Here is a 72089-nt window from a genome sequence, read left to right on the forward strand (position 1 = left end):
ATCCATTAATGTGTATAGTTGACGAAAAAAAAAAAAAAATTAGCAACAAAACGGAATCGTGTTTGCAAATGCATCAGAAGCGTTGCCCCTTTTTTTTTTTCATCAATATTCCGTATAGTAACGAATTTATTGGAGCGAGAGAATTTCCCTGAATCCCATCTGGCAGAAAAATAAATAATGCATAAGGGTCGTTGAAATTTTCGGTTTCGCGGATTGGAAATTCGACTGGATGGATTCTTTTTTTTTTTTTCCTTCCTTCTTTTTTTCACGGTTTGACGATAACGAATAGAAAGCGACGAATATTGCCACGTAACTCGAGCAAATGCGTTACTTAACACTTTTCTAATGAGAGTCAATGAATGAAATTAACGCGTGAAAAAATTAACACATCAGTTTTTTCTTTTTTATTAAAAAAAGTTTTAATAATTCTATCTATTCTCTTATTCCAAATCACAAACACTAGATAGAAGGAACATGAAGAAACAAGTCGTTGATTTAATTGTAAAAGACTATGTTGCATTTGCTGCTTTTACTTTGTATACAAATGCAATTACATTCTTTAAAGTTTTCATATCTACACAAATACACTGCGATTTCAAATGATGGCAAAGGGATGATTGCGAATTCAATCTTTTTTTTTTTTTCTTCTTTTATATCAAATACAATTATACAATCTTTTGAAGCGTGATCAAACGCCTCTTACACATTTACACAATAATAATTATATATATATATATACAACAACAATTTTTCAATTCAGCCTGATCGAAAGTATTGATTTAATGACGCATGAAAATAAAAATTATCATGGGATCTTTAATCCTTTGTAGGTTTAATCATTAGTTGCCTTCGCGATTTGAAAATTGATATCAAGCTGAATTAGGAAATAAAATCACGATCATGTGAACGACTTAATTGTTAATAATATGTACAATATTTATTTCTCCCTTTTCTCATGTTATAATATTTTTGCAAGAACGTTTGAGAAACTTTCACCAGAAATATAAATTATATTCATAAAATTAATGTTACGTATAAGTTATATCTTTTTTGATAAATTTTATTATATTAAACAACAATGGAATTTCTATCTAAAAAATTATATGAAATTATGCCGATTCATTTTCTTTAAATATATTATGCACTTTCGTTATTATGTTATAATTGTACATTTTTTTTACAAAAATCGGAAATTACAATAATAATGCGAATGATAAATTTTGATTTTCATGTTTTCAACTATTCGTGGAAATTTAAAATCATATTAAATTAATTCACACTAATAAACACAATTTATTCCTACTCTCTACGGCAAGAGATATTAAAATAATTTGAAATTCGAATCGAAACTTACATCTGCTTTGTACACAATTCTGTTATCTAGTTTCTTCCTTTTTTTTTTTTTTTTTTTTTTTACCAAAAATGTAACTATTTTACAACGAATTACAAGACAATGGTATTTGGCCATGTTTCGATATAGTAATACATTCAACTTCTACATTCAATAAAGTTTCTCTCGATACTTCTTTCGATTTAAATCTGAAGGAAGCGTTTCCTAAACCACCTTGACTCACAAATTAATCACTTTGTAAAATCGCAATTTCAATTATATTCTGAAGATCTGCCAAATTAAAACGCGATTGTTTCCCGTGAAAAATTTATCTACGATGAATCGATATGAATTTGAATTTATATAAGAAACGTGAACAAACACACAAATAATTTATCAATGTTTTTTGAATCGATGGGAATGGAAATCTTTAAATATCTTGACGTGAAAAAAAAATAAACTAACATCACTTTTATAATTCAATTTTAATCAAAATATGGTTTGGAAAACGCTGATGTAACGTTGGCACTTAACACGTTTAAGGAATTCGCCAGAGAACATCTTGTAAAATATGTCTGGTTGAATCTCTTTGATATCAATGGCGAATGAGAAGTGTCATCATTAAATTTCAACGTTAATGATGAAACTATGCGTAGGCCTTTGACGTACATATTTTATTCTCAACTTAATTAATCAGATATGAACACGAGGATATCGAAATTTCAGGCAGCATAGATCAATTCACATTGCAACACGTGGTAGTTTTTCGTCGAATCGTTAAGCTTTGACTTCTCGATTCAAGCGATTGCTCAACGATTCGATATAGACGATTCGATTTATTCTTTTGTAATTTACGATATTTCATCAAAAGTATTTCGTTTGTGCGTGCAATGTTAAATTAAATAAACTAGAAATGTGATCATCGCAAAAAGAACGAACTCGAGACATAACTGTACAACGTGTGTCTCATCTGAAACAAGCCACAGATGCCCTGTTTCAAATGATCTGTATAACATTCGATAAAAAATATGTTCGATGATGAAGACGTTCATGAGGATACATTAATGGAACGTTCGTTGCTTTCGTTCCTTTTTCGACAATGATTGATTCGCTCGTGTTGGATTCGCAAATGTTTATACGCAAATTTTTTTCGTCGGCGAACAAGAGGTGCACCTTTGTTTAATCAAGCTAACATTACACCCATTATTTTCTCTCTATTATTTTTTTCGAGGTAGCGATAAAAAATTTACAATCTTTGTATAATGATTTCCACTTTCGTATAAAGTTTAAAGTTTTTGTAATCACCTCGTTTCTTTTTTATATACGATGAACATTCGAAATCTTAAAAGCCATCGAAATTGAAAAAAGAATTTCCAAGTTTCGAAATCTCGCGAAATTTCAGATTCGAATTTTTAAAATGTAAGGATTAAATTTTCGACTTCGTAATTCGACATCGTAAACGAATGTAAAAATCTTACGTTATTAGAGAATTTCTTATATCGATATTTTCCGATGCTTAAACGATTAAAAATAGGATTAAAGTTGTTCAAAAAAAGTATATATATATATATAAAAAAAGTACTTTCAAGTTTTGATTATCGATCAAAGATAAATAGTATACGATTCTTAGGTTCTAAAAATTTTTACAAGTGATTATTATTCTCTATTACTTTAGGCAGCAAATGTTGCTCAACTTCGATCAATCGAACAAAATGCACTCTTGTCTCATAAACGTGCACAATGAAACGAATTTCAGAGACGATTCAGCCTCGAATTGGTTAACAGTTTTATTCAAAAGTCAACACTAAATCGTCCCCTTCTAATCTCATTCTCTGAGTGACGTCCAGCGTCTTGATCTTTCCAGCCTTCGGCGCCTGGACCACCATTTCCATTTTCATGGCGGACAACACGACCAACGGCGCCCCTTTCTCGACAGTGTCCCCTACTTTTACCCTGATGTCGATCACGGTACCAGGCATCGGTGCTCCGACCTGGTTTTTGTCTCCTTTGGCAGCTTTCGGGTGTACGTGAAGCTCCTGAAGTTAAAGATTAAATTTGTTTGTTCCTCGAGTTTACAGTTTCAAACAGTATTAAAAGTAATTAAACGTAAGAACAAACAATCTGGGTATACCTTGACAGCTTCTTTGTCCTTAATGAACACGGATCTGAGTTGGCCGTTCATCTCGAAGAATACCTCGCGTTCTCCGTTCTTTGTGAGATCTTCGGCAACGGCTAGAGTCTTGATGGCCAACGTTTTACCTTTTTCGATCGTCACATCGAACTCCTCGCCAACTTTCGGTCCCGTCAAGAAGATCCTCGTTTCCAATTTGTCCACCGGCCCATACTGTTCCCGGAAGTTTAAGTAATCGTTGGTAACTTCGGGGTAGAGGGCGGCCGACATGATATCCTTGTTCGTGAGATGAGGATGAGATTCTCGTAGCTGGCTTTTCAACGCGTCGAAGTCCAACGGTGATAGAGTCTCGCCAGGCCTTCCTTTTACGCGTGGCATATCTTTCAATACTTTTGATCTGTAAAGTAAACATACATTTACAGGAGAAAACGGGGCCAAAAATTTAACTTTTTGAGTTTTAAAACTTTTCCTCGTAAAATTAATCGGATAACACTTCGAAGATAAGTTTGCAACGTACCTAAGAGGCTCGGGGAATCCTCCGTGAGGTTCGCCAATAGCACCTTGTAGGAATTCCACGACCGATTTAGGGAAGGACAATTCCTCTGCCTTGTTCACCACATCGTCGGAAGAAAGTTTATTTTGAACCATAAACTGCGCCAAATCACCAACCACCTTCGAACTTGGAGTGACTTTGATGATATCGCCGAGCAATAAATTAGCTTCTCTGTAAGCTTTCTTCACGTCCTCGAAGAACGCTCCCAAACCAAGAGAATAGGCTTGGAATTGCAAGTTTGTGTATTGACCTCCGGGGATTTCGTTCAGGTAAACGTCCGCGTTTCCGGATTTCATGGTCGTTGTGCATTCGAAGGGAGCGTACAGGGTTCTGGTCTGCTCCCAATACGCAGAATATTCCGAAATGTCGCTCAGATTAATCTTGGTGTCCTTCGCCGTCCCTGTATTATTTTTTAGAACGTGCTGATTATTGTTATTTACCTCGAATCGTCTCGTTCGTTGTATTTTCCGTGAATTTTGAACTCGATCTTTAAAACAACCCTTTTTTTTTTTTTCTATCATATTACCAATTTTGTTTTTATCACCGACTCGATAAATCAATTGCATAACAAAAGAAAAAACAGCTTACCGATAAGAGAGGCGACCACGGCACCCATGGAAGGTTGGCTAGTCATTCCAGACATGCTATCGACGGCAACGTCAACGACATCTGCCCCGCTTTCCGCGCAAGACAACATGGACGCCACTCCAGCCCCCGCGGTGTCATGCGTGTGCACGTGGATCGGAATATCGGGATGCTTCTGCCTGATCGCATCGATCAACATGCTGGCGGCTTTCGGTTTCAGAAGACCCGCCATGTCCTTGATCGATAACACGTGAGTGCCAGCTTTCACCAATTCGTCCGCCAGGTCCGTGTAATACTTCAAATTGTACTTCTTTTTGTTTGGATCGCTCACGTCACCCGTATACGAAATCGCGGCCTCGACGATGCCTCCGGCTTTGCCAGCCGCGTTCATACCTGTTCAAAAAATAATTTCAACATCGATCGATATTTAATTTTCTTCCTCCTTATTATCTAGCTCAAACCCGTTCCTAAAGCTATGGCATGAAATTAATTTATTGCAAAGTTTTATTCTAAACCGATCAAAGAGCAAAGTTCATACGCTAGTGAAGCTTTCAAAAGTTCTGAAGTTGAAAGAGTTCTAAGTCCATCCGTGGACCAGCCTCCTGATCGAGCCACATCCCTAATCTAAGAAAAATTTTTAGAATGATGAGGCTATGCCACCCACGGAGTCCACTGTTCTCAAGAAACTGAAGAGTGTTTGCAATAATTCTTCTCAAGGATGATGCTGATTGCCGTTGAGACTGGAAAATGTCGTCCCAAGACGACGTTGACCACTTTAGTCACGCTGAATCGTTTCTAACAAATGTACAAAGCGAAGCATCCTCAAAATTCTTCTCTCAAAAACGGCACTGTCCTCGCAGCATCATCCTGGATCTACATCTTGTTCAATGTCTGAACAATAAATAGACTTCTTCTCGAGATTCTTACCGAGAATTAAATTGGGCAAATAATTCAACGAATCGAACACTCTGAAGACATCCATCCCAGTCTGTACAGCCAGCTCGCAGAATTTATAAACGACATTGTCCGGATAGTTGGTGTAACCGACAGCGTTGGCGCCTCTCAGAAGCATCTGGAAGGGAATGTTGGGTATCGCCTTCCTCATGTCCTCCAACCTTTCCCAAGGACACTCGTGAAGGAATCTGAGGGCAACGTCGAACGTGGCGCCACCCCAATTCTCCAGGGAATAAAGGTTGCTGAACTTATGGGCGACGAATGGCGCGATCATCAAGAGATCATGCGACCTCACGCGAGTCGCTAGAAGAGATTGATGAGCATCACGGAACGTGGTGTCCATCAGAAGTAATCCTTTGTGCTGCCTTACAGCTTTGGCGAAAGCTTCCGGACCTTGCTTCTTGTAAATGTCGCGGAAGCCTTTTGGTGGTTCCATTATATCTGAAAAAATTTGGAAAAACTTTTTCAAATAAATTGGGAGGAAATTGGGAAAAATTTTGAGAAGCTTTTACGTGCAGGGGTTAGTATAGCTTACGTGTGCAGTGTCGAAAAGGAGCGTTAAACAATTAAAATGGAAAATGTCTCTTGATGAGATTGGAAAAATTTTTTGTGTTTTTTTTTTTATACATTGCTTTGGCTTTAATCGTTAATATTATATCATTGTTATCAGAAACTTACAATTTGAGATATTCTATACCACCACTATTTTGAAAGTTTTATTATGATATAATAATATAATAATAATATGAAATCATGTGTTAATTAGATACTTTATTTTCACAAATATTAATTTGAAGTAGATTTAATTGTTTAAATATTATAACGACATTTTCCATTCTTTGTTTCTTTTGCACTACCCTTTTTTTTTGAACTACTTTCCCTTTCTAAAAATTTAAACATTATGAAACAACTTTTCGTTAATATCGTAATATTAAATGCAATAATATTGAAATGTTTAATTATCCCCTTTGTACAATTGTAATATTTATATAGTGATTACTTAATTGATATAATTTAAAATGTAACATTAATTTGGATTTTTTTCAAAAAATTTTTTTAAATATAAATTTTTCCAATATAATATAAAATTCCATTACTATTTGTCATATTTAAATCACATTAATTGCCAATTAATAATATCTTTAAATAAATTATTACATACATATTAAATGAATAATAAGTGAAAAATATATGTAATATTTTATTTCAATTTTTATGTGTAAAAATATAATGTATAATGAATTTTACTATAAGAGAAATTTTTTTTCATTGCACAAATTCCAATTACAATTACACATATTTACAATGAAATGAAATGAAAATAAAAACTAATAAAAATTTGTTTTCTTTTTTTGGACAAATAATCTTACCATTTTCTAATTCTATTTCTATATAGTCAATCTTACCCAATTAACTTAAAAAGACAGAAATAAAAAGATGAACACATATTAAAGCATACCTGTTGCATCTGGATCATTGTTCTCTTCTGCAGCTGCAAGCTTAGCAAAGTCTAAAAAAAATGGCCAAACGAAAAGGTAAAAGCATGCGATAAATAATTCGGTGTAATGTACGAGGGATTATTAATAAAAATCTAAAATATAAAAAAAAATTATTGAATGATGGAAAAAGAGAAAAATAGCGATGAAAATTTAAATAAATAACATTTTATCAAGGATAACTACACTTTCAGTTATGTAATTGTTGTTAATTAATAAACACAGATAAAAGAAGTTTTATATCACAAATATTTATGTTATTTTCGTTTATCGAAAGAAAAATTTAAAGTTACGTACAAATGAAAACACCATACATATGAAAATAAAAAAAAAAATTTCTTGTGTCTGTGTCTATGTGTATATTATATGTGTATGTATATAGTGTGCATTAAAGAAATGGATAATGCGCAACATAAAATATTTATTAGAATGGATCCCTTGCAAATATGTTTTTAACAGAGCAGAAAGCTTAGTGTTTTATTGGACAAATATAAGTGTCTATTAAAATAATGAAATAAAATAAATTATAATAAATTATAAATTTACTAACTCTGCAATTTTTCATTTTATATCCTATAAATCTACGTATATATAGAACAAAATAGATTTTGGTGTAAAAAATTAAAAATAATACTATGACAAATTAATTATTAACTATATTAAGTGAAATAATGTCAATAAAAATGAAAAAAATATTTTAAAAAATTATAAAAATACCTATTTGATTTACATATAATAAAAATAATATATTATAATTGGATTTATGCCTTGTTTAAATTTGTTATTATCTTCTTTTAAATATATAATTATACATAAATTATGTACACATTTAGAATTCTTTAATTGCTAAAATTTTAAATTGAAAAATCCTGCAATTTGACAATTTTTCCCAAAACAGGAAAATTAAATTTCGAGTACCAATTACATATACTATATTTTCAAATAGTATTTGGATTCAACAACTCTTTACTATTGAAATCTTCAACATTGAAATAAATTTTAACCTTTTGAAGTCTTAATGTAACTTCTTCTATATCTTTGTTTCATAATGAATTTTTTATTATTGAAATCACTAATAAAAAAAATACAAAATACAAAAAATAAAAAAATTAAAGAATATTTTGATATACTTGAAATAACTTAAAAATATACGTGAAATAATTTATAAATAGTAAATATCAAAACAATAAGCTGTCTCTTAAGTATAATATCTAATAAAAAATAAAATTTTAAATTATTATAATGAAAAAGGGAAATAATATATTCTGGACAACAAAAGGTTAATTTTGAAACCACATTTTTCCATGGAACACTGACTATTATTTAAGTAATCATATATAGTCCTTTATCAAAGAAATAATATAAAGATTATACAAGTTGTTAATATATTCTAGAATTCAAAACAAACATAAAAGTCAAAATACAAAAGTTAAAGTTTATTTATTAAGTTATAAGCCAGTTTAAGTTTACATTAAATGAAACGAGAGAGGAGACAGAATGAGACAACACAATTGTGCGACGAAGATAGATTTGTTTCGCAGTTTCGCCGCAGCGCGGCGCAATGTGACGTTGTCTCGTTTCATCTATGCAAATTAAATCGCTTGTAATTTAATAAATAATCATTCAATATTTTTATACCAAAATTTTATTTTTGTACTTCTTTTAGCCATTAAAATTAAGATTGTCTGACGAATATATTAACATTCTATATATAATTTTTCGATAAATGTCTTTTACATTACCATATACGATGTTTGAAGTGCAGTTTTTTTCATGTGCTACTTACGTCACACGAACTTTTTATCCTATCTTTATCTATAATAAACACATACTAATACAAAACCATAATCTATATATACATAGAGAGAGAGAGAGACCGATACACGTGAAAAAATTGTTGTGCATGCCATATGGAATTCGTATTTAGGACAATTTTGAAGAAGAAGAAGAATTATATAAAAAATCTTAAGTTAATACTTGAAAATTATCTTTCATTAATAATAAATTAAATTGTATAAAAAAAGTAATAATCGAATTCTTCGTGTTTGAGAAGTTAAAGAAAAAACGTTCTTTATTTCTAATAATTTTAATTTATCAATTAATAAAAGTCTAAGATTTAAAGAAAAAAATTTACTTTAATTTTATAATTAGAAATATCTAGAAATGAGAATAACACATTTTAACTACTTTATTATAAATATTCAGTGTTCCACAGTGATGAAAAATCAAAGAAACAAACCGCTATGCAGCCACCAATAATTACCCTCTATGAACAGTGAAGAAAATAAGAAAATTTGATACGTTGTCCCACATATTGAAAGCAATTCTTCTCGTGTAATTCCAATATCTCAACCCAAAATATAACTCCAACATATCTTTTCCATGCCCAATCACTTTCATCACGAAATCACAGTGAGAAGTGACTCGATCGATATAATATTTGAAGAATACACTTGACTTAAGTTTACTTATTCCCCTGTATAAAGGATACTATACCTAAAGCGACTTGAGGAATGTGAGGTTTTATCTCCGCTGGTTTTAACGGTGTAGCCAATGGAGTGCTTGGTCCATTTACCAAGACCGAGCCAAGATAGTTGAGCAACTTCTGAGCACGGTTCTGACTCGGTTGGAACTGAAACAACTGTGGATTCTCATCAATGAAGTAAGTGTCCACCTTCCCGTTCAGGAATTTCTGATTCTCCAACACGTTCAGAAGAAACGGTATGTTCGTTTTCACTCCACGAACACGGAACTCGCGGAGGGCGCGATTCATTTTGGCGCAAGATGACTGTAAATCACCCGCGTGAGCTATAACCTGACAACAGAATAGAAGAGATATTACTCGAAATTATTATTATTATCGAATTAAAAATCATATACCGTTGAAATGGTCGAACAATTTTCTTTAGATTTTTTTACCTTGACGAGAAGCGAGTCGTAGTAAGGCGAGATAATCGCACCAGCGAATGCAGAGGCGCCATCCAGTCGAATACCCATACCTTCTCCAGAACGGAACACCTCGATTCTTCCGGTATCCGGCTGGAAGTTTTTCGCAGGATCCTCTGTTGTAACGCGGCATTGTATCGCGAAACCTTGAGGAATAATTTTTTCTTGCGTCATACCCAGCTCAGGTAACGTGATACCCTCGGCAATACGGATTTGAGATTGCACCAGGTCGATTCTGAAAGAAAGATTAATCTTGATTGGTTTTTAACGCACCTCTGATTGCGATATCATAATCTTTATAATGCAAATAAGTTTCTTTGGAACAATATAATAATCGATATCGCAATATAAATTTATTACGTTGTACTTTAATTTTATTTATCGATTAAATTTTTTTAATTTAATTGAATATTGGATATTGTTTGATGCACTGATATCTTTGATATCTGATACAAGTTTCATACAAAAATCTTTCATAATATATAATTCATCGTATACAATACACCATGTAGTATCTATAAGAGAAATTCGTGCAACAATATCTTTTATACAAATACACGTACCCAGTGATCTCCTCCGTGACAGTATGTTCGACTTGCAATCTAGCATTGACCTCAATGAAGTAGAAATTTCCGGACTCGTCGGCCAAAAATTCGACGGTACCAGCGTTCGAATATCCAACATGTTTTGCCAACCTTACAGCGTGCTCCGTCATTTTATTTCTAACTTTGGGATCTAATCGTGGCGCGGGAGCGATTTCAACGACCTGAAATTTCCATCTTTAGTTGAGCAAACACATTCGACGAAATAAATTTTATTAATAAATTAATTTACTTCGCGGTATTCTATTCAATGTTTTCAATGTCTCTCGACGAATGCGTTGATCTAAAAGTTTTTAATTACTGCCATATTCTTCTGTCTTTTATTTTTTTTTTTTTTTCTTCTTTTTTTTTTTTGCATATTTGTTCCGCACTTTTGCAACGTCGCCCTCGTTTTCTCCACGGTATATGGAAGCAGTCGAACACGTAAACGTATTTAAATTCCTATTCGAATTCTTGAGAAACGAGAGAGTGAAATTTAATTATTTATCGTGAAAAATAAAATTTTTATATTTCTTTTTTATAGAATTTTGCTGTATTAATTTTAACCGTTTAATTTTAGAATGTTTATGCTAATCATTAGATACAATTATATACAATATTTATTTTAAAATAAAAGATCTAATAGGGGAATATTATTAAATGAATAAAATTCAATTATGCCAATGTTATTTTTATCAAGGAATATTTACTTTTAAAATTATCATTATCGTAAATTCACATTTTACATTTTATAATTTGTAATAACAATTTGTAATGATATCTTGCAAAAATTTGAAAAAAATAAATAATTCATAATATCTTATCAATAATTTGAGTTATATCGTTTAAGTCAAACCATATAATCATACTTTACATAATATACTTCCACCAATAAATTGCGTTCGAACAAAACTTTTAATCTCAACGTTTATTTTCGTTCTCGATATAAAAATTTAATCAATATTTATTATACAAGAAATATTAAAAAAAAAAAGACATCGAATAATTCTGTTGTAATTTTTGCTTCAAATATATCCAATCGTCCATAATTGTGTTATTTCTATGAATAACGTGTATGCAAATATACGCGTTTAAAAATAGATTAGAAGCGATCAAAGAGAAGAATTAAAAAGAATAATTTTACAAATAATTACCGTCTACGATTATTTATGTTAATTTTCCAATCGTTTACCAACCTTCTGATGACGACGTTGCACGGAACAATCGCGTTCCCAAAGATGAACAACATTGCCAGCTTGGTCTCCCAATAATTGAACCTCGATGTGCCTTGGCCTCTCGATGAATTTTTCAATGAACATCGCCCCGTTCCCAAAAGCTGCCTTAGCTTCGGAAGATGCCCGATCGAACATCTCTCGGACCTCCTCCATGTGCCTTACGACTCTCATTCCTGTAAAAAACGTCTTCCTTTTAGAATCGTTTAAGTAAGATCAATCGATGGATCGATTAATAAATTTAGAAGAAAAAATGAAGAGTCATTCCTGTAAAAAACGCCTTCCTTTTAGAATCGCTGAAGTAAGATCAATCGATGGATCGATTAATAAATTTAGAAGAAAAAATGAAGAATCATGATACAGCGTTATTTCGAAGCAATTATTTTTATATTATGCAAGTGCTTATGGCAATATTTGCACGTAAGATTCTACGCCTCGATGTCTGATCCATTTCGTATTCTTTTCGTGTTACTATTCGCACAAGATGACTCAATACTCGTATTACAAACATATATACAATATATATATAATTTTTTCTTAGAATACATTTATTGAACGTCTATTATGAACCACTATGTTACTCGTTTTGAACTTTTGCCAAGAAAATAGAATATGTAAATATTATATATATATATGTTGTATTTCTTTTATATATTATTTTATGCTATTATTTATAATACATTCAAGCAGATCGAATTATATTTTTATTTTGAAAATAAAATTTCTAGAAATGAATGAAATTTAAAAATTATAATTTTTGCAAAATTAAATATTTAATTCAAACGATATTCAAATGATTTGATGGTAATGGCGAATAACAAAAAAGACGATAATCTTGTTTAAAGTGGATCTTGTTTAAAGTAGATTCTGTTGTTTAAAGTGGATTCTACAGATTTCGAAAAATAGTTCTCACGAAAATGAATGGATGTTTATGCCGAAGAAAATGAGCGACAAAAAGTACTAGAAATACTAGAAGTGAACGCATTGTACATTTATCAGCCTACTTTGCTGAGACCTAGATCTCGTTGTAAGGCAGGAAACAATTATAAAACATACATATTATATACTTATATACAATATTTTCTTACGATATAACACTTTTTTTACGATTATTCCTTTAGAATCTTCTAAAGGTATTTCATTTAAAAATTAAAAAAAAAATATATTTTTAAAAACGCGTAAAAGATAAATTAACGAATGATATTCGAAGAAAAACAATTTATAAGAAAAGCGAACGACTCGAAAGAATAAAAGAAAGAATAAAAAAAATGCAAAAAAAAAAAACACTTTAAAAATATAACAAATTTTAAAAAAATAAGAAATGATCGATAGAAAATTTAAAGTTGAATTGAACGAGATGAGTGAAATTCTACCTCTTCCACCTCCTCCATAAGCGGCTTTGAAAATAACCGGAAGTCCGTGTTTCATGCAAAATTCCATCGCCTCGTCGGACGTGGTTACCGGTCCATCTGTCCCCGGAACAATCGGCACACCAGCATCTATCGCAGCTTGTCTCGCGGCTACCTAATAATATATATATATATATATATTTTTTTTTCTCATTTTTATCAATAAACGTATTTATTTAAAAATCAATCTTCTACACCGATACATCTTCAAACGACAAACTTTTGTAAGAATACTTTTTCTCCTTAACCCTTTAACTGCGGATGTGGTTTATAAACCACATACTAAAATTATAACCAGAGGCGGGTGTGGTATATAAACAACATGTTAATTTTTGCTAATATCGAATAGCGGCTGTGGCTTATATAAGATAAAAATAAAATGAATACGATAAAAAAAATCTTTTTAAAAGAGAATATCAGTGATATAATTTAAAATTAGAATGTATATACTTGTTTTCATTTTTCTTATCGTTGATTAAAAAATGCATACTTTGCCGGTCGGCATGCTTTTATTCTATTTTTGTTCAAATACGAGATAAAAGTTTCAGTTTCATTCTGCTATTCGAGTCTCTTTCGAAGTATACTTATGTGAACTTTCCCTAATGGATAAGTTTTCCACTTCTTCCAGTTCCTGAAGAAAAAGGTAATGACGAAGTTTTTAGTATAAATTTTGAGATTTTAGGTTTCTGTAATAACAACTTGTGCGTTTATTATATGACACTTTCTTACTTTGTATACTTTTTGTAATTTATATATAGAATAATTAGAATTATATCTATCATTATATTGTGATTTGATTTAAGCGAAATATTTTCTTTTGCTGTGCTAAAAGTAGCCGCAGTTAAGAGATATTTCTTCGATTTCTTGGACATCTTATCGAAAAATAATATACCTTGTCACCCATTTGTTGAACCACTTTGGGGCTAGGGCCGATGAATCTTATCCCAGCATTGATCACCGCCTCCGCGAAATCCGATCGCTCAGACAGGAAGCCGTAACCGGGGTGAATAGCGTCCACGTTATTCTCTTTCGCGACTTTGATGATTTCCGGGATATTCAAGTAAGCCTGGACAGGTGGCAGCCCTCTGCCAACCACGTAACCCTCGTCGGCTTTCTGTCTGTGCATTTGCATCTTGTCTTGTTCCGAATAGATGGCCACCGACCGGATTCCCAGTTCCGTGCATGCTCGAAACACACGGATCGCGATTTCTCCTGTGAAAATAATAATAAATCTTTTATCTCGTACATGGATTATTAAAATAAATGTCGACGATAGAAGATTGAACGAGATATTCTTTTTAAATACATTTCTATTTTTTCAATGCTATATTTTGTTACTTTTATTTGTTTATTTCATTTTATTTTTATCTCGAGATCTTCCACGACGAGATCTCGAGATAAAATTTAATAATTTTAGAAGAATTAAAAATCATTCCGGATAAGTTAAGTAAGTTGGAAATTGAATGGAATTTGATCCTTGGATAGAAAAGTACGTAACGTATGTACGTTCTGACGTATGTTCTGACGTTGTAATAAATTACAAAGACGGATGATTGGTGTTAAAGAAGCTAGTAGCATAATTAAGTAGAACGCCATAGAGATAGATGTACATCGTCGGTTCATTATCGAATGTTCAATAAAGTTTAAATGTACGCCAAGTTGTTCGTATTTATAGTGTTTTATATAAATGACAATAATGAAAGAAGGCCGATCAATATCGCAATAAAAATATACGATTTCACAGTTTATTCTATGCAATAAACAATCTAAGATCTGTACAAATAAAACTATAAAAATATTTCTGAAAATATTCAATATTTTTTGCATCACAGTACGTTATCTCATTGTCCGAATATAAATAAGCATCATTATCGAACGCAGACGTAATAATATGCATTGCATTCATTTTGCGTGTTATCATTCAACTCGGTTCGTCGTCTCCCCATCATTACTTTCAATCGCGTGATTTACGCCTTTTGAATATTTCTATTATTAAAGATTTTCAACTGAATGGATATAATTTACATTCGAATGAAGCTCGCGTAGCGAGGTCAATGTTGCTTTTGTAAAAATCATAGAAATTGAACGAAATCAAAATATGAATCAAAATATACAGATATACATTCAATACATGTATATGAAAAATTTTATTATATCGAAAATAATCTTTGCCAGAGAAACGATATATTATCTTCAATATTCATTCAATAGATTCAAATTGGACGATGTTCGATAAATTGGTTTATCAAATTGCATGATCGAAATAAATATTATGAATGAACATATGCGCTGGTGAATGTTAATTTACCAAATTTCGTAATCTAATTTCAAACCGCCGAGATAAATCTACGATTTGATAATCGTTATCGCGGGTAAGAGATAAAATTATTGACACATAAATAAAAATCACTTATCAAGACAGATCAAAAGAATTTTACGATCCTTTCGTATTTGATTATTTAATTGCAAACTGTTCCATTATTAGTGGGCCAGTTACGACTCGGACTAAAGATAGATACGCGAATGATTTAAATTCGAACTAACAAGAAGTAAATTAAGAAGTAGATGAATAAATTAAACCGATATCGTAATGGAAATTGAAACTAATAGATGTACCGTTGTTTTCCATTATCGTATCGATTCATTAAAGATTAATTTTTTAAATCGTTCACCCATCGCTTTCCCTCAACTTCGATTTTGCTCGTAACTTAATTTTGTTTACTTTGATTGAAATTTGAAACATTAATGGAGCAAAATCAAAGGATTAAACGAAAAAACGAGACTCACCTCGATTGGCCACAAGGACGCTCCTGATCGGTCTGTATTCAACATCGGTGCCGAAACATCTTTTTGCAACTTTGTACACTTGCAACACGTTTCTATGTTTGACCAATGCATATCTAGCACGCGAGGAATGCATCTTTATCACCACACTTTCACCAACAATATCGATTACACCGTTCGTAAATTTTCGAATTGACAGCTTGCAACTCGTTTCAAAAATTATATATTTATATTATGTCTCCCGTTATATTTCAAACATCGAGCAAACTTCAAAGTTACGCGATTTAAATATCTGTTTTAGAAGTTGCCTCGATATTTTTCCAATTTTTATGACAACTATACTTATAGCTTTTCTCTATTCGCAAATAATAAAGAAAATATCTCTCTTTATTTATTTTTTCCGCTCGATACTTAATAATATTTATCGCTTCTATCGTATCCCTTAATCGAACAATACTGTTTAATTTGCACGAATTTCGTCGATGTGTCGCGAAATTTTAACCGAATGTATGAAGCTGCGAATGGATGGATCAACCTCCTTATCGAGAGCCCGGCGTGGAGTGATTGCCAAGGTTCCTGGAACAGCACATTTTATAATTAATTTGTGATTAAACAAATCCTTATTATTTTCCAATGGAAGAATTTGAAACAATGATATCATTAGGAGAGATAATAGATTGTATCGATTAAATATTTTGTATTTATTGGATATGTTGGCGTGATATCTGAACGATGTTTAGTTCAAACGTGAAAAATATCACAATTAATCAAGATTTCCAATCTGTGAAACTTTTAACAAAATTATTTTTATTTCCTGTATAATTGTTTATATAGAAGATTTTGCAATATAAATTTTCAGATCGTATTCGTATTTCAATTTAAGGATAAAAATAACATTTTTTAATATTTAAATTAATTTCCAGTGTTTTTAATTTGCTTCTGAATGACTTTTAATATTATCATAAATAATTGATTTATCAATAGAAGATTGATTATATTGAATATCTTTACACTAGTTTGAATACAAAAGATTCTATTGTATTTCTGTTATTATATCACGAACAGTATAACTGTATTATTATCATTCTCATTTTCGAGATGTTTGAACTTTGAAAAAAAGTATAACGAGTTCAATAATTTTAAAGCGTAAGAATCTTATCGAAATTCAATTATCACGTTAATACCAATTGTGAATCTATGAAAAGAGAATTTCAAGATAATATTTGAATATCGATAAGCGAAAAATGTAATACATATTTTCGAAAGATAATTTGTAATTTGTATTTGAAACAAAAGTTGAACAAATAGAAAATAAAAATGAAATTAACACAGATTTACGTCAATAGAATGTGAAATTGCATTTTTTCCCCCTCTCTCCTCATATTTATAATTGTGCTTGTAGAAATGTCACAGTAACTGCACGAAAAAAAAAAAATGAATAATAATAAATGATAAATTTATAAATCTATAATTAACCATATAAGATGAGAACAAAAAAAGTTCTTCGCGAAAATGTTTAATACAAAATTTCATAGAAAAATAGGTTAAATGAATTATTTAATAAACTAACAATTAGCAAAATAAGAGAGAAAACATAATAAGAAAATAGATGATTCGATTTTATATAAAAATCTTTTAAATATGTGCAAACGAATTTATTACTCAACATAATAATAATAATAATTAATAAACGGTATTATTTAAACAAATTAATAATCATAATTAATAAGATATTATATACGAACATTAATCTTCAGATAACAATCGTTTTCTGAAAATGAGCTCACGTCTATCTTGATATTTCTACCATGTTAACTCGAATATCTACTAAATGTTAATGTACTTCATTTCTAACTCTCTCTGTCTGTTACATAAAAGCCTTCTCTACACAAATAATTTACTAACCGATAATATGTTTACAAATGGCAAATATGAGTCATAAAGTTCCGTTTTACGAGCAATTTTCAAAATTTTATAATTTGACGTTGCATAGAATAATCGGTTAATTTGCGATTTATAAAATCTTTCGCGCAATTTTACTTTATTATCGAATCATTCAATTTAAAGGAAGATTATTTATAAACGAACTTTCTGATTCATTATAAACGATGATATGAATCATACGATTTCTTAGATCGTTGATCTTATATTTATCAAAGCTAATACCATGGAAAATATTTTGGAAACGATCATCGATTTGCAAATTAAATGAAACCTAATGAATTAATTGTTTAGTGAAATATTCTATCGTTCGCGATAATATATATTGAAATTGTTAGAAATAAAATGTCGAGTAGTCAAACTTCTAAATTCTGAAAGTATTATTGTAACAAAAAAATTTATCGTAACGCACGATTTTAAATATCAAACGACATTTTCGAATATGAACTTTCGTATTTGTTTTGATCTCCATCGATCAATCCAATATTATATATTAACATTTAATGCTCTATCATCCCGTTGTAGAAAATATTTCCAAACGAAATTCGAAATACGAAAGAAGAAATTTTGAGAGTGGATTTCATCCGTTCGAAGATATTTTTCATGGGGAGGGAAAAAAAAAGAAGATACATGAAATAAAGACGTAAATTTTTAACAAATTTTCTGATTAATTTTTCTATTATAGAATTAATAAAATTACGTTTTAATATTTTTCCGAATTAATATACATTTAAATACGAATCGGTTCAATTAATCGACCTTCGACACCGTACTTTGAATCAACAGTGGCTCTCACAATCAGTGTTCAGACCGTTATTCCTTTATGATACGCGCTTCTTGTAAATAAATAAAGGCCGGATAAAATCTCCTCTGAATATATTATCTCAGTTACCTAAGAGACAACGTAACAGCGTTCATTGAATAAATTAAAACGTGGAATTCATTGCAATCATTGAAACGATCAGGCAAATGGAATAAGATGTTTCAAACAAAATGAGTTCGTTTATTTCAAACAAGTTCTGCTTCTGTTTCTATCCAAATTTAAATAATTATAATGATTTTTAATATCTTTTAAATACAATTATTCACAAAAGTGTGCGTGTGTGTGTGTGTGAATATATATTTATATATTGGTAATTTTGAAAGATTAAATAAAAGTAAAAATATTTTTGTTTGTGGTTTTATTAGTTTTTAATTCATCTTATATTCTTTGTTTTTAATCGATTAAAAAATATACTTACATTTTGTTCTAATAACACTTGCAAATTGTGTAATCCATTATGCAACTCTCCTTGGTAACCTTGCTCAATTTCCTCAAATGACAAGTAATCTCAGACTTCAAAGTCGGAAATCATTGATCGATGCCGTTTAAATTTTTCAATACCTTGACATTGCAAATGTTCTATTTATGCTATTGTAAGTACTTTAACTACCTTGTCTTTGTCAAACAAAGACTTAATGTGTCATATTAGAAAAGACTATAAATTTGTTCAACATAAGATAATTATCGAATATATAAGATAATTATATATCTCTTATAAATAAAACTTATTAATGTTACAATTAATTTATATACGAAGAAAATAAGTAATTACATTTTGTTCAAATAAAGATTAATATTAATTTTACTAAAAGCAATTGTAATTTCAACTTTAAATTAATTTTTTTTAGAAATTCTTTCATCTAAAGCGACAAAAAAACAAGGAAAAAGAAAATATAGGGGAAATACACTAGATTAGTAATAAAATTTCGATCAAGAAAAATTAAAAAATAGTTTCTTTTTAACTTCGTAATCCGACTTTAAAAAAAAAAAGGAATCGAGTTTGCTTTATTTAATAAATTTCTTCATAAAATGTAAGTTTTCTTCCAGACTCGAGATAATCTCTCTTTCGAAGCTCTCAAACATTATAGAATATACAATTTGTTTTTAAAATAAGTAACATAAAAAATTACAACGTTGATTTACAAATTGCAAAACGAACCGTATACTATAATAATAACTTGTTGTAATCTCCCCTATCAATTTTCTTTATTATCAAATGACCCATAATGAGTTGATAAAAACTCAATGAGAAGAATAGAAGAAAAAAAAATGAATCGCGTTTTATGGTCCATTGAGATCGATGCCAGTTAATTATGATAACGGCTCTTATCGTTCCTTGACATCGTATGTTTTCCATAATGTTTTTCTTACGTAACGTTTAGACTATGAACCTCACACAAGATAGTAATTTGCAAACTCTGTTTAAATGCATTGCTATTAAAAACTAGATTTTACTAGATAATTCGTAAATTTAATACGCAGAATATCGATGAAACATTTCTTTCGGTGACTTTGTCAAAAGATCGAAACTTTTATTATTGTTGGAATTAATGGAAATTCAAATACTCGAGAATTGAATATTCGAGTAGAGCGTTTCATTCGTTATAAACTTACAATTTTTTAACCTAACCAAGAATGGCGGTTAGATGAAATTTATTTGAAAGAATTTAAAAAGATTTATGTTGCATAAAAGATGTATGTTTGCATGATATCCATGTGAATTTGAAGGCAATCAGGCGCCTGCTCTCATAATTTTTTTAATCTTTGAAAGATCATTGATTTGATCGATCTTTCGAGGATGAAAAAAAAAATCATCTGCAATGTAAATTATTTATATTCTTGCTGGTAAACACATATATTAAAATTCTTTTCGATTGCTTTCTTTTATTGGTTCAATGATAGATTCTAAATTGGTATAATTATAGAGAGAGAGAGAGAGAGAAAAAATTTATATTTATTCAATATGAAAAGAAAATAATAAGAATATATTATGTTTATTAGTTATATAAAAACTTTATCGATGAAAACAAAAATAAAATATGAAATTTTAGATAATTTCAAGAATAATTTATTCGACGTAAAAAAAAAAAAAAAAAAAAAAAGAAAAGAAAACAAAAACGTAAATACGAAACTTTATTTTAAAAATATATTTTTTTGATATAATCTCAGTTAAAGTTTTGTCATTCTATGATCATTATATAATCTTATAAGGAAACTAGAAAAATAATTGAGGAAACTAGAATTTCATAAGAATAATACTTGATTAAAATTTAAAAAAAAAATAATTCTTTTTTTTTACAGCACAAATATATGAGAATATAAAAGTTTAAATATTGAAACTAAATATTTAAGTTTGTCATATTTCAATAAAATAAATAAAAATTACTTACATTTATATAATACTATTTTCATTTGAAAAGATAACTACTAGTTATTTTAAATATTTCAATCATTACGAAGGAATCAATATCAAAATAAGATATTAACAAATAAATTTAACAGCATTCAAAAAAGTAACCATACGATTTTCATCATTTTTCACCATTTGATACTAAACTCATTGCATAAGCTATTATATTTACAAACTTAATGTTACGAAGTTGTAAGCAAACTGGCTTGAAAAAGACTTTGCGATGGAAAAAATGCTTCACCGATGAATATAATATTTTAACTCAGGTAAAAAGATTCAATTCTCGAAAGGATCATTTCTTATTTGTGTTTTTGTATATGTTAAAAAAACCTTTTATATATCGTTCACTTCTTTTAGGCAAAAGGAAAGCTATTGAATTTGTCTCTTATACGTGATACGTGAAAAAATTGCATCAAAGAAAAGATAAAAGATAATAAAATAATAATGGTAATCACGTTTGCTTCATACCTTACTTGTAAAATTATGTACGTATTGTATTTATAATTCTGCATATCATTGATTGATTCTTAGGAATGGAATTTTGCATCACTTGTTACGTAAGTTAAACGTAATATAATCTGTTTATTTAATTTTAACCAAATTTGATAATAATTTTGTTATAACATTTATTGTAATTTTACTATCCTCTTTTTTATATTCATACGTATAAAATATACGATATAAAAGCGTATCTCTGCTTCACGGTCATCGTTAATATACGTGATCGTTAATTATTAATTATGCATATTATAATTTTTCTAAATGCCATTGTATATTATGAATTATTTATATAAATGAATAATTGAATAACATGTACAAGCATAAAAATATGTAAAATATGTACGGAAAATATATAATGTAAAAATTGATATATCATAATTCCTACACTACTACGAATTGCACATGGCAAGATGAGAAGAAGAGCCTCGAACTTCTGCCAGAATTTAATAGAGTTAAAAATAGAATAGCCTTATAGCATTGATCTATCTAGTTTGCCAAGAAAACTACAAAATAGTGATTCGTGTCATTGACACGAATGAAAATACTATTGTTCAATCAGATAAATGTTATATGATACATATGCATTTTCATAATCGATCAAAGAATAAATAAATTGTTCTCGAATTATTTAAAATTAAGTGCATAAAAAAAATATATTTTTATGATTTAAATGCGAATATAAATTTTTTTTTATTATTTTCAATTGAAAAAAATCTTCTCTATCATTAGAGATTCTTTTAAAGTTACAATTTTATAAATATTTATAAAAATACACGATATGATCATCTTTCTTGATCAAATATGAAAGATAATCGAATTAATTATATTAGAAATAAAAAACAACAAGAAATTTGATAATTTTATTTCATCCTTTACCTCCGTCTTAATTTGATGACCATAATAATATAGTATATAAATATACATTACCTTTATACGTAAACACAGGAACAAGACATCCTGAGAATCCATATTTCATGTTCAACCATGTGAAACACATGATGATATATCATATTGGAAAATCTCTTACGATCATAATATTTTGTATAAATAATGCAATTTTACGATTCATTTATGTTGATATTTCAATTTATCATGTTTAGAAAAATCATTGTCACGTATTGAATTGTTATACGCGTTTTAAACTTTAGGAATTAATATCGTAATTAAATTTAAGCAAATTTGATTGCAAATGTGTGTTATTATATCATTGCCCATAATTCGAACAAATTCAACGTGCAATTTGCATAGAGACATTTGATAATTTTATCATTTCACAGTGAACGAAAAGGAAACTGTACTATTGTACAAAGCGAAATGGTCGGCCTTGAACGTAATACTGTGCCGGACACATTAAATTAATACGTGTCATAGAACCGATTCAATAACCCTTACATCGTCTACATCGACTTCTTTCTCCTTCTAGATTAGCCTTTTCGAATTTTCTAACATTTTTTTTTATCTAATATGTAATATGATAATTTTCATTCTGATTATCTTTTTTTTTTTTACAATAATTGAAGCAATATATTGTCGCTTGTTTTTTATTTATTTATTTTTTCTTTCCTGACAAATTTAAAAGAAAAATTGAACGAGAAGGAAAATTCATTCGAAATATAAATTTAATTTTATAAATATAAATTATTCTTGGCGTGCATTTATTGTTGCAATGACTGTACACAATGTATTTATTGGTCAATGACCATTCAATAAGTCGTCAATTTAATGTTCATTGATAATGAAATTCAAGTGGTGTTTTTAGCTTTACCTTTATCATCTATCACAATAAATTTTCATATGTTAAAAACAGTAGATAAAGTCGTTTCTTAAAATAGTCTCAAAATTAGAATTTCATACATGACTTAGCAAAAGATATACAAAATAGTTCCAATACATTTATTATATACATGATTTTTACAAAAATTCGTATGCATTTGCATCTCAGCATGATCACAATGAGAATGTTTTTCGCAGTACAATGTACATTTTAGAGGTATAAGGTAAATTACAATAAATTATACATAAATCATTATTTTAGCTTTACGTTTATTTTTAATATAAAATTTTAATGTCTTGATCTGCTCTTATGCCAACAGAATTACGAAACTTAAGGATAAGGAAAATATTTATGATGCAAAAATTATAAGTAATTTAATGTATAAAAATTCAAATGATCGATTAATTATGATTTTTATTATGGGTCGTATTTCAAATAAATGACAGCACAATTCAACTTCCTTAATATCGTACAATTTTTCTTTAAGAATTTTTTCGTGTTAGAATTAAAATGATATACTTTGTTTCGAATATTTTCAATAAAATCACTATTTATCCGACTTATTGTGAAAAATTACTCTTCTAATCTAGAGAAAACATCGAAAGCTCTGGATTTTCTGCGTTACAAATACTGATAAACGATAGTTATCAATGTCAATGGAAACTGAATTACACAAATAAAGTATATCGTTATCAAAATATATAGTAATTGAAAATAAATATTTTTTAAACGATTTCAATTATTAAGTAACTTGTTAACTTATTATTAAATTTAATGGAAAAATTAGAAATTCCATATAATTTGTCGCTATTTTGTCATATATTCGTATATTCGTATAAGAAAAAATTAGTTTCAAATAACTCAACTTGTATTGTTACACGATATATCAATACAATTCAAAACAAAAAATTATGCGGCAAAGAGATCAATAGTTCGGATGATAATCCGACGTTTTACAATTAATCTTATAAGCTAAAACATACATTGTACTGCAAAATAATCTTCTCGTGGAGATTTAAACCGTTTCAAATAAAAATATAGAATTCAATTATATATTGATAAAACTATCAATTAATAATTATCTATCATGTTTTATTAAACTTCACACACAATTCAAAGAATAATGATAAAGTTTTACGTTTCACAATAACGAAAACGCGCGTTTTCCATAAAGTTGTGAAAATAAGTTTGATCTTTTATACGAAGGAAAAAAAATGAGAAACAGAGAATAATCTGTAACTCGAAAAAGCTATGTTATAACAGAATAATATAATAATAATTGCATATCGTTATAATATCGTATTGATATTTAATCGATAGACGTATGTGTAATATATGTCATTTATATCAGTTGTATTGCAATAACAACATAAACAATTATAAAAATAAACGCGTCAAAAATTTCATAATTTTCTCTTATCCAGTATCAATCATTTGTTAATGTAATGAAAATGGTATATTTTATGCGTTACACGCGCAATTTAATTCTCTCTGCGTCAAGAGTTCTACTTCCATTAATTTGACTTTTTAATTACTCTATCTTTATTTTCCGTATTATAGGTCTTCATCAAATTAAACTCGTTAAACATTACCACCGCCAAGATTAAATTACAACCAAACCACTTGAGATATGTCATTGAGTTACGTTGTAAATTTACTGGTGCAAACTGCGAAACAATTACAGCTATCGATCCAGCAACAGCGCAGCACACAGTCGGGAACACAGTTGATCCGGAAATCGCGTACAATCTTAATTCCTGTTTCGCAACTCTTCTATCTCGGGAACATTTTGTTTACCATTTTCTTTCCTGCGCCATTTCATTCGTCACATCAACTTTTCTCTAATGCGTCTCGATCAGAGAGGTTTTGCCTTTTAACATTATCTCATTTTCGATCGTACTACATATACACGCAATCTTGAAACGCAATACCGTTTATCGTTCTTACCATTTTGTAATCGTGTCTGTCACTCCATTAAGTGCGATTTGATATGCTGGAAAAGTGGTATCGATTTTTAGAAACTGAAAGCATCGTCGAGATAAAAAAAAAAAAAAAAATACAGCTGACTCGTCGGTTTCATGAGTGGCCAGACGAAAACTGAGCCAACTGAAAGATGCTGCAGCTTCTTACTCCTACGATTTCGACGTTAACCCCGAAAAAAGGGGCGTTAGCTGAATCGATATTACTCGCAGGGATGTGGAAGCACTAACCAATTCTTCTGAAGAGTCATGATCATCCTTTCTCAAAGACTTTTCGTTTTTCTTTTCTTTCTTACTCTAGTTTTTTTTTTCTCTCTTAAATACAGTTTGACCATTGTTTCAATTCAATAATGATATTTTTCAATGGAGAAAGAAATTGCGAAGAGCGAATTTAATCCTTGAAACGCGAATTCGTCTCTTTGGACATTGCTACGTAATTTTTGTATGTGTGTGCACGTGATTTATAATTCGCATTATATTTGAAAAACGACGTGTCTCTTTGATTAGCGCATGTATGTATAATGTATACTATATTATACGCAAACGACTGATGCACGTGTTCTCGACGCCGCATTGATACCTCACTTAATGTGTTTGTGCGTATTTATCGTACAATTGTATCATATATAACATGTATCGTTGTCTATTTAACGACATTTAGTAATTAAACATTCATGAAATGAATAAAATATCCATACATGTTATTTTTATGTTAATTTTAATTTTGATATGATATTATTTAATCGAAATAATTGTTTAAACATTTGATTTGAAAACATTTTAATCCATAAAAAAGGAAATATAAAATATAATATTAATAGAATTCGAATGATAATACGATCAATGTGTAATTATGACTCATCAATCGATATTTGTTATTTGTTTCATTAAGAAATCGTTTATCCATTGATTATTTAATTGCACGTATATACACAAAATGATTCTTTTTTATGTTTTGAAACAGAAATATTGCTGCAACGAAAAATCGAAACAGATCTTGGTAAAATTAAATCGCATCGCTGAACGAGTTATGCAAATAATACGTTTTATTTGCATACAATAAATAGTAATAGATCACGTGGTAAAAAATAATTTTAAGAAAAAAATCTTATGTGCTCGTTGACCTATGAATTTTTCCGATTACTTAACTTCGATAATTTAGCAGAAATATTATTCATAAACTTCGATGTTTCATAACGAATATAATTTTTTCAATCGAAAACAATTCCCAAATTTTAAATCAAAGTAGAAAAAACTTTGTTTCTTATTGGCATAAAAATTTTAGATATAAAGATTAGTTAAAGTTATCTGAAATCATTTACAAATATATGCGTAATCAAAGTGTAGAGCGTGAAGACTGCAAAAAAAATTGATTTTTAAATCGTGAAAAATCACAATAACGTTCGAATAATCAATACGAAAGATCACGATCTTCGACCCTGCAGTCGAGATCGTGATCTTTCGTATTGATTACTCGTCGATCGATTGTAGTGATTTTACCCGATTATTATATAAACGTCCTAAACGTCATTCGGGGTAGATCGTATGCCCCGAAGAACGTTTATAAACGTTGATTACATCGACCGTTCGATTTAATGAATTCAATTCTTTGTCACCGAGCAAAAGTTAATTACACGCGCATAAAAATTTGCGTGTATAAAAAGGAGAAAAAGAAGAAGAAGAGAGAAGAAAAACACGCACACAACATGCAAAACAATTGTTCGAAACGCACGTTTGAATCGAATCGATTTCAAGTCACAGGACCAACAATTTACATTTGCACGAAGCCACGATCGCGTATTGCGCCAGTTCGAATTCGGTGGAGAAGTTGAAGCGTGTGTCGGTAACAATGCCGAAAAATTCGGTACACGCGCGATCAATCAACGCGCCGTGACCCTCGGGCATCGAATCGAGAGTAGCCGAACCGAGGCACGATAACTCGTGGCTGAATTTCGTGCGTATCGTGAGAAAACCAAGCCTTGTCGTTTGAATTCAACTTGTCACGATGGTCAACGAGTAACGATTTCAGGTTTCTAGGACAATTTCCACCAGGCACGATGCGTGGCGTGAATTGTCAATAATAGATATTGCCGCGTGTGGAAAATCGCGCGGAAAAAACGTTAGACCGCTGCGATTGAACGCAATGATTAACCGGTCGCGTGACGCAATGCAGGCGAAATCACGCGAAAATACAAAGAATTTCGGTGTACTTACGGGTGTCGTTACGCCGGGGACAAGGCAGGCCAGACCCCGTCCGGCTAAAGTCTAAGCCGCAGTGAAATCTTGGAACACGTCGGACTGATCTCGCTGGCACACGCGTTCGACCTCTACGGAAATAGAGACAGGCGCGATTGGTGTGTCAACTTGCGCCTGCTCGTACTTACAGTGATGCGCGTTTCGTCGGACGATCGACATTATCGCCATCTGGTGGCCACGCGTATAAAGGAACGTTATCGGAAGTTGGACAATAGTGGCGCGAGAGAGAATATTTTCCGATAGTGTATCGTGCGAGTTTGCACCGCTTACAGAATTTATTCGATGCAGTCAAGGTGCTTCAAGGATTATATATTGTTCGATGTTTGATTTGAGAGGAAAGTAAAAGTGTGTCAGATAAGATAGATAGAAATGACAAAGAGTTATGGAACATGAAGTTTTGTTTCAACGAGATGGAATAACATAGGAGAAATTACCTTATGGAGAAATTTTTATTGATATTGGCCTATTCATAAGAATAGTCTCAACAGGTGTATTAAACAGGTGTTTTATATTATTATTAATAATATTATTGTTATTTTGTACTAAATGAGTGTTTTGTTTGTCAAAGGCAAGTTGTAAATTTTAATATAAGTATGAAAAAAGTACGTAGAGTAATCGGAATATTTCGGTGTATTCATAAATCAAAGATTAAATGTTATATATAATATAATTAAAATTTTAATCACATAAAGATCATTATTGATTATCACGTAAAAGTCATTGCATCATTATAATTTATTGTGAGAGAAAAATTATATTTTATATGTTTACTTTGATAATCGTTTCCCAAATACGTAATAAGTTTCTTTAGACGATCGCATAATAGTGCCACCTATCGGACATTCAATGCCATAGAAATTTTATCATAGACTTAATTATTCTTAATAATAGTGTATCGTATGAGTTTAATTCAATCATAGTTCGTTTGTCTGTGGTTCAATATCTGGCCTGACGATCACGCCACTTCTGATAAAATGTCTAAGTACAGTTTTCGACTTTTTCTACGTTATTCTCCATTAAAATAAATTATATTTTTTTATCTATATCTTTAATTTATGATATTTTCTGGTAAAGTACAATAAGTATTTTGAAGAAGAAAACATTTTTAAATCAATTTTGATATTAATTATATAATTAATTATATAATATTTTTAATCAATACTTTATAAAATAAAGTATAATTATTAGTAATTATAAATAATTATAAATAATTATATTTATTACAATTTAATAATAATTTTAATTTTATGATTTTATTTTATTTATTAAAATATATTATGCACTTTTTAAATATTTTTATATATATATATATAATTTTTAAATATCATTGTAGCATTTGATATTGCTATAAAAATTTATCACAAATATGTTGAAATAACATGACTGAAAAACATATTTATTAGTGAATGTATAGTGAGTGTAATCGAAGGAATATTACCGAATATATATTTATTTACATCTAAAAATTGTTCTTTCATTCTTTGAACGATAAAATTCTATTTACATATGTCAAGAGAATCACGGGAATATGATTGATAATAGCAAACGATGCTAGAAACATCGAAAAAGTTATCAATAAATAACCTCTTGAAAAATTTCTTATATATATATAATATATTTCATATATATATTTAATAGAAAAACTGTAAAAAGATGGTTTATCTTAGATCTTTAATGCATAATTTTAATATTTATTATATATATCTGAAGATGAATATAAATTATTATGAAAATTAATATCATGATAGAGAAGTATCACAAATAAATATTCATGTATCGTATAATAATAAAGAAAAAGATACATAGTTGTTTAGATAGTAAAATCAGTAGAATAAGACACGGTAGTATGTATATATGCGTAAGTAAATGTCCGATGATCGAGTATGAGCGTTTGTCATGGCATGTCTGTTTCTCCTTGCTATATTCTATTGCCATCAATGCCATCTTGCGTTACTACTGTGTAACATACAAATCATGCTACTATCGTATCTATGATTTGACACGTTATAAACTTAAAATTTTTATAAAAATTAGATCAATGTAATAAATTTCAATTTTTTTCAATATCACATTAAAAGATTTTAAGTTAATATTATTATTGAAGAAAAAAGAAATATAGTTACAAAATATGAAATAAAGATACGAATCATTGAACTTTCTATAATCAAATATATTTGAATTATAAATGATTGGTAGAATATTAGTAGTATTAAGATAATTAAAATAATTTAAGATATACAAAATAAGAAGCAAACAAAGAGAAAACCATATAAGAAAAAGACATGTTATGCAATTGATTTCAATTTACTTTGAATCATGTCAGATATTTTTTGCTTTTTTCTTTTTATACCATAAAAAATAAGATATCTTTTTCTAAAATAGAAAAAATAGTGCAAAAAAATTGATAACAGATTTGCTTCATTTATTTTTGCCTCTTATTTCAACATAGTTTATCTTCTTTGTATTTTCACTTACTTCATGGTTTTTGTTATATATCCATAGAATTTAAAATAAGGTATAATTTTTAAAATATTTGAAAAAAGTATTTACAAATGTCTATAAAATAAATGAATCTTTTAACAATTCGTATATTTTATATTCGTATATAATATTTTAAAACTAGTTATGTTTTCACACATAATAATTTTTAGATTCCATTAAATGTAAAAAATGTTAACAAAAAATCAACATCTTGATCTATCTAATATTGAGATAATAATATATAGAGATAATAAATAATCTGCAATTAATAATTACATTTGGATTGATTTAATAAAATCTTTTGACACATCAAAAAAAAAAAAAAAAAAGGAGAATGAAAAACCAAATTTTATTCTCAACGTTTTATTCATTTTGTATACACTTATAGGCCCTAATTAGGCATGAGCTATTCCAATTTTAACTCGAATTAACATATCAATTCTCAATAGTAAACGCACCAACGATCAATGATCCATGCCATGATTCTCGAGACATACATTACAATGTTTAATAATATATGTACACAGAATTATTTCGCCTACCTAAGCTAGCTAATGCGATAAGCCGTGTAACGGTAATCAATTGTGCATTAATTGTGTTTTCATTAATAATATCGTGTTCATCGTCGAGTCGAATCGTTGTACACACGGGCACAATCGGTCAGAAATTATATCGAGTTCGATATATATCGGATTAATCGTAAATTCATACGTTGTTTCCACCGAATCGTAAATCCACGTGCGATACAGATTTAACGAGATGATCGTTTCGTTATTGCACCCACTCGAAACACGTATTTCGTCCTTGTTAATCCATTCGCTTCTACTATTCGTTCGACTTGTGTTTCAATCACATTTCTTTTTTTTTTTTTCATTTTCTCTTCGCTTCAATTTCCCATAGTTAATATATCATCGCGACCGATGAATAAACGCATCTTTCACCGTGGAAAATTGCCGCACTTTTAACGTTTGCGGTATTAATTAAATTGGCGAGTCGTGCATTTTATTTGGCCAAGGATCAAAGAGTAGAATCACTTTGAATCCGATATTTTCTAAATCATCAAGGATAGATGGCTGAGAAAATATTTTATGCTTTGCCAGTTAAGATAACTTTCCTCGAGTCTCAAAAACTTTATTTTCTCGAAATGAATTAATTAATTTATAATATATTCGAGGGATAAGTGAAAATAAAAGATTCTTCAAAATTTATGAAGCTCGATCGAATAAATGAAAAACCCTATATAGGAATAAAAAGGGAGGAATTTTATTGGAAAATAAAAGGAACAGGAAGTATTTATTTTTCTGATGCTCTCTCCCTTTCTCTCTCTCTCTCTCTCTCTCTCTCTCTCTCTCTCTCTCTTCTCTCTCTTTTCTGAAATTGTGCGTTGTATTTTATGATAATCTTCAAAAAGAATTGCAATTTGCGCCTTCTGCCTATTACAGCAGTCAACTTTTTCTTTCCTTATTTGTCCGCCATTTTTACAGAATGTTGTTTCACGTTGTTTCGAAACTTGTTAAGCTTTTATTTTTACACAAAGAACAAGATAAAAATCTCAGTGACTGCCACATTGCTATGAAGACAAATTGTATTTGTTTGTTCCGCGATTACAGAATGTTTTTGACATTTTTATATTTTTTAAATTTTACGAAATAATTGCTTATTTTGGGAAGTACCGATCAAAATTTTGGAATTAATAACATATTCCATAAAATTCAAAAATATTTAAAACAGTACAATTAGATTATTTTCTCGAAAAATATTTTATCGAGAAATAAGTAAAATTGTTATTAATATATATAGATTAAGACCAATTTCAAGTCGATAAAAAAAATTAGAATAAAATTCAATGTGAAAAGAAAAGAGAAAGATTCCAACTTTTGACCGGTTTCCTTTTTCAAGAAACTACGAATCACATTCAATTACATTGTATTTCGCTAATACTCTAATTGATATTTCAATTATTTCCATCGCGATTATCATCTCGAAATTTGAAACATTCATATAGATGATACTTGCGATATGCTTAATTCATTATTTATTAAGGATATTTCACAATTTCATGCGTTACACGGCCTCGTTTTTTCAAAAATATATATATATATGTGTGTATGTATGTGTGTATATATACAATATCTCATTTGTTATCCACTTATTTATAATTAATAATATTTATAATTTTTAAATATATACTTATTTATTTATATTTATACGTGTATAATAGGTATGCGAATACTTATATACAATTATATGTATATATATAAAATATATATATATATATATGTGGAAGTCAAAAATTAATAAAGTTAAAAAAATATAATCTTCAAAATAGAAACTATAACCGTCTCTCTCTTTTCAGCTACAGCACTATTGTGTCACTTATAAGTCCTTTATTCTCATTTGTCTTTTTTTTTTTCTCTCTCTTTGTTCTTTATTTCTTCAAAAATGCTTCGGACATTTCTCTCTCTCTCTCTCTCTCTCTCTCTCTCTTTCTTTCTCTCTCTCTTTCTCTCTCTCTCTCTTTCTCTCTGTCCCTTTTCTTGTTTTCTTTATACAAGAATTACATGTGTATTTATAATTTGCGTGTTCATTGGCTCGAGAACGAAGGAACGTTCGTGAAAAGAAAAATTTACTCTTTCTGATCACGTCTCTTCAAAGCTTTGTCAATCTAATTATCATGGACGAGCCTTCGAGCTCGTCCTTTTTAATAATAAAACAATCGATTGCGTTCGAACATATATAACGAAAAATGATACAACATCGTGAACGTTCACTGTTCGCGTCTCATCTATTTCTATCGATATGATTTTACAAAATCGATTTCTAGCGTACGATTATTTCGCAGAAATAATGTATTTCTCGCATAATTATAGGAAATATTGGTTCAAATAATTGGTCTTACACTTAATTAGATGTAACACATATTTATACATATAACGCGTAACGTATCGTTTTGTTATGTTCATCGATGAACTAAATGTTTCATTAAATACTCGCTGGATTTTTCTGCAATGCAGTTTTTACTGTCGACTACAAAAATCTTTTTTACAAAATCTTCATGATTTTTCTCGCAGTGAAGCAATGGTAATTGAGCAACAGGTCTTATAATCTGCTTAATAATTCAGTAAAATTACTGTTTCGTAATTAAATCGTTTTGCTGACTTTTTACAAAAATTTATATTTTAAAAAGAAACAATCGTTTCGTTCAAGCTTTTCTTCTTTTTATTAAGGAAAATGATTGAATGATTTTCATTATTTACAAATTATTGAAGAAAAGTGACAAAACATAAAGAATATTTCGTTAAATAAAAATTCAATATTGTAATGAAATTTTAAACAATCATTTTGAAATTATTATTAATTGAGCTCGTTTATTATTTTTATCATTATTAGTAGTAGTATTAGTATTAGTATTATTATAAAAATATCAAAACGTATCTAAATTTATAAATTAATTGTTTAAATAATAATTTACCTTTTTACATTCTGTGTATTGCCTTAAAAAATACTGAACGATGCTGTTTGTGTGAAAATTGCATGAAAAATGGCGCAAAAAATACTACATTCGATTGTCTCCTAAATTCTGTTGTGGATCATCGCCATTTCAATTATAGAAGAAATACATTTCACTAATAGAAATTTTAAATCCTTAGTAAAAATGTCTTAACAATAAAAACGTTGTTTTTCTTTTTTTTTTTTCTTTTTTGTTAATATTAACATACAACACGATACTTGCAAGACAATCCAATTAATCATTAATTACTCACGGTGATAAAGTTTAATTAATAGTTAATAATTCTAAGACGCAGTTTGGAACATTGATATATTAATGAAAATATACGAATATATTCGGAATTGAAATAACATCTTTTTACACAATTTATACACATTTTTCATAAATTAATCATAAAATAATATTTTCGCTACAAAATTCTGTTTCGTGCATATATGCATTATGTTTCCAGATAATTTTTACACAGGAAATAAAAATACAAAATATTGTTAAAACGATTTGACTGTTAATAAATAATCACATAATATTGTACGAATTTATTTAATAAACAATTCGTATATAAATTCGAATTACAACGTTTTAAAATAATATATATTCAATTCATATTGTAGAATAAATGAGTAAAAGTTTTAAGAATATTTGTCGATTTAAATACATATCGTGTGATAATAAATTTAAATATATCGAGCCAAATCGTTATCGTTCTTTCGCAATGTATCTGACGTATTATATCAAAATGACATGCTGCTCCGTTACGTAAGCTTATCAATGAAATTATAATTTTAATTTTATCTGTATCATCGAATATTTTTCATCCTATTGGTTAAGGACAATGAAATGAAAAAAAAAAAAAAAAAAAAAAGAAAAAAAATGAAAAAGAAAAAAATTTGCGGGTCAATTTTTCACTGATTAATCGCAGCTCTTTTTACAGCGAAACCATTAATTAACAAAGTGAATACTTTTTTTGAAAAAAAAATCTTTATCAATTAAAAAACTGAACGAGAAATATTCAGTTAATTATATTTTGTCTTTAACGTCTGAACGTTTCATTATATTCTGAAACAAAGAGAAATAAATTGATTTTTACGAACGTCTATCAGGTATAATTAAATAATAAAATAAGATATTGAACGAGAACGAGATGATACGCTATTATAAAATGAGGTATCCTTCGAGAGACAATGAAATATAATTTTAAAAAATTTTATGATCATCTTTGATAATATTTTGTTCACGTGTTTAAATTACATTGTTTACACGTATAAATTTCCTAAAAATAAATGATATATCTGATTATAATTATAAAGAAATGTTTGATATGAAAAATTCTATAGTTTAAAAAAAAAAGTCATAGAAAATAAAAAAAAAATTAAAAGAAACTAGTTTCGACGAAAATTGTTATATTCGATAATTCGAATGTAAATTAAAAGGAATGAATTTTCAAACAATTAATTAAATTGATTCTTTGAAGATTTGGCTATCAATCTTTCATGGCAATAAATTTACGCGATGATAAACGAAACAAAGAATTTTGTCAGTGCTAGAAAATTTTAAAGTGCAATTTCTTCCGATTTTTCAAGAAAATCGGCAAAGTATTCGTACCATTTTACGATCATGTATAAGTGCATATTGCATACATTATAGAAAATTTAGCAAATAGTGTGACCGAATTAAGGAGATTGTCCTTTAATATTTGACATTATTTTTCACGTATCGTTAATATCGATTTCTTTTTTTAAGATGCAATATACGTGTAATATTGTTGTTTGACATTTCAGAAATGTCAAACAAAAAACTTATAAATTTAATAATCATTAGTCGATAAAAGTGCATATAAAGATATATAAAAAAAAAAAAATCTGATTGGAATTCAATATAAAAAATAAGGATCAAAAATAATACAAGATAATTAATATTCTAATTATTTGAATATTAAATATTTTATTGGCCTTTATTGATTAATGATAAATATTATAATTATTTCCAAATCTCGATAAAAAGTGCCATTAATAGAAGATTAATTTTATTTCCTCTAGTAAGATAACAACGATAATAAACAAAATATAAAAAAATTTCTTACTTCTTTAAAATTTTTATCGATAATTAACGATACTTTCTCTTTTTTTCTTTTTTTTCAGAAACTATCTCCTTAATGAGTCATCGAGGTACGTAGCTTTGTTACTTACTCATAAGTATAGGTTTATTTCTTTACACATACATTTGTAGCAAAGAGTTCCGAAATTCTTTGATAAATCTATGATCCTCAGCAGAGATATGCAAGATATTTTATAAAATGTTAAAAAATCATTAGAATTCTCTGACATTAAGAAATATGAATCTCGTGCAGTCCACTATTAAACAGCCAGTGAATATCTACATACTGATAATCGAAAGGAATCTCTTTTTTTTTGAGAAAGAAATTTTACATTCGATCTCTTAAACTTTATCGATAGAGATTTAATCGTATAATTATTTCAACAAAAGTATGTGTGTAACACGTCGTGGTCCGATGGAATATCAATTATTAAGATACATAAATTATAATGTCTCGAAGAAAATACAATTAGATTTGACAATCTTGTCTATACTGATCGCCGATTCGTAGTACCGACTATCATCGTTAGGTGGTCTTGAACTCTATCGCGATTCTCGTTAGCATTATACTCGCTATCAAATATAAATATCCAATTGAGCAATCCTTGCTATTCGATTTTTTCTATATCGAAACATTTGATCGATTTTATACTTTCAATCTTCCAAATTATCGATAATTCTTTCCTAAATAAATATAACCATTATAGGTAAAAACCTAAATTCTCTATTTATATTAATAGTATAAGAAATATACATATACTTTTAAATTTGATTAAATTGATAATATTGATAAAAATGTAATAGACAAGTATAACACATAATGTAATAAAGTAAATTGCAAATAATTAGATATTAAAATACAAAGAAATCAATCGTTTTAAACAAATAGCGTTTAGTATTAATATATAATGGAAATTAATCGGACCACAACGCATCAGCACAACCCTACCAATAATAAATGAAAAATATGAACACGCCAGGTTATTCCATTCAGTCGTCTGCGCATCTCAAATTTGAAAGAAGAACGTTTGTCGTCGAAAATTTCCATCCATCTATAGTCGACTATCTTTCCAACGATCTTCTCCTCCTTGATTGAATGTATCGACTGAAAAAATTGAGTCTGGTCCTTCGCGTGGAAGATCGAAATCATTGAATTAAATTTCAAACACGATGAAATCTTTCGATGATTATAAATAAGAGATCTACTTTTTGGAATGATTAAATTGAAAGCAATATCGCTAGGAAATCGCCCTTGAAATTGATTATTGGAAATACATCAAAGATCAAAATATTAATAACATAACATAAGAATTATTAATATTTTGATCTATCGAATATCCTTGCGAGAATTAAATATTACACGATATCTTTCGAAATTGTCAAATATTAGTAACAAATATTCGTATCAAAAAACTTTCGTAAGAATTAAAACATCATAAGTTTAGCATATACGTCTCTGAAACTATAATCGAAATTGATTTTTCGCGATCGACTATGCCCAAGTACGTAACCAAGATATAAAACAAAAAGAATATTGCCCACTTATTGAAGAAGATAGTAATATAAAATAACCTAACAACGAATAAAACAAGTAAAAAGTAACTACGTAATTATAAAGTACAGTATCGAAGAATTATTCTAAATTATCACCAATATCTAAAACTGAAACTTCAGTTTTCACGTTTCATATATTCGTTCCAGGAACGAATAAGGCGAACTCAAAATTTACTTGTTGACTTGTCAGAATTACACGTGAAGTTTTTCTCTTATAGTTGGGCAATAATGATTATTTCGTCAATTCCTTTAAAAAACGGAGCCTCCCACACTCGATCGATCGAAGCCGGAAAATATTATACCCCATCCATTCCTGTATTTCACGCGAGATTATCTAAATCTAAAGTGACGCATGTACGTGTTGTAAAAATATGCGAGTCTTACGAGCTACGTGGCTCTCTCCCCGTGATGGAAATCACGATTACTCTTTCTCTTCGGTTTCCTGACTCTCGGCGCCCAACAGAGTCGATTTGTCTTCCTCGTGGCCCTCCACTTCCGGTTCCTCCACACTCTGGCGCTGGCGTCTCGTAGCCTTTCGCTGCACGTACAGTAGAAGGGAGATGCTGACGCTTGCCAAGGCCGCGAACACTGCCAGGACTATGTAAATCCTTATCGGCATTTGGTTTAACCCCTGCGGAATAACGTGATGCCACTTTTTCTTTAGTCTGTCGAGGTTAAACGTTCGAGAAGATTAGATCGTGTGATAAGGTAAAACGAAAATAAAAAATAAAAATAATAACGATAAGAACTTGAAGAATTGATTCGTCTGAGAGAGTAAAACAAACGCAAAAGTTGCTATACAAAATAATATTGGTTGAGACTTATTTGTTATTAATTTATGAGCAATTGAAGATTGTCTTATTATATTGGAATTGAAATGTTTTTTTTAAATTTTCATCACAATATTTAATTATTCCTAGATTTCCAAGAATATTATATAAATTGTGGATTGAAACGAATGGTAAAGTTTACCATTAGGTTACCATCAAGATTACTCGATAAAGTTTAGAATATAAGTAAAGTTCTTGAAAAATAGGCGCACATGTTACGAACGATGCTTGTTCAAATACACTCGTGACTCGTCATAAATTTATTCATTTATAATGAAACAAAACTCAGTATCGGAAATTTTGACCCAGTTAAGTAATTCAATATAATAATTGTTTTAAGCTTCGTGTCTATTAAATAGACAATTCCCCAATGATTATTTTATATTGGGAAACTAACTAAATTTTCATTAATAAATAGTTATAAATAGTTAAATAGAAAATAATATTTTCTAAATAGTTTCTCTTATATTAAATCATACAATTTCTTTTTCCTATTCTTTTTTTTTTTATTCAATTTTTCGTTCAAATTTATATAAACTCATTTATATTTTTCTCGATTCATTAATTCGAAAATTCTTGTATCAACAAATTATTTTAATTGTTTTAAAATTTATAATTTTGAAAATATTAATTCATTGACTTATATTTGTTAGGGCTTTTTTTAGCGAATTTTTATTTTTTATTCTGAAAATTATAAACCTTCCATGAATCTTGTATAATAAATACGTAAGATAATAATATTATTTGTAACTAATGCACCAAATTTCCATGTATGTCACCATTCAAAATATTTGTCACGTATTATCTCTAATCTGATCTCGATCATTATTTTATACAACGAAAATCTCTATAAAATTTATTAAATTTATTTGAGAGAACAAAAAAGATGAGATCGTTCCATCAAATATTTATATTTTCCATCAGTCGTTATCTTTGAAACTTTCTTACACAAAATTTTATGACATAAATATTCAATTCGAAGAAATAGAAATTATAAAATATTATTAGCAGCATATATAAATACACGGAGTACGGTGCTTTAATTTTACTTAAAGAAAGTTTCGTTCCGCATAACTTAAATTGGACTTTCCTCCGGTTGTTTTAGAGTATTCTTAACATAAATTATCCCCGGGAAATCGATATTGAATGGGATTTCCATTGAAATCGAACACTGATTCCGCGTGTCCCGGATAAGATCTTTGCCTGCGAAGACTGTTTGAAATTCTGATTGGTGGGGGGTCGTCTAACGGTAGGTCGACACGTAGGATTAATCTTCCATTTAAATAACTTTTCCCTTTAAGAAGACACATTTACCGTGGAATGTAATTTAATTTAATCCGCGAAATTGAATGCCGCCCCTTCTTCCAGATTAATTTTTCACACCTTCCTCTGCTCTCTCGTGTAAATCTCGCCGCATCGGAATATTGAAATTTAATGTTATTAACAGACAGATTATACGCGCAATCCGTATGATTTGAGAAAATACGAGAGACGAAGAGAGGAGGAAAAATACGATTCGAATTCAACGAAGATTTATAATGGAAAAACTGATTTTTCCATTATACCTTGTGAAAATATATAAATTCGTATTAGAATTAAAGGATGTGCAGATTATTCGTTCAAATAAATTCTATTTCTTTCTCTATTTGTTTGAAAGTGATGATATTTTTAGCATTCTCTCTTTGTGTATCGTGTTTTTGTAATTTTGTCAACAAACAATAATGAATTATTAAGTTCGAAATCGATAATTTCAATGAATAATTTTCAGTGATTTAAAATTTTTAATAATAACCAATAGCTAAGAGGTATATATATATATATGTGTGTATGTAATTTTATAACATTAAAAAGTGAAGGGACTGTCGTCTAATATTCCAGGAGGAAACGAACCATCTCATTTTGCGCACAGTTGATTTGCTTCTTTGTCTGTGCTACTTCAACCGAAAGCAATGATAAACACAGACGCGTTATCACTGCGTGGACTGCCGCAATTTATGAAACTTGCATAAGGCGATCGTTTGTTGCCTCATCTCGAGCCAACGATAAATCCGTTTGAGTATGCAACGATTTGAAAATTCTGACGAAACGATAACAGGGAGTCCAGGGGGAGATATAATCGGTGATAAAATTCAAATTGGATTCATTCGTTCAATTCTTCGCGAAACACGATCGAAAATCTTGATTATTTATTAATTCACTTTACTTCCATGCGAATAAAGAGGAAAATGTGACGGGACAAAATAAAATGGATCAAAACAACGATAAATTTTACGCAATTTTTGTGTAATTAAAATACGCGATAACTTTCATTCTTCGAATAAAAGCGTATAATAATTGTGGCAATTATAGCAATTATTCTCAACGCGATGGCCGCGTTGGAAATGAACAGCAAGAAGGAGAATAGTCTCCGAAGGAACGATTACCCTTTCTCCTCATCTCGTGGCCAGAAAGAGATAATGGTGGCCTAGAAGAGAAAACCGTGGGAGAACTATAAAAGGAAGCCGGCTATTTCTCGTCACCGCTTTAAGATTCACCAACATGCCCTGCCTATCGATCGCGAGTCGCTAGTACCTTCGGTTTTAGATGTCTTTGCTGCAACGCGATCAATATTTATGTAGAATACAAATTAACCTTTGGGATTCGTAAAGATCCACCTTAAATTTTCTATTCGATTCGAGCGTGTTTGAATCCTCGAGAGGGATGCGCAAGAAATTTTAAAAGGAAGGCAAACCTTTTGTACCGTTCGATTTTCTATTATTTTCATCGAAGATTCTACCATGGAAACTCTATCTGATTATATTTTTATTGCTATTATTTTTATTATCGAATGGTACTCGAAACTTGTTTTTATTCGATCCGTGATCGGTTTTCTTCTTTAATTTAAAGTTTGATGGAGATAAATGTTTTTGTTTAGAAAGAAAATGGTAAAAGGATTTAAGAAACAGTTTAGGAAATTGAAACTTTGGTTAAACGAAGTTCAAGCTATGATGATTATTTTTTATCAAAGAATGATTCGATAAGAATGAGAACAACGACGAAAAAACTTAACTTTACTCGTAACTTTTTTAAATCAAGTGAATACTTGTAAAATACGATATATAATAAAATATCATAATGTTTATATTTTTATATTTTGATACATTCGTGAAATATCATCGGAGAATCGATTCTAGAACGTGAAAACGAATGCAAAATATACAAAAATATTGAAGTTTATTTATTAAGTTACGAACGAGTAAAGTTTGCGTTGAACAAAGCGGGATGGAGACAATGTGATAGCACGCGGTATGACAGAGATAAAATTTCTTCGTAATATCGCCGCGACGCGGCGCTGCATCTCGCCTCGTTTAACTTGAATTACTTATAACTTGTTAAATATGCCCCAACCGATATTTTCGTGTATCAATTTTTGCGTTTATTTTAGGAGTTTAGAATCGATGTTCCAAAGCTATGCCATAAATATATTTCTTTATAGTTAATAACACTCGTCGTTTAAAAAAAAAAAAAAATGAAAGAAAATAAATGGAAAAGGATCGCAAATTTAAACAAGAACGTGAAATTGAAAATAGTGGCACGAAGCGCGTAATATTAAAATCGAGAATTTTTACAGAGACGAATGTGAAAAAGCGTAGAATGTATGCCGTTTTTTATACGCAATTGTCCAGTATTCACGGTGTGCTTGTGAATTCCAAAGCAGCAAAGTTTTGAACTATTTGGAGCGGATAGAGTGTACTCGGTCATAGAGTTTATGAGATAAGAAACCACAAATACGCAGAAATTTACGCTCTCGAATAGCATTGTACGATAACTCTGATGAAAATTTAGAGTAATGAGGAAAGATACGTTGAAATTTTTTCACTATTCGCTCTATATAGTCACGCTTCATTTAACGCCAACTTAAATTGCTCGCAACTTAACATAAACAAATCCTCCACGAATATCTCCAAACATTCCTTCAAAAAAATGAATATTCTATTAATAATAATAGAAATAATATTAAATACAATTATTGCAAATATCGAACAAAGATTTTCAAAGTCTTTTGCTTTGAAAAGTGAAATTCACTTGTATATTTGCAAGATCGAAACTAGTCAAACAGCGATTATCAATCGATGAACGTAAACAATGCAGGACGAAAAGGACGATAAGAGTAGAATTCGACCCACTTACACCCTGCATTGTCGCACATGCTCGTTAACTTACTTGCGGAGATGACTGTACCTTCCATTGAAAGTCGGACGAGGGATCGGTGAAGAACCACTTTTGCGGCCACGGGTTTATCGTACCCTCCGGTGTCTTGAAGATCAACCCTTCCAGGCTTAGGCCGTGGGCCAGCACGCTCGTCGTGATGTTTCCCTTCTTGTACGACGCTATCCCCGCCTTCATGTACATCTGTGGTATCGTCTCGTTCTCTCTCAGCTTCAAGGTCACCCTCGGCATCTTCGCCTTTCTCGACGCGTTCGAAGACGCCTTGACCACCTCGCTCGTCGTGCTTGTCCATGTTTTCGAACTGGTCGACGTCGATGTCGATGACAGAATCGATGACGGGGACGTCGACGTTTGTCGAATACTCGTCGACGATTCCGTGCTGGTTTGTTGATGCTGCGTGCTACTCGTCGTGGAATCTGGGAGCAAAAAGTTCAGGGGAAAAAAAGGAATTGAAAGTTCGTAGATGAGAAAAGATCGGGTAAAATTTTTTTTAATTCTTTCCAAGTCAATTTTGAAGGAATATATTTAATCACGTACAGCTCTGCACGAGTAATTTCGCTTAGAAAAATTTTTTAATTTTCATACGAAATAAAATATTTGACTTGATCGTCGTTTCCATAAGCGAGCTTATTGTTAAATGTTTTGTTATTTTTTTTTTTTTTCTTTTTAACAAGACACGTAAATTGGAGTGTAGAACGAGAAAATCGATATTAAAGGACACGATAAAAGCGATAAATGTCACAGACTTGGTGAAACGATTAAAGGTGAATTTCTCAACGCTCTATTAACGTCACGTTGCATCGAAATGTTTGCATAATGAAAGCATTTCGCGTGCCGCGTGTTATGGGAAACTAACCGCGAAACGTTTGAACAACAATTGCGTGGATATTATCAATTTCTTTTTTACCCATCGATCCAACCTCCTATTAAAAGTTTCGAGAAACTTTTATAGGGGCCGATTAAAGGATAACGTAAACTATTGGCACTTGGAGGACGGTGTCGAATTAGCTCGTCTTACCGATCTAAATTGATTCCAAAACTGAAATCAAACTTTTTAAATAGATAACTCGATAAGATGTATTTCCGATACGTAAATATTCGAGGATACAAAGAGACGTTTTTCGATACGTTTTGTAAACGTATAACCAATGACACAATCTTCCTCAATTTTTTCAACCTTTTTTTAATTTAAAACCCGAAAGAACTAATTCCTCTTCGTTTAACTAAAATTTCTTTCGTAGAGGAAAGTATTTTTTCCTTCTTTTCTTTTTCTCTGATAATAAAAATCCTCGACTTGACACAAACGCGCAACAAGCATCGATTCAGTCTGTCGGGGAGAAGGAGGGAGAAAGCGACACAAAGAATTCATACCCGTGGTAGTGAACTCCTCCGACTCTTGTTCCTCGGCATTCAACGCTCCCGTAGTCATCTCGTCCTCGACATCCTGCTTCCTGTAGGCTTCGCTCGATGGGAGCGTGGTGGTGGTGGTAGTGGTGGTGGTGGTTGTGGTGATCGGAACCCTGCTTTTGCTTTTGTTCACGCCGATCTCTTTCCCCTGACTCCTCGACGAGTTTCTCTCCATTGTGTCGTGGCCGACCCGACCCATCGCGAGCACAGTGCCCGCGAACAGGCTCTGATCATTCTGACTTATGAGAAACGGGGTCGCCACGCAGGACAGGATGATCAGGACGAGCAAAGTGGCTATGGTGTACTTGATCACTCTCGGGCTAGATTTTTCCGACGTCTGAGGGAACTCGGACGAAAACTGGTCCGTTTGCGGTACAATTGTGTACTGCAGACTGGCGTCGCCTTTTCGTACCGTTTTGTACATAATTAATAAACCTGTTGGAACAAGAATTGAAGAAGAATTGGAGGAGGAAAATATATATGTGTGTGTGTGTGTGTCTGTGTGTATGTATACAATACGAATGAACGTTCAAATGAGAAATAATCGTGAAGATGAATTAATAAATATTGTGGAAGGTCGAGAGAATCGAGAAGCGTTTGAAATATATTAAATTGGAAATTTTTTTTTTTTAACAAGCACGTATTTCTTCCTTGGAATTAGTCTTACATTTATTTTCATCCTTCGGTTTATCTGGAAACGGATGAAAGAGGTGAGATGCACCGTTTTCCCAACTTTGTTCGATACTAATGAAACGAACGTGGGCTTGCTTGTGTAAAGACAAAGTGAACACGTTACGCGACCTGTTGAAAGTGTACACTGCACAGAATTTACCGCCCGATGAAACAGCTCTCAATCAGAACTGTTTTCTTAAACGACATGGATGGGAGCAGAAACACCAAGCTGGGACAGAAGAAAAAAAACAGAGTTTCATTTAGGCGACGATGCGACGAAACGAAATTTGACGCGTGTAAAAGATAAACGCGTTCTATTGAAATTGAACTCTTGGTATATGCTTGGCAATTTTCCATACGTTGTTCAAGCAAAAGACAGAGATCCCTTTTTTTTTTTGTTCTGCATTCATTCTCTCTCTTTCCTTTTTCTGTTTCGATTAATGGAAATTATATAAATATCCATTGATCGAAATTAAACGTTCGCAGTAGAAAAAATAAGATCGAGGTAAAAGTGTATTGGTTTCTTTGGAAATGTTTTATAGAAGATTCTTTGATTTCACTGAAAATTTCATAGAGAAATGTATAGAAATTGAAAGAGTATCTCGCGTGTATCTCGCGTCTTTTATATTTAAAGAAAATTGTATTATATAAAAGTGCGAGAATTTTCTTAATATCTCGAAAATTATTACTCTCTACATACGAAGAAGAATTATAATATTTATTTCATTGTGAATTCGCCATAACGAATAATTTCTTTACTCTAATTACCATTTTGTTTTCTCATCGCTTTATAATAATAAACGAAAGTTTAAACTCTTTTTATTTCCATATTAGATCGATTTCCACGTGTTTTATTTTTATTTTACAACTCCAAAATTACATCATTTTTAGTAAAATTAGATAAAACGGTGTTAATAATTGCTAATTTTAATTTTGATTTCCAATTTCTTTGTCAAAAATGACCCACATATTGACTACCGTATTAAATCTATCTTTGATAGTTAAATAAAGGTCTTAGACGAAAGTAATCCGCGTCAAATAGCTGAAGATATTCCAGAAATAATACAGATGTTCAAACAAGGTATTAGAAACCACGATAATTTACATAAATGTAGATTACAAATTTCTTCTTTCTAGAAAAATAAAAAGATTTTTTAATTAACAAAATACGTTTCATCGATAAAATAATCATTTTTTTTTTTTTACATTATTTATTTTTAAAAGCAAAGATAACGGAATACGTAAAGAATTTTTCTAATGCGATAAAGGAAAATCTAATTTCAATGCATTAACACAAAATGCGTGAACATTGCGCGTCTACGAGTTGTAATATGTAATGATCGAATTAAAATTTATTAAAATTTTTACAACTTGGAACAATCCCTTTTTAACTTTAATCTTAAAAAGTTATGGTTTATTTTAAAGTATGCGCGAGATGAAACGTGGTAAAATATGAGGTTAAATAAAACGCGCTTGTACCAAAAAATAAAAAGTTAACGCGGCTGCGAACGTGTACCTCCGCGAATTTTAAACCTCGCGGAAGGAAAAAAATATTACAATATCGTTCAATTAATTTTTTTAAATCCAATCATAAAGTTAAGACGGCAATAAATTTTCTAACTAAAAATACATTTCGACTCTTTATTCATTCCCTAACGGCTGCTCGTAGAAATATAAAACAACTTACATTTTATAGCAATCGTAAAGAATTACCGCGCTATACTTTGACAAATTTTTCAACTTGAAGAGTAGTAATATAAATTACGTTTGAATTCTACTCGTTTTCTCATAAGAAGAAAAAATTATAATTTATTAGTAGAAACTTAAAATTCGTGAAAGTATATTCGATCGTCGTTGTAAAAATATATAAACGAAACAATTATATTTCCCGATTTGAATTTTAAATTTTAATTATATCTTTCAGATTGGATCATATACGTAGAAATACTAATAATTAATCATAGAGCAATGTGTTTGCGTGCATTTTAACGAAACAGTGGTCTCGTAAACTTGCGATAGTAGATCCCTATCTTAATAACGATAAAAACGCGTATATGCGTTTCGTTCGAATGGAATGCGACGAAAGTTAACACGTGAAATTTACCAAACAGACGAATAATTAATTAACGAAACGTGAAAATACTACTTCACACGTTACAACATCTCTTTCATTTTCACTTTCGTCGAGTTATGAATAATATGAAAGAAAACAAAATACAGGAACAACGTTGATATGAACAACGTTTATAACATTCGTATAAATTCGAGGATGCCTCGAATTTCACTTCTCTATTTCAATGTTCGAATCAAGCAACAACGTCGACCCATATTTTTCCAAATTCCCAAAGGATTATCGAGCGTGGCCGGAGAAAAGAAAGGACAACAGAGGTCTTCCGCCGTGGGGAATCGATTCCCGATTTTCCTCGGCAAATATTAAATCACGAGTCGACGCCGGTCCCTCGAACCTACGAAGGTTAACACCGCCGGTTTCTCGCGACGCAAAGATATTAAAAAAAAAAAAAAAAAATCCAAAAGAAACCTTCGAGACAGTAAAAAAGAAAAATCCATCAATTTCAAAACGAAACAGAAAATATTGGAAGGAAGCGACAATTCTCTCTGCGCGAGGAGCGTGAGGAGCGCGAAGCCACGAAGCTAAGACGAAAACAAATGAGACGAGCACAACGCTTGCGAAGCGTACTCCTTTACAAACAAATGGCGAGATTCGAGAAGCGTATTCGTATTGGATCGAACGGTGAAAAGTATCGGGTAGAAAACGGTAGAAAATATCGCGAAGAAGGAAGGATAAAGAAGAAGAGGGAGCGAGGATGTACTCACGATATGTGAACAACCGAAAGGGGTTGGTATTCTTCGTATTCCGGCAGCCTGCTCCGTCGGAACGAACACGACAATCCGGGACAGGCAGAACCTCGCCTGTGAGAGAAATTTGGTTGGAAAATGCGCAGATGCGGCTGGCCAGGGGGTGGCAGTGCGGCTGCGCGCGCGTTCCGCTCGCTTTCCGGAACTCCGTCACTCCGTTTCAATGTTTTCCACGGGGATGCGAGAGACCGAGTTGGGTTCAAGGACGTTGTTGCAGGACGTTGTCGACCTTGAACTTCTCTTCCGGCTATCTTCTTATTATATCCGCTCGCCAGCAGAATCTTATCTTCGATCCTTCGATCGATACCAATTTTTTCATCTTTTTTTTTTTTTTTTTTTTTTTACTCTTTATACAATTTATTCATATTTATATCGAAGAGATTAAAGAAATCGCTTCGTCGTTGGAAAGATTAATAAGAGTTTGAAGTTTTTTTTTAGCATCATGGAATATTATGTATTAAGAAGAGAATTGGAAGACGTGTCAAGACGTGTAATTTTCGTTTTATTTTATGCAAACGAGGATATTACGATACTGTTTCATTCTTAAACGATATGAAAACAATCGATCGAGTTTTCTCTATGATTTTTCTTTAAAATTCGTGAATAATCAAATAATAATGATTTCGTGATTCGACGGTACGCATTCTAGAAAAGATAAAAATAAAATTTTGCTAAAAATATTTTATTATTTCGATACAAAATATAAATGTAGCAAACGTAATATATTATTTATATTATTTGCTTATCGGAGTAGTGGAAGACATCGCTGTATACAATTTTAGAATATCTCTTGTCTCTCTGTTTAAGGAAAACTTAAATAACTTTTATTCTATTCATCAGCTCGCGAAAATCGATAACGAATATACAGCAAGATTTTTCAAGATGCGAATATTATCAACGAATATCTTATTGCATAGTCGGCATAGCTGTCGAGGAAGCGATATCACCGGCATCTCCGGACCTCCACAGCTGAGTTATCGTTTTCACTTGTGTATAAAAATGTACACCCTGAAAAAGCAATAAGTGTTTAGAAAATATTTCGCAATTTGTTCGCAAAAAAATGGGACGATAATAATACAAATTTTTATCGATACAAAGAATCGCGTATCCAACGAGGATAAAATCGAAAAAGCGATTTTTAATCGATAACCGTGCGAATTTTTATATAATTTCACTCACGTGCTTCCCGTAGAAATGATTATCGCCCAAAAATGATCCCTTATTTCCAGTGAAACTGAACATTGGCAAAGGTACCGGGATAGGAACGTTTACGCCAACTTGGCCAGCTTCGATCCTATTTACAAATGCTCTCGCTGTTGCACCGTTTGATGTGAATACGGCAGTCCCGTTCCCGTAAGGGCTTTTGTTAACAATATCGATCGCCTCGTCCAAAGTGTCGGCGAAAATACACGAAAGAACGGGTCCAAAGATCTCCTCGGTGTAACATTTCATGGTAGGCTGAAAAAAATATTGTAAAACAACCTTCTATTTAACATTGTCAAACACGCTACGTATATAAATACCTTCACATCGGTCAACACGGTCGGCCCAACGAAATTCCCCTTTTCGAAACCGTGGACAACGAGGCCTCTGCCATCGAGAGCTAACGTAGCGCCATCCTTCACTCCCGACTCGACGAGGTCGCATATCCTCCTCTTGGATTGAGGCGATATAACTGGTCCAAGATCGGTCCCAGGTATATGTCCAGCGTTCACTTTTAATCTCTTCGATGCTCCAACCAATTCCGGGATCCACTCTCTCGACCTCCCCACGAATATGGCCACCGAGAGCGCCATGCATCTTTGGCCGGCCGCTCCGAACGCGGCACCCACGATTTGGGAAATCGTCTTATTTTTATTCGCATCCGGTAGAACGATGCAATGGTTCTTCGCGCCCATGTTGCACTGCACGCGTTTCCCATGAGCGCTGCTTTGTTTGTAAATGTATTTTCCCTGTAAACAGAGAAGAAAAAAGCTAGAATTTACTTTATTATAAATTACTGTACCTTCTCGTCGTTTTCACGAGAATATAACGATTTTAACGAAGATATTAAAGAATAAAAATACTCGTGTATATACTTTTCGTTATATATTCTGTCTGGGAACCGAGGACAAATTACGAAACGATTCCCCGAAGAGTCGATGCGCGTTGGAAGGCGAAACGACGTCAGAAATTCTGCCTAATTTTCTCATCAACCGTTTCACTAATAGGGGGAGCATCTCGCCGAGATGAGCAGTAGTTAAGACCCCACCCGAGATTCGGGAACATCGATATTCTCTGCCACGTTCGATACCTCAACCCCCTTCTAACTTATCTTATTACCGATCTATCGAACGAATTAATCGACCGATTCTCTGTGTAGAACGAAGATTGTAAAAGAAAAAGGAAGAAGAGGAGAAGAGAAAGGAAACGTACCGCTTGATCGGAGCCGACGAAAGAAACCGCTTTGATATCCGGATGCTCGCAGATAAAATCGACAGCCGCGTGTTGGCCGTGTATAACGTTCAACAATCCTGGGGGCGCGCCTGCCCTGGTGAACAGATCGGCGAGGATCATCGAAGCGCCTGGCACGCGTTCCGACGGTTTCAGAACGGCGGCGTTTCCGCATGCGACCGAGACCGGGAACGACCAAAGGGGTATCATCGCGGGGAAATTGAACGGGCAGATGGAGGCAGTTACGCCAAGGGGAAGTTTGTAGGAAATTATGTCCATATCGGTGGCGATATTTGGCGTGCTCTCCCCCATTTGGAGAGAAGGAATCGCGGCACACGCGTCCACCACCTCTGCAACATAAATCAACGGGTGTGATCTATCGTCCCTACGTTGCTGCTCGTTCCAAGGGGAACGAATGGGGGATGGATCGTGTCGAGCGTGCGCGTTTTTTTTTTTCTGTGTGTGTGGGGCATTTGTCTGAAAATACGAGATGTTGTAATGAATACGAATTTGTGTGCTATATCTTTTTTTCTTTTCTAATAAACTTACGCAACCCTCGAAGAACGTCACCTTCGGCATCGGCCATTGTCTTCCCGTTCTCCTTCACCATGTTCTCTGCGATTTCTTTCTACAAAATAATTTATCGTATATCATCATTCTTTTATTAGAGGTGAGTTTCGATAGAAAGTTTGTTCCATTGTGAAGTAATTTTTTTAAAAAAACTTTCTTGTAGAACAAAGTTGAAATTTTAGGACAAACTTACCGAGTGTTCGCGAATAAGAGCTTGATATTTGAGCATCAGTGTTTGTCTGGTAAGTACACTCGTATTTTTCCATTTTGCATAAGCTTCTTTCGCACTTTTCACGGCTCTCTCCATTTCCTCTTTCGTGCATTTTGGGGTACGACATAAAAGTTCATTTGTTGCCGGGTCATGAACGTCGGTGTATTCCGTGGCCTTTGATTCTGAAACGGATTAAAACGCATTAAACCAATGTAAGTTGGAAAAAAAGAAAAAAAAAAAATAACACTAATTTGTCACATGTCCATTTTTGGAATTTTAAGAAAATGATTAATCGAAGAATTCTTTTGAAATAATTATTTATTTTTTTTTTATTGAAAACGTTTAAAATCTTTATCGTAGGATAATTTTAATTGTGAAATTTGCCAATCTTTGCTTAATCTTAGCTTAAAAATTTAATTTTCTATTTTCTATGTATTTTTTGCGTATTTCTTTTATATGAAGCTATTTGTAATCCTTATCATCTTGAATACCGTTTAAATATTTTAACGCATACTATTCTGGTCACCTATGACCCATTAATATCAAATGAGGATAAATTAAGACCGCGAATGTTCCAGCACCAAAGGTTGTGTAAAATGATCCAGAATATAAATATATATTTAATTAAAGAATAATAAAAAAAAGATGATTTCTCGATATATCTTCGATTAAAATTTTTTTCAAACACTTTTTATCTGGAGAACAAAAAAATTTAACTTCCATATAATCCAGTATTATTTATTCCATTTGTAAATATTCCTCATTAAAACAATTCTTGGAATTGAATTCATCTCGAAATATGACGCCTTTTCTGTACAGTTTCAATAGGTGCTCGAGAAGTACTCGTGGGCCGCAAGCTTCAATTAAATGCCTTTAAAAGCGCACTTTAAATATTCATAACGGGTTGTATCGTACGAAAAATAGGTTGAAGAGTGCTTCAAAGAGCCGAATATCTGTTCCATCACGTTTTGTTCTTGATAATGCCATAATTGCCTTAGTGTTTGGACGATCGAGCGAACATCGATTCAACCAACAAACGCACACAATTCAATTTTTCGATAGATTTACATTGAAAATAGGAATGTTATCTCAGAATTGAGCCATAATTTCAGATTATTAATTCGATATAAATTCGATCAAACGTGAATATACTTAAAACTTTATGTATTTTTTCAGAAAATCTAATCGGAACGTTTAACGAAATTAGGAAAGAAGAGATAAAATTTTTTATAATTTGAAAAATATTAAAAATCGTATTTATGAAATGTTTAAAGTTGCAGAAATGGATAAGTGATACAATTTACGAAATATTCAAGGTAGAATACTCGTTATAATATTTACTGTAGAAAATAAATTTTTATTCAGATTCCACTCTTTTATTTATGCTCGTAAAAGTATATATTTACATCCGCATGAAAATTTCATATAAATAATATGTAAATGTACAAATATAAAAAAAGAGAAACAAGGAGTTAATTATAAATTATTCAAAAGAATAAATGTAAAGTTTATTTAAAAATTATTAATCCTCACATAGGATATAGGATTGTTGCAAGTATTTTTCCTTAATGAATTAATTACTTTTCTTGTTTTTATAATGCTTTTATAATAAATAACGAAATACAGCATTCATGAGAATATTTTTAAACTTTTATTACAATTAAATAATTACCTACGAATTGGCCATCAATGTACATCTTAACTGTTGGTATGCTACTGCTGTAAGTCCTTGCAGCAAAATACGCCTAAAATACCATTTAGTAAATGTTAAACAATTCTTGATTCAACAATAAATGAATATAACGAGATTCACGTTGAATTTTTTTCACATTTTTTAAAAATAAATATTGAATTATATTTTATATCTGCAACGTACATATTAATCATAAAGAGATTTTATAATTTATAAAATAGTATAATAAATAATTTAATCGGTCGAGGTAAATTTTACTTTGTAAAATATTTTAATCTGTGACCTCTCTTTATCATATCATTTACAATTACAAAATCGAAAATCGATAAAATAACTTATGAACATATATAATAATTATTTATTTTCAAATATAAGATCGCATACGTGATGCATTTGTTACCTAATATAGCACATTATTGTATATTTTCTATATTTAATGAGTACAATTTATTGTAAAAGTTATAAATCTTTTTTTATCGGGAGCCATTATTCGAATTATACACGATAAATATCGCTTTGCAACGATATTCTATAAATCGATTCAATACGAGTATTACGTAAAATATACCAGCTCTATTACGCTAAATTGATAATGACATTCTATTTTACGTTATTGGCCCCTGTACATATATATAATTCTGGACTCGTCGAAATCAATTGAAACGAAGGCGCGTAATTTCCTTTAGCAAACAACATGGATGTCATGTGATCAAAAAGCATTCCTTTAACTCTTTTCAAGTTCTAAATTATTTATCAAAGAATATTTCTGCAATTTATCTTTATTGCATGATAAACAAGTGGTTTGTACAGATATTGTGATATTTAGAAACGTATGAGGATCGCTTATAAATGGAATAAAATTTATCTGTAATTGTATGATTAACTTCTGATGGAAATACGATTTTACTTTATAATTCTGAATATTTAAACAAATAAATAGTACAAGATTACTATGGAAACTTTGAAAGAGGATTTCTTAATCAGAATAATAAAAATAATTGGAATTAACTGAATGAATATGAGAATGATATATTTCGATAATATGTTAATCAAAAGCGTTTAGATGAATATAAATCGTATAATAAAAGATATTAAGTAAATGATACATATGTTTGAAAGGCCAAGAACGTTATCGCATAACTTGATAATGAATATATTTTGCAATTTGTAATTTTAATAGCAATAGAAATGACAATGCATGTCATTGATGAAGGACAGCAAAATTCAAAAAAGATTAAAAAAAGCAATATTGCGAATACTTTTTATTATTATATATTCGTGTAATTCAAATATTTTGAATAGCTACTTTATTTCTAACCTCAATTTCCAGAAATTTTCCAAGCCGACAAACACACGAAATCGAATTTTTTAAGACGAGTATTCAATTCAATTTATCACATATCACTCGCATCAATTTTTTAGTTTAAACAATTTTTTAATTAATAATCGACATCAAATCATCATGAAAAGATAAATTTAAATAGAATTACTACAATTATCTTTCTAGCATCGAATCGAAATCTTAAATTCATGTTTATTCGTTTTGATAACATGAAAGATTAAAATGCAAATATTGAGTTATTTTTCAATATTATCTCAGATAAAAATACAAAAAATCGAACAAGAATATATATTACAAATATTCGATGTACCTCGCACTTAACAAGTTTCGCGAGGAGCGCCATAATTGTAGAATACACGTTCGAAGTTGTCCGTACAGAACTGGCTAATTCACTGAAAAAATGGCCTTGCTTACGATCGTACAAGACCGTATATTTTCATCAAGATTAGTTACGTCTGTTTACAATATTTTCACAGATTGATGTTTTTGAAACTGTTCATAGCTTACTCGTTCGGTTATCTTCGAACAATTCACGAACATAGCCGAACAAAGTATCAACACCGTTATTGATTTCAAGTTTATTGCAACGAATAATTCATAATATAACGAGCGTTTAATTTTCTTTAATATAACATGGCATAAATATCGTGATTTTATTAAAAGTTAAATTTTGTATCGATAATTTTATGGTATATAGTTATTTGGAAATGGCGCTAAATTTAAAAAAAAAAAATCTATTTTTTAAAATGAATACGGCAATGAACAAGCCGATAAAGAGGGAAATTTGAAACGAAAATATCAACAATTGATAATACTCGAGAATATACTTTTAGGAAATGTTAGATGTCGCCACTGGATAGATTATTTGCTTACGAAATTAAAAATAATATTATGAATCAATATTATTATAGTCTATACAAAATTCTTTTTATTAAAAAAAAAGAATTAAAATATTGAAATGTATTAAAAAAGTAATATAAGAAATTACAAAGTTTAAAAAATTTTTATTTAATACTTCGATTATTATATAAGTAATTTATTTTAATCTTTTATTTTAATTTAAATATTATATCATATCTAAATAAATTTTTATATAGATTACATAGATTTCTGATATTTCTTAAAATCTAAAAATTACAATATTAATTAACGGGGAAATATTATAATCTATTATCACATATAATTTTTATTAAAATTACTTCCAATTATTCTAGCAACAATTTTTTCAATAGCAACGATCATGCATTTCTTTAATTTTGTGTAACATTAAATTTAAATTGAACGGTAATTTAATTAAAATAATACGAACTAGAACTATTTGCTGGCGTAAATCACGCATTTCGATCCAACGTGTTGCAAAATTAACTTCCTATTACAAATATCGTACACGATGTTATAGCCGATCTTATCAATTCCCAATCGATTGCTACAAGAATAATGGGTCTGAAAAGAAAGAAAAAAAAAAAGGTATGAGGAACAGGGGAAAGCAGGAATGTTGGTAATCGTTAGGTGGCCCAAGGCATGCGTAACAACTAACCGCGCGATTACACGGAAGTTGATTGGCAAACAATCGTTAGAACCGATCGACAGGTTTCTGGTTCGGTATTAAAGTCTCGTGCGCCGTTTCGTTTTATATGTAGTGTGTGCAGGCTTGAAACGCCTCCGAAAGCTTGCCTATCGATACACCATCGTGATTATGTATGGCGAAGAAAGTGAAACGCGCGATGGAAATTCAGCCTAATAAGGTGAACAAAACGTGTGGCACATTACTCATTAGCGATAACTATCGACATGGAGTTAGAAAACGATGTTAGAAACTGTATTAAAAGATATGGTGGGTGGGATAAGAAGACGATAAGAGATATTTTGGATATTTTTTTTTCTTTTTTTTTTTCTTTTTCGATAAAACTCAATTATTAAACGTACTGCTTTGTTATTTTTGCGACATATTTATGATTAGAATAAGATTAGAAATCGATAAACAAAAATGTTACGCTGTTAACGTTAAGTCTCGCGATGAAAATGAATATGCTGTGGGAAAACGATATTAGAAAACGAGTTTGAGCTAAGGTGAAAGCAATACGGAGTCGTTAGCGAAAATTTCATTCAAATAGTTTCACAATATCGCTAGATAGAGATATATATTCTTAGTCATGTCATGCATTTATTTTATCAAGCGATATAATGCAAATAAAAATTTTCTACGGTATATAAAGTAACAAATTAATTAATTTTTAGTTTGTTAAAAGAAATATTTAACTACTTTTTCCTTATCTCGCATATATTCTCAATCATTCGAGGAATCTTTTTGAAAAATTCACTTTAGATATAAATTATTATAAAAATATATCAAATGAATCGCACTCGTTTTATCTCCAATTCATTTCATCTAACGCAAACTTACATATAACTTAATAAATAAACTTTAATCGTGATTTTTATACATCAACTTTTATGTTTATTTTTGGCTTTTAAAATCGAGTCTTTAAATAAATCCGATGAATATATTAAACATTCTATGTGAAATAAATTTTATCAATTTCAAAGAAAAAAAAAATTATAATATTCGCAATGATTGCAAGAAAGAATTATTTCCTACATTTTCAACCATAATTTGCCCCATAATACAACTAATAAACATGGGACAACTCGAGTCGAAGTGAAATGTTGAAAGCCAGCTTCGTGCCATCGGAATACAAGTGAAAAGGAAATGAAATACGTTTCTTGTAAACAGAACTCGTCGTATTAAGCCACGTGTGACATAACAGTGACATGAATGTGTTCGAAGCTAATCGCTTCAAGTAAAATGAAACATGAACTGTTCAAGTAACGTCCAATGTTTTACGTGGCGGCAATTGCTTTCTCGTTTCGTACGAACGTAATAATTTTACGAAATTGGCTCAATCGGTAACAAAGGAAAATAATTATCGTTATAAATTCTTTCGGATCATTCTCATTTCTTAATGAAAAATGAATTCAGACAATTCAAAAATCTAAGTTAATCTATCGTCACACTTTTCTCAAAAATGAAATTAACGTAATTCGAGAACCCTTTTATTAATCAAACTTTCAATTGACTTTCAATCAATTAAATCAAATTTAATTTTCATTACATTCGTAGCAATCGATAGATACTTTTGTATCAATGTTTTTAACATTGATACAAAGAGATGGATAAATATTATTGGAGAATTAATTTTTGAGAAAATAAAAATTCAATTCAGCAAATGTGATGCACGATAAAAGATTCGAAAACAAATAAATCTTCATCGATCGATATCGATTTCAACGAATGGCGAAACGCAATGTTCTTGAGCGAATATTTACTCGAATTTCTATTTTACCGAACGAAATCAAGGAATGGTAATTCGACGACGTTTACATGCACAAGAAGAGTTTCTTGAACGTTGTGTAAAGATTATGTTATCGTCTTGGCAGGATATCGTAACGTGTTTTGTAACGTGTCGTTCGGTGTGCTGAATATTAAACTCGCTTTACGATGTTCGTTAAGAAGCCATTCTAGAAAATTAAGTAACATCCTTAATATTTATAAATGATTTCCGACCATCGATGAGATCAATAGCGAAAGTGATTTCACAATGAATATTATATTGGAAAAATATATTAAATAACGAGCAAAAAAATTTGATTGTTTAAAATTTTCATTCGAAATATTTGGCAGCTGTATTTTTTTCACTTCCCCCCCTCTTCCCCATTAAACGATACTTCTATTGACATTAACTTTACGAAAGATTTCAAAGGAACGACTTCACAACGTTTCACATTCAGGGATCATCGATTAAATAGAACGAAGCCTTCAACTTTGTGTACCATGATCCGTTTCCGGGACAATTCCGTAAGGAGATATTTGTGAAAGTTAGTCATAGTAGAAAGTTCTTTTCTTCCTCTATCAAGTCAACTAAAAAGTATCATTTATATGTGTATCTAATGAATGAAGCTCTGATATTTGAAGAAAGTGAGATCGGATAACTCGATATACGATTTCAAGTGTAGTTAAAAAAACGTTTGACAATAATTCCAATCGAAAATTAAAAATAAATTTAACGATTTCAACTCGTTCGAGCATTTTAATTTTATTCAAATTGATTAACATTTCAGCAAAGTGCAAAAGTATTTTCGTTTCATAGAACGATTTTATAACGATAAGACGCAATAAATAATCTTGAATATTTTCATTCAAGATTAATAAATTCAATGATTAATTTTCAAGGTGAATGAAAAATGTAATGATTAATGAAATTGCGAATTATTAGTTTTGAATTAAACATCATGAATAATTTTACTTAATGTAATTGATTTGTTTTTCTTTTTTCTTAGATTAGACAAAGACGAAGAGAGAGAGAGAGAGAGAAATAGAGTGAGACAGCTTCGTTCGTATTACACAGCGACGCCGCGCTGTGGCGCGCATGTCACTTCGTCTCCGTCTCTCTTCATCTAACGCAAACTTCAATTGTACACGTATATATATATAATAAATAATATTTCAATTCAAACAAAATTTTTGTACATCAATTTATGTCTTTTTCTTTTTTCTCACCTTTGAAATTAACTCTTCAAAGATGATACACGAATATATATTGAAACTCTATCTCTGACTATCTTATTTTTTTTCGTTAGAATTATCTTTTTGCTGATGTCATCAATTACAAGTGATCGTCTAACGTCAAAAACAACGATAGATCGATGGATCAAGAATAAAAATTCGGCTATTTGGCGCACGTGGACAAAGTATCATCGCATGGAACATGGACAGAGCACATGCGACATTCTCGCGTAATAGCGGCTTAATATTCATCGCGACGGAATGGCCCGATTACGAAACTGCGCCGCAAAACACCTGGTAATTCGATAATGATGACTGCGTGTAGTGCTACGGGACGAACAACGTCGAACCGTTTCGAAATTGGAATCAAAAGCTTCTCCATGTTTCCCAATTGCACCAATTATCGACGCTTCGTTCATCCCTCGTATGATCGAAAATTCTCTACGATTCAGATTGAAAAGATTTAATATACAATAAAATAAAAGGTAGAATAATAAGATTAAAGCTTTCGAATATTTGCGATAAAGTTGAAAGAATTTAGTAGACAGATATATTTAATTAATTCGCTATTTGAAATCGATTTCGATTAAAATAGCTTTGTCATCGTCGCAACCTCATTGCCTCATTCTTTTTTCACTATCTTTCAATCTGATTTTGATTTATATTGTTTTCAATTTAATAAATAGATTTCGATCGACATTCTTCTCTATAAAAATTTTTGTATTTTTTCTGGCTGTCATGAATTTTTGGAACTTTGCAAAAGAAATCATAAACATATTAATATCCTGTATATATGTTTAATTGCGATATGTATATGTATACTCATTATTTTCATTATGTGAATTAAGTTATAATTAATAACCAGTGATAATTATCGAATGTTTCATATAATTTTATTAACTATATTATATTATTATTAATAATGTTATTAATAATTTTTCTTTTTATTTTCATACATTCATATTCGAGATCTATTATCAATAAAGACGAATAGCAAAATGAATTAAATATAGTACTCACTTTGTGCCAAAGTGATTTGTAAAATATTTTCGTCTAATTTTATACGTTTACACAAGGCTGATCTTTCAAGGCTATAGTTTGGTAATTTCAACACTAACAAAATTCTCTTTATACGCTTCGCATATGTTTCTCGTCTCGTTATTTCGTCATTAAAATTTAGACCTTTGAAACATGCAAATCACTCGATAAACTAACACTTATTAAATATTGGCAACACATTAACACTTAAAAATTTTTATTCTAATTTTATCAAACGAATACATATTAATTTTTATATAATTATATTTATATTGAATCACTTGTTGATTTTATTATTAATTCAAAATTAAAAGACATTTCCTGCGGTTATTTTGCTACTATTATCTGCAAATTCTGGTGAGTCATTCGATAATAATATATTCAAGCGTATTGGATTTTATTGCTATGATTCGGAATAGTCATAATTAATGACTAAACATTTATTGATAAACGCGTTTAAAAGTCATTGTAGCTTGATTCGTTTAAAAAAAAAGATTGAAACAAAGATTCTTGAAATATGATGAATAATATGCATATTCTAGAACAATAAATTCACTTTATATTATATCTTTATATTATTTATAGTGTTTAGAGTATTTTGTTCTAAAAAAAAAAAATTATTCTGACTAAAGACATCATTTCAAACAATATTTTGTTTGAAAATCGGAAACAATAAACTCTTTTTTTTTGAAAAAAAGAAATAAATATTTTTTGAGGAAAGAAAAGAGTGTATATATAAATTTTTAGAATTTTCTTAGAGCAAGAAAAAGAAAATAAATAAACTATTCTAAAACTCTTTCTTAACTTTCTTAAATTTCTTACAACATATCAAAATCCACTAAGAAAAAAACAAAATATAAATCTTCAATAAAAGACTACACGATGATAATCTTTATCTTTTTCAAAATAGCTTTCGTTTCTTTTTTTTTTTTTTTTTTTTCATAGAACTCTGTAGAACAATTTCAGAAATTGATTTATTTGTAATGCCTAACGTTTATAGACATCGTTCCAACAAACTTTCTATTATTGATTCCAAAATCTACTATTTTACTATTGATCCCAAAGTCAATAAATTTATCTTCTTACGAGTCAAAATTCGCGTAAAATATCTTTGCATAATGTAACAAAATATATATTTTCATTAACATACACAATATATAATGCTCACAATTTTCCTACATATCTTCATTTAAATCATACAACTGGTTGTTAAGCAAATAAATAGATAATGCCTTTAAGTATGCAGATAAGTAGTAAATAGATGGATGAACAAATAAGTAGATGAAAATACAAGAATAGAAGTGGGTAGATGGATAGCTAAATAAATATGTACATAACTACGTAGATGAAATGATAAATAGGCTAGGAATAAATAAATAGAATATCTAAATAAAAAAAAAAAATATTAACAATATAGTTAAAAATACAAATTTATAATATAATAGATAAAAATCAATTCGCCTATAGAAATTTTTTTACAAAAAATGGAAAATAAATATCGAATGAAGAAACAATGAATAAAATAAATAAAAATTAATAAATAATAATTAAAATAATTAAGAAAATTAACTTAAAATTTAAAATATTTTAATACAATTATATTTTATTATTGCAAAATTTTTATATTATTATATTATATATATATTATATATATATAAAGTGAAAAAGAAAATAATTTTTAAAATAAATAGTACTCTTTAAATAAGGAAAAGTAATCCTCGTGAAGACGAATCATAAATTAATATTTTCAAAATTATAAATAATTTTTTATTACGAAACGAACGATTCTTTCGCTTCAAAAGCAATTCTTTGATCTAAAGATATCGAGAAATGGAAATAGAAATAGGTTCTTCTGCAAAGAAAGAGAGAGAGAGAGAGAGAGAGAGAGAGAGAGAGAGAATCTTAAAAGAATAGAAAGTCTTTTATTAATTTTCAATATTTGTTTAAACGCATTAATAAAATTCCTTTCTCTCGCATTTGATTCGTAAATAATATATCAATCTATTTTTTAAAATCTATAATTGATAATTTTTTCATACAATGTTCTTGATCATACAATATATTTTCTCTCCATGTAGAAAAATTCTTCTTAAATTTATAAACAATAAAGTTTATTTTTATATCTTTCTAATAAATTCTTCTCTTATTTATTACAAATGGATCGCAAATTTCAAAGTAAATATTGAAATACTTTAAGGATAAAGTATCGTCTTGAATCGAGATAAACGATTGCTTAACGTCAAATATTTGTCAGGGAATAACTGTCGTGAAGGATAAATTCAACGCGAATTATTCTTACAAACGGATTGATTGTGGGGAAAACCTGGAATTAAGTAGAAACGTAGTCTGAATGTAGTCGTGGTGTTTCATGGAACCAATAATAATAGGGGGAATTTGGATGATTGCGAGGACTTGGAACGGTCTCAAGAGTTACAAAGTACATCGATACTCTCGACGAGAGAACATCTACTTTCGTTTAATAAATCACCACCGCCACTTCTATCCTATCCTATACATTCGATTTTAACAATTTACCAGAATTTGTATTATTCTCACCTCGCGATCGTACCTCACAGGTCGATCGAGACCCGAAATATTTAAAATTTCTGAAAAATCTGGAACCAATCTTGGACCAACGAGTACGCAAAGTTTACAATTACGTAGATGGAAAAGGCGGGATTGTTGGGTGACGTGGAAAATGTATTCCCAGCTCACGGTGGACGCGTTTACATGAGCCACGGAAGATTCCCAAGATTCTTGGCGAACGGCCAAAAACAATGAGAGATAAAAGTCGTTCATTCCCTCGGCAGCATCATCAGTAGAGGCTGAGAATTCGCAAATCGGGAGCCGCGGTTGCTCGTTTTGTTTTGGCTGCGTTTAGACCTGGCTTCTTCTTCGCTCGCATAATTTCGCGCCCTATCGTTTCTCCGTAAAATAATTTCTTTGCCTCTCTGCCCTCCGCATTTGAACCATTGTCCGCTGGGGAGGGGAGGGAGAGGAGTTCGATCAATCGGAAAGAAATGGAAAAATCATCGTGCGATCCAATTCTTTTTCAAATTATTTATTCTAACATTGATTTCTTTCCGTGTACACGCGAAACCATTGCTGGCTCCCTTTGCAAGAAGAAATTGTAATTTTTAAGTAATATGAATTTCTTAGTAAACTCTTATCCTTATCGCAAACGAAGTATATACGTGTAAATATATTTTTATCTTATAATTTGTATAAAATTTAAAATTATAATAATATTGGTAACAAGCAAAAAATAGAAACAACAGTTACAACAATAATTCAAAATGTAAAGTGAGCCTAGAAAATTAAAACGTAATTAATTTTTTTCAAAGTTAAAATATATACTAATATATAAATAAATTATATTAATATATAAATAATAAAAAAAAAGGATATAACGAGGATAAAAAAGGTAAAAAAGAAAAAAACTAATGGAATACATTAACATTCCTATTTTTCTATTTGAGAAATAAAAAATCGAATCATTAATCTAAATTAATTCGTTATTTACGCGTATTAGAATATTCGTTACGGTAAATTCTAGGAACAAGAGATAACACGTTTACCTACCATTGCTACAATGATGTCTGGCATGATTTTGATTTTATCTAGAATTATGTACGGAGTAATAAGGAAAAGCAAATTACATATTATATAAGCAGCGTGCAGACTTATATTTGTTTAAAAATACGACGATATCGCCAGTTATTGAGTCGCGAAACAACGCACAGCCAATACCATTCGACCGTCTTAAAAGAAACCTTAAAGATATCCGAAAAATATTCTAACCGATTCGTTATAAATACGTTGGATCGTATTGAGAAGTTGAGAAACACTGCTGAACGAGCATCGAGTTAGACAACGATTCCTTTCGTATCTTTTATTTTTGTACTGTACTTTTTTTTCTTTTTTTTTTTTTTTTTGTCTAGTTTGAAAACAAAAAAAAAGTGAACCAATAGGTAGGAATTTTTTGAGGGAAAAAAGAGAAGAAGCGAGAGAAAAGCGACGAAAGGGCGAATTAAAAAAAGAAGGCGAGCACGGTCCGATCGGTGGGAGAGTGGGAGCGTAAGTCCGCTTCGCGAGCGGGGTCACCCGGACCCCGGAAGAGCGGGCGAGTGGTGGGGATTAAGGCGAGGCCGCGACATAGCGAACATAATAAAAGTCAGTGGCGGCGTTCGATGTGGTCGGGGACGTTTCTTGATCGTTCTCCAAAAGGTATCGGCCGTGTCTGCGTTCCAACCTCTCTTCTCCTCTTCTCGTTTTGACCTTGGCCACCTGGTTTCCCTGTTCCGCATTCTAAAAATGTTTTGTACCGTGCGAAGATAGCCAACCGCGATAGACACCGATCCTCTTTCGTCATTATCCTTTTCCGCCATTTAATGCCTTTCGCTCGATCCAATCCTCCAAATTATCCTCCTCTTTCCTAATATTCCACTCTTTCTTCTAAACAACCAGATTTATCTTTCTCTTTCTTCTTCTTCTTTTTAAAAGTTTTTTTTTGGAATTAAAATGTCCTTCATTTGTTTGTTTTATATTCGTAATAATATAATTATATCGTCTTCATCTTTCGTTTCAAACAAACAAAATATTCAATCCTTCTCTACGTATTCTGAGCTAACATTAATACGTATTCGTTTAATTAAATCGACGTTTTATAGAAATATGATATCAATAGATGCAAAAAAAAGAAAAAGGAAAAAGATCGATAAATGGTTATTTGTTACAGTTCGATCTTATTCTGACAAGATGTGGATTACGATTAGATTTTGATATGCTTGAAATTTCCTCTGCCTTTTGAATCAATTTCTTACTACTTTTAGATTATGACTTATAGGTATTGAGATGCAACGGAGCGCGCCAACTAGAAACAAGATTATCATTCGCACCAACAAATGCTCTTTATGATGTTTATCGTTTATCCTGATTGCAAAACTGTAAATTATAATGAACTATCAATTCGATTCTATAATGGTTTTTATACCTATTGTAAATAATAACTTTTAGCATTGCAAAAATAGTGTACAAAATGAATAAATAAACTCTTTTATCAGAGATGTTAAATTTATTACGTTATAAATCAAATTTGGATTAATCAAATGGATTAATTTGGATTAATTGAGTATCATTGTTACATTATTCGTATGATATTTAATTACTTACAAAATTAAAATTGTCTAGCTCGATTATAATTTGTAACATTTGCAAATATTAATATTTATTGAAAAATTTACTAGAAGATATATTATAAAATTTACATTAAATCAATACGTTCCGCAATTTTTTAGATAATAAGTACGAGGTAACAAAGTTGCGCAATAAATGTTTCATAGATATAAAAGTATGAAATTTAAATTACAAAATTGTAACATTGTGGAACGAATTGAAATTACGGAATATTTTACGTATAGCGAATTAATATAATTACTGCAATTTTAAAATTATTATCTGTTGCCTGACTTAGTCGAAGAAGTTAAGGAAATTTACAGAATATTACAGCAACAATAATAATCATTCCATATAAGAATAAGAATTTATTATTTATTTTCAGTGTTTCTATCGACTTGAAACAGTGAACAGGAAAAAAAAAAAAAAAGGATATTAAGATGGAATTAAAACTGAAAAAACAATTACACTTCATGGTTATTTGTTACTTCAGGTATGTAGAAAGTTAATTATATTTTATCGAAAAAAAAAAAAAATTACTATATTATACCTAAATAATTGATTAAAAACGTGAAATAATAAATATTAGAAAATTTATATCAAATTTACGACAGTAATGTTTGTGCAATGTTTTTTTTTTTTTTTTTTTCGAGAAATAGAAAATTAAATATCCAGGTAACCGCATTATCGAATGAACAGGATAATCTACAATTTCTAAAAATCACGATCGTTCATTTTCTCGAAGAGGAGAAGACAAGAAACATTCGTTTCTTCGAACACATCGCGTTTTCTTCTCTTTCGATTCGCGTTTTCGGTTATCGCGCTCGCCTCTACGAATCGATTATTTAAACACGGAGGGGGGGAGGAGGAGGAGGAAGGAAGAGAAGGAAGGGAATAATAAACAAATCGAACGATGAAAGTGTAACGATTACGACGAGATGGAGCGATTTCTTAAAATTTAGTGACTCACATCCCTTGGCACACGTGCGATTTCGCTATCACGCTTGTGCAGGAAGTGAAATTTTAGAAGCATATATAGATAGATAGATAAAACGAGAGAGAGAGAGAGAGAGAGAGAGATAGAAACTGCGGATGTTTATGCGAATACAATATAATTAAATAAATATTACTTTATCCCTACGGAGAAGTGAACAGAACCGAAACTTTACACTAATCGAACAGAGATATTGATTTTTATTTTTGACGCTCGAAATTTGAATGAATTTGAATATGAAATTAAAATAAAAAATTACTATTTGAAATAATGCATTGTATAATTATATAATTGTGATCTGTAATATTGAATATCTGTAATCGATATAGATTATCCTCGCTTTTGGAAAATTCAAAATAATTTCTTTTATTCGCGAATTACGCGAAATTCCTATACGCCAAAAATAATTGTTGTCGTTAAGAAAAGAAATCACGTATAAATCATATTTCGTGAGTACAAGTGAGCGTAATAAATTGAAATTTATCGTTATTACAGTAGTAGTGGAACGTTAATGAGAGTAATTGTACGTTTTATATAAAAAAAAAAAAAATACACATTTAGAAAGATCCACGTAGAAATACACGTTCACGATGTAGAAATTATACTCTTTCAAGAAGTTTACAAATTTGCTGATACTTTCCTGGCCGAAATTATCGCTCCAACGATAATAACACGTGCGCACAAGGGCGTACATAATAACAGAGTAGCAACTTTTAATCTATTCGGGCGCCGATAATTTGTAAATTTTAATTTTATCTTCATCATGCTACACGATAGCAGGGATTGATTATTTTTTCCCTTTCATAAGGTTGCGCTTTTCGTTGAATTCGTATCGCCCTTTAGACAACACACTTAATAAGAGTCGAAAGAAACGGGGCAATTTCATAATTGTTTCACGCAATCTCCATGCTATATTTACTTAATTAGCGTATTTAAAATTTATGTTGATAAGTTAGATACGCTAAGGATATATCTTATCTTTGCATTCATTCTTTTTGTTTTTTTTTTTTTTGCTTCTTTTTATAACATATAAAAAGGTTTTTTCTTTAAATTGAAACAAAAAAAAAAAAAAAAGAGCCAAAAAGATTGTTACTTTGGTTCGATAACATGACAAAAATTCTAATTCTTGAAATAATAATTAATAGTTTGGTAAATTCAAAATATTCATCAATTTTTCATTCATTAAATTTGACCAAACATTTCTTCGAATTTAATTATTTTTCTACAAAGAGTTAGAGTCAAACGAGCGACACAGAATTGCGCGTAATCGCAAAACGAAGAGGAAAGAAGAAGAAGAAGAAAAAAAATGAAAACACGTTCCATTCAATGTCGAGATATTTTCTTTAATTGAGTTTCAATGGGTTACGAGAGAAAAATTATAACTTGTTAGCTACGAGCGTTAACCAATTCCGGAACTTTAATTGCAAATTAAAGTTTCATAAACATCGGCAGAATTTAGAAAGAAGACCGTAGGACGCAATTATGTATAATAAGGAAATTCATGTATCGTAATTGCAAATTAATTTTCATTCAAACCAGTCGTAAGTTTATTATATACAGAGAGAAAGAGGAGGAGCCGGCTGAAGGAAACGGATAATCACGGATGGAAACGTTTAAATTTCCTCGTTGGGGAACCGAGACGAGACTTCCTCGATAACTGTTCCTCACGGGTCTAATCGTTGAAAATTTATGAACAGATACGATGAGATTATTCCCTCGCATCGATCGAAAATTTCTAAACATGCTATATCATTCTCCTTCCATTCCATTGTTCCTCTTTAGAACTGAATCTTTTTTTTTCTTACAATTTCAATTGTAAAAATTTTAATCACTCTAACGAGTTTATCGACTTATCTCTCCAAACAGACGTACGAACGATCGACTTCGACTCGATATATTATAAGAAAGGAAAGCGAAAAACTCGTGGAACACAGGAAAGTAAAATTATCGTAGATGTTGCAAAACCGATTCTCATCGCGAAACGACACGTATCGAACGATCGATTGGAATAAATCTATTACCTTTCAAACCTGCTATCTCGTTCCAACTCGTGGAAATGTCGTGGAATTCCTTCTCCGTGGAGGGGCTTGCCCCTCGCAGTTTCTACTTTTAACGTGGCACAGCCGTAGTTACGAGTGACCCGTTTCGTGGCTGCAACCACGTAAACACCAGTAGCAATCCGACATAAACGTCGCTCGACTTTCGCGCACTGCAAACGTGTCTTCTGCTGCACCGGCGAGATTACATTGAAAGTCGGCCCGTAAGCGGTAAATGGCCACTTTCAATTGTAACGGCAGAAATCTCGCGCAACTTTCCATTTCAATCTGGCATATTGTTCGGAGGGAGCTTCTCTCATCTCGCTCGAAACGGCACTGGTGGTCCAGTGGTTCCCAAATTTCCCTACCATTAATTTCACGAACCGTGAAATTCTCCCGCTGTAACACAGATACGTATAATGGATTATCGTGATAATACTTTTTCTCGCGCGAATAATTATTAATTGAATTCATTATACGACGAACAAATTGACATTTTAACGAGGCAATCGTAAACGGTAAACGGTGAATGGTAAACCGTAGATTATAATAGAACAAAGCGCTTTAAGCTATCGTGTAACACGTTTACGTGTCTCTACACGAAAATAGGTCGGTGTAATGATTAGCAGAATAACTCGTTACCTTGTTATCTTGTATACCACAACTGAACTAATTCGTTCTATTCTGCGCGTGCATATAAATTCGTGTATTATATATATATCGTATTGCATACAAAGTGAAAAATAAATTATGAAAATCGTTCGAAAACAATATTGATTCATTATCATCGTGTTATTAATTAACGTTGCGATATTTCGAAAAAAAGAAACGTATCGTGACGAAGAAAGAAGCAAGAGTAGTGGTGCAACGTGAACATTCAAAAGGGATGAAAAGAAAGGCTGCATAAACACTTGTATACACGGGTGACACGAGAGGCAACGAATTAATTAAACGATTAAATTCACGGCGCGATTATAAGGAACAATTAAGGTCGTACATCGAAACGGAAACTGTGCTGTTCTCTCCGCTCTTCGGTTCAACTATTGTCGCCGACGTTTACAAGCTTAACTGGACGGTTACCAGTTTTTAGAGTGCGCGCTCGGCCAGGCTTTAGTTAGGACGGGGCATCGAGCCGATTAAAGTTCGGGATAAAGTTTAATTGGCCGAGAGAGGCAAAAGCGCTGGTAACGAGCTGGTAATTAAGCAATTACCTTGGCAACCGCTGCTACTCACTTCTTTTCAATCCAGAATCCATTTTATTGTCCCTTGGAGAATCCACTGATATCGCATACCTTGCTCCAATTCATTCCTCCCATTTCACAGATTTTGAAGCAAGTTTTTGTTTGATAACAGAGAGAGAGAGAGAGAGAGAGGGAGAACATTTTACTTTTTAATTCTGAAGCAATGTTTACGAGTAATCCTGAAACACGTCAGAGATAACAATTTTTCAACGTGACAGAGATGTAACTGTCTTATCCCATCTCTTATTTCATTTTACGCAAACTTGCAATTGATAGGTTAATAAATAAATCTCGTTCGACATTTTCATATATCAATCTTCTGCCATTAATCTAGCATTAATCTTCCGAAGATTGTAATAAAGTTAATCCAATCGCATCAAATGACGAGCCGTAGTCGCACGAACTTGCTATGGCATTTCCACCACACGCAACGTTCATACTAGCTGATACGTATTTGTGACTTCAATCTTTTAGTATTATTAGCATGCAAAATTTTGGAGTTTTATCTTTACTGCTTGATTTTATATGATTTTTTTAAAAACTATCATACTCACATTCCCATCGATAGGGTATTTAAATCTGATTTTACAGCAACCAATGGACCGTTTAAATATGATATCGTTGGGTTAAATTATTTTTTTCATCCACAATACTTTGGCTAATATAACGTTGAATTAAGGGGGAATATTATCGAACTAGCAAAGATTTTGTTTTATTCGAAACGAATAGATATTGTGCCAATGGTTAATTTGATTTTATGTAAATAAATTTTGAGAAAATATTCATCCGATATATTTCAAGTATTTTATCTCAACAATCTCGGTTTTAAATAAAGCGATTTGGATTGGGCACTTAACGTCAATACTTTTCGTTAACAGAAACGGATGAAGTATAGGAAAATTTATGTAGTTGTTCGTGAATAGATGTTTGATATTGCGAGGAAATATCGTAAAATCGGTGTCGTATATCATGATACGTTTAACACACTATACAATATATATATATATATAGTAATTACTAACCTAACAACGTCGTCACTTGCACGAGCGACAAAGAAAAATGTGGAAATACGACTCAAAAATTTACTGTCGTTTTTCGAGTAATTGGTTTTCTGTCGTTCGAAGGCAATTCGGTAAATATCCATCGAACGGGAGAAGCGAAACAATTGATCTTCCAATTCGGAATTGAAAAGGTAAAATTAACGTCGCATTTTCGTTTGTTTCACCGGATGGCAACATTATTTTCCTCACTTTTGATGATATTTTAATGAAAGAGATGTTATTTGAACTCTTGACATTAACGAGAACCGACTTTCTCTGTATTAGCCGGGTGAAATTTTTTTTATGAAAGAACAGGGAAAGGTGTAGGAGGAGGAAGAAGTTTCATATTTCTTTTCGTGGGATTTGTAATCTATTATATAAACCAATATTTTAAAATATGTACATATTCGTGACATGTAACGATATACGTGTCTTTTTCGCGTAATATTTTTATTCCTTAGATATCAAAAACGGATCGATCTTTGACATCAATCGAACAAAGATAACACGAAGATTACATACCTTTAAACAATATCAAAGATCTATTTTTTAAAAAAATTTATTTTTACTTACATTGGATAAATGATTAAATGGAATTACTTTTTATATCGCTTCTCATATTCTCATTTAACCATACGTAAGTGTAAAAAACGAAAGAGGAGAGAGAGAGAGAGAGAGAGAGATGATCGATTCATATTTCGAATGGAGAAGAAAAGGGAAGAAAATGTTAGAGATGCGAAAGAGGGGAAAAAAATGTACGAAGAGCGGTGTTTGGCGAGGCGAGGCGCGGGAACGGGCACACTTGAAAATAGAATGGAGTGGTCGAAACTGTTCAAGGCCTCGGGCAGGAGGCCGAGAGAAGAGGATTTTCGTGGCCAGGGCTATGGCATCCGGCATCCGGTTGCTCAATGTTTTTATCGCGCTCGAACGCGCGTACGTACGTACACACAAGCGTGTAAACGAGCGAGCAGGACTTTCGCTTTCGAAAGCTGCGCCACTTATATCAATTGACTTTCTTTCTCTTCCATCGTCGTTCGTTTTCTGCCCGTTTCCTTCCATCATCGTAAATGCTCCTTCGTGCTGCCTAGTCGCGTTTCATTTTTCACATTCCTTGCAACCAACTTTCCAACGGAATGATAATTTATTCCAAGTCGATTCTTAGACGGGGGATAGAAACAGAATTGTCACGATTTGTTTTGAAATCAAGAAATGGAAATACTCTGGATCCGCTACCATGATGACGACGATGATTCTTCTTCTCTCTCCCGAGAGAAAACGCGCGTACCTCGAGATAAATCACGTACGTTGGCGTGGCCAACTCCGCGTAATAAACGAAACGTTATATAGAGAGCCGGTTGAAAACGGTCGAAGAAGCAACGAGAAAAGAGATAAAATACGGCCGAACGTTTTCCATTCAGGCTTGAAATCGACGACCTTAGCTACCAGCTATTCGTTTGTGATTTTGAGACCTTCCAGGTAGAACGTACGGACTGTAATTTCCGTTTATTTTCAATGACTTTTCGCGTTCGTGTTAACTTACTACCGGAAATTACCGTATTCCTAGCTTAGCTGCGATTTTCCCGACATGATTTACCGATATTGTTTCAAACGGATGTATTTTTAGCGTTTCAATTGTAAATCTTCCAGCGTTGTAAATTATTTCCTTCCTTTTTTTCTTTTTCTTTTTTTTTTTTTTTTCCCTATCAGAAATTAATATTATTAATCCATTCTCACGGATATAATTTTCCAAGGGATATAATTTTTCAATTGAAAGTGATTAAACTAGAAGAAAAGATTGCTGAGAATAATAATTATTTTAATCATACGATGAAAATTCGTATCCACGGTTTATTATTATTAAGAGTGTCTCTCGATAAATTGAAAAAAAAATCAATTTTTTTTGATACGTGAAAAAACCGAATTGAAGATCTAACCTTGATATCTTTCCTTTACAGTATGCAAATTGTAACAACGTTGCACCGTACGGGGAACATTGTACGGAGAAGATGGTTTCACGAGGCAAATAGAAATCTCGATGCACGCAATTATGTTGCACGCTGACAGCCTACTCGATCACGTTCTCCGATACATCTTTCGTACTTGGTGCGTACTTATTTCACACGCGCCCCGTAATCTCGATAAAACACCATTTTCAAACGTTCGAAATTATCCGTATAAGTTATATTGCCTCCGATCTGACATTGACTAATCGTTTATCCAATACACGCCAGTGTTTCCCAATCTTTTTCAATCAACGACGAAATATTGGAATTATTAGGATGAACAGTTTTTTTTTTTCTTTTTCTACTTGAAACGATAACATTTTATTTTTTAATTCGCAGTAAAAGGAAAAAATGCGACAAATTTGTAATCATCTTGAACGCAATTGTCTCACTCGAATTAATATTTTAACGTTTATTTAATATTTTAAA

General features: G+C 31.0%; 3 protein-coding genes and 2 long non-coding RNA genes across 13 annotated transcripts; 2 read left to right on the forward strand and 3 right to left on the reverse strand.

Moving 5' to 3' along the window:
* Nucleotides 1-494: 494 nt before the first annotated feature.
* Nucleotides 495-27797, reverse strand: PCB (Pyruvate carboxylase). 3 transcript variants are annotated; one of them, XM_003694456.4, is made up of 14 exons: nucleotides 27644-27797; nucleotides 16005-16577; nucleotides 14110-14429; nucleotides 13182-13332; nucleotides 11773-11984; nucleotides 10559-10761; nucleotides 9969-10230; nucleotides 9546-9864; nucleotides 7013-7063; nucleotides 5527-5994; nucleotides 4603-4992; nucleotides 3979-4414; nucleotides 3462-3858; nucleotides 495-3366 (listed from the first exon to the last, which is right to left on the reverse strand). In XM_003694456.4, the coding sequence occupies exons 2-14, from the start codon at nucleotides 16135-16137 to the stop codon at nucleotides 3118-3120; spliced, it is 3591 nt and encodes a 1196-aa protein (XP_003694504.2). In that variant the 5' UTR covers nucleotides 16138-16577; nucleotides 27644-27797; the 3' UTR covers nucleotides 495-3117. The 3 variants fall into 3 exon arrangements, with proteins under 3 accessions (XP_003694504.2, XP_003694505.2, XP_086770338.1); XM_003694457.4 differs by lacking the exon at nucleotides 7013-7063; XM_086914212.1 differs by lacking the exon at nucleotides 16005-16577 and having other exon boundaries at nucleotides 27644-27778.
* A 403-nt stretch (nucleotides 27798-28200) lies between these two features.
* On the forward strand, nucleotides 28201-50314 carry LOC147656612 (uncharacterized). The gene is made up of 3 exons (XR_015294120.1): nucleotides 28201-28667; nucleotides 35816-35842; nucleotides 49683-50314. It is a non-coding gene; the product is annotated as an uncharacterized LOC147656612 (long non-coding RNA).
* LOC100866040 (uncharacterized) lies at nucleotides 30514-47464 on the reverse strand. 3 transcript variants are annotated; one of them, XM_086914176.1, is made up of 5 exons: nucleotides 47279-47464; nucleotides 43736-44206; nucleotides 42359-42780; nucleotides 37710-37956; nucleotides 30514-36876 (listed from the first exon to the last, which is right to left on the reverse strand). In XM_086914176.1, the coding sequence occupies exons 2-4, from the start codon at nucleotides 44193-44195 to the stop codon at nucleotides 37747-37749; spliced, it is 1092 nt and encodes a 363-aa protein (XP_086770302.1). In that variant the 5' UTR covers nucleotides 44196-44206; nucleotides 47279-47464; the 3' UTR covers nucleotides 30514-36876; nucleotides 37710-37746. The 3 variants fall into 3 exon arrangements, with proteins under 3 accessions (XP_086770302.1, XP_086770303.1, XP_031772937.2); XM_086914177.1 differs by having other exon boundaries at nucleotides 30514-37956; nucleotides 42377-42780; XM_031917077.2 differs by having other exon boundaries at nucleotides 30514-37956.
* On the reverse strand, nucleotides 47987-53997 carry LOC100865078 (putative methylmalonate-semialdehyde/malonate-semialdehyde dehydrogenase [acylating], mitochondrial). Of its 5 annotated transcripts, XM_086914174.1 has the most exons (9): nucleotides 53880-53915; nucleotides 52207-52279; nucleotides 51251-51527; nucleotides 50517-50716; nucleotides 50303-50381; nucleotides 49736-50103; nucleotides 48844-49272; nucleotides 48500-48778; nucleotides 47987-48328 (listed from the first exon to the last, which is right to left on the reverse strand). In XM_086914174.1, exons 3-9 carry the CDS (start codon nucleotides 51255-51257, stop codon nucleotides 48227-48229), a joined length of 1464 nt encoding a protein of 487 aa, XP_086770300.1. In that variant the 5' UTR covers nucleotides 51258-51527; nucleotides 52207-52279; nucleotides 53880-53915; the 3' UTR covers nucleotides 47987-48226. The 5 variants fall into 5 exon arrangements, with proteins under 5 accessions (XP_086770300.1, XP_012343124.2, XP_012343126.2 ...); XM_012487670.3 differs by lacking the exon at nucleotides 51251-51527 and having other exon boundaries at nucleotides 53880-53997; XM_012487672.3 differs by lacking the exons at nucleotides 51251-51527; nucleotides 52207-52279 and having other exon boundaries at nucleotides 53880-53989.
* A 1204-nt stretch (nucleotides 53998-55201) lies between these two features.
* LOC147656613 (uncharacterized) lies at nucleotides 55202-59136 on the forward strand. Its single transcript, XR_015294121.1, has 2 exons — nucleotides 55202-55314; nucleotides 58208-59136. It is a non-coding gene; the product is annotated as an uncharacterized LOC147656613 (long non-coding RNA).
* Nucleotides 59137-72089: the final 12953 nt, after the last annotated feature.

This window comes from Apis florea, unplaced genomic scaffold, assembly GCF_048593485.1.
Source record: "Apis florea isolate Af1SG1 unplaced genomic scaffold, ASM4859348v1 contig_3585_pilon, whole genome shotgun sequence".
Classification (NCBI taxonomy): domain Eukaryota; kingdom Metazoa; phylum Arthropoda; class Insecta; order Hymenoptera; family Apidae; genus Apis; species Apis florea.

Coding starts and splice junctions, on each gene's coding strand:
- LOC100865078 (XM_012487670.3), bottom strand. CDS start 53,912: ATGGCGCTCCTCGCGAAACTTGTTAAGTGCGAG. Junction 50,717..52,206: donor CATTGATGGCCAATTCGTAG/GTAATTATTTAA, acceptor AATCCGTTTCAG/AATCAAAGGCCACGGAATAC. Junction 48,329..48,499: donor ATCATTTCTACGGGAAGCAC/GTGAGTGAAATT, acceptor TTGCTTTTTCAG/GGTGTACATTTTTATACACA.
- LOC100866040 (XM_086914176.1), bottom strand. CDS start 44,195: ATGTACAAAACGGTACGAAAAGGCGACGCCAGTCTGCAGTACACAATT. Junction 42,781..43,735: donor GGAGGAGTTCACTACCACGG/GTATGAATTCTT, acceptor TTTTGCTCCCAG/ATTCCACGACGAGTAGCACG. Junction 37,957..42,358: donor AGGTACAGTCATCTCCGCAA/GTAAGTTAACGA, acceptor GTTATTCCGCAG/GGGTTAAACCAAATGCCGAT.
- PCB (XM_003694456.4), bottom strand. CDS start 16,137: ATGCATTCCTCGCGTGCTAGATATGCATTGGTCAAACATAGAAACGTG. Junction 13,333..14,109: donor TTCAACAAATGGGTGACAAG/GTATATTATTTT, acceptor ATATATTATTAG/GTAGCCGCGAGACAAGCTGC. Junction 4,415..4,602: donor CGTGGTCGCCTCTCTTATCG/GTAAGCTGTTTT, acceptor AAAATAATACAG/GGACGGCGAAGGACACCAAG.